The sequence below is a fragment of the Condylura cristata genome, unplaced genomic scaffold (assembly GCF_000260355.1).
Source record: "Condylura cristata isolate star-nosed mole 26May11 unplaced genomic scaffold, ConCri1.0 scaffold00017, whole genome shotgun sequence".
NCBI lineage: Eukaryota > Metazoa > Chordata > Mammalia > Eulipotyphla > Talpidae > Condylura > Condylura cristata.
The window spans coordinates 6,018,765-6,085,347 of NW_004567118.1; the positions used below are offsets into that span (position 1 = coordinate 6,018,765).

The 66,583-nt window shown below is 57.9% G+C and overlaps 5 protein-coding genes across 7 annotated transcripts; 1 reads left to right on the forward strand and 4 right to left on the reverse strand.

The window, feature by feature from the left end:
* Positions 1-4,919: 4,919 nt before the first annotated feature.
* On the reverse strand, positions 4,920-17,545 carry OSBPL7 (oxysterol binding protein-like 7). The gene is made up of 23 exons (XM_004684279.2): positions 17,382-17,545; positions 15,884-16,037; positions 15,664-15,789; positions 15,457-15,510; positions 14,788-14,901; positions 14,364-14,474; positions 14,140-14,257; positions 13,499-13,602; positions 13,137-13,229; positions 12,932-13,064; positions 12,757-12,851; positions 12,501-12,596; positions 12,116-12,253; positions 11,465-11,558; positions 10,309-10,556; positions 9,980-10,117; positions 7,814-7,877; positions 7,650-7,728; positions 6,789-6,933; positions 6,552-6,696; positions 6,340-6,466; positions 6,059-6,181; positions 4,920-5,932 (listed from the first exon to the last, which is right to left on the reverse strand). The coding sequence occupies exons 2-23, from the start codon at positions 15,956-15,958 to the stop codon at positions 5,824-5,826; spliced, it is 2,529 nt and encodes an 842-aa protein (XP_004684336.1). The 5' UTR covers positions 15,959-16,037; positions 17,382-17,545; the 3' UTR covers positions 4,920-5,823.
* A 1,474-nt stretch (positions 17,546-19,019) lies between these two features.
* On the reverse strand, positions 19,020-24,408 carry MRPL10 (mitochondrial ribosomal protein L10). Of its 3 annotated transcripts, none has more exons than XM_004684988.2 (5): positions 24,345-24,408; positions 22,113-22,282; positions 20,872-21,036; positions 20,510-20,654; positions 19,020-19,918 (listed from the first exon to the last, which is right to left on the reverse strand). In XM_004684988.2, the coding sequence occupies exons 1-5, from the start codon at positions 24,394-24,396 to the stop codon at positions 19,662-19,664; spliced, it is 789 nt and encodes a 262-aa protein (XP_004685045.1). In that variant the 5' UTR covers positions 24,397-24,408; the 3' UTR covers positions 19,020-19,661. The 3 variants fall into 3 exon arrangements, with proteins under 3 accessions (XP_004685045.1, XP_012581454.1, XP_012581453.1); XM_012726000.1 differs by lacking the exon at positions 24,345-24,408 and adding an exon at positions 23,667-23,685; XM_012725999.1 differs by lacking the exon at positions 24,345-24,408 and adding an exon at positions 23,180-23,251.
* Positions 24,409-24,521: 113 nt separating this feature from the next.
* Positions 24,522-30,094, forward strand: LRRC46 (leucine rich repeat containing 46). The gene is made up of 9 exons (XM_004684989.2): positions 24,522-24,642; positions 24,811-24,889; positions 24,985-25,090; positions 27,354-27,462; positions 28,357-28,403; positions 28,610-28,719; positions 28,874-28,943; positions 29,232-29,377; positions 29,607-30,094. Exons 2-9 carry the CDS (start codon positions 24,880-24,882, stop codon positions 29,972-29,974), a joined length of 966 nt encoding a protein of 321 aa, XP_004685046.1. The 5' UTR covers positions 24,522-24,642; positions 24,811-24,879; the 3' UTR covers positions 29,975-30,094.
* Positions 30,095-30,577: 483 nt separating this feature from the next.
* Positions 30,578-34,024, reverse strand: SCRN2 (secernin 2). The gene is made up of 8 exons (XM_004684280.2): positions 33,901-34,024; positions 33,377-33,550; positions 32,870-33,051; positions 32,252-32,451; positions 31,655-31,870; positions 31,399-31,564; positions 31,132-31,312; positions 30,578-30,882 (listed from the first exon to the last, which is right to left on the reverse strand). The coding sequence occupies exons 2-8, from the start codon at positions 33,548-33,550 to the stop codon at positions 30,724-30,726; spliced, it is 1,278 nt and encodes a 425-aa protein (XP_004684337.1). The 5' UTR covers positions 33,901-34,024; the 3' UTR covers positions 30,578-30,723.
* Positions 34,025-39,483: 5,459 nt separating this feature from the next.
* Positions 39,484-47,750, reverse strand: SP6 (Sp6 transcription factor). The gene is made up of 2 exons (XM_004684281.1): positions 47,643-47,750; positions 39,484-41,091 (listed from the first exon to the last, which is right to left on the reverse strand). The coding sequence occupies exon 2, from the start codon at positions 41,031-41,033 to the stop codon at positions 39,903-39,905; it is 1,131 nt and encodes a 376-aa protein (XP_004684338.1). The 5' UTR covers positions 41,034-41,091; positions 47,643-47,750; the 3' UTR covers positions 39,484-39,902.
* Between the last annotated feature and the right edge of the window lie 18,833 nt (positions 47,751-66,583).

Here is a 66,583-nt window from a genome sequence, read left to right on the forward strand (position 1 = left end):
TCAAGAGGAGCTGTCTCTAATTTTCTCAAAGCTGAGTCTGGGCCCGCAGAATACGAGTCCTAAGGCCCTGGAGCTAATTCCATAGTTAGCATCAAATGTTTCCAGCCTGCCGGGCGGGATGGCCAGCGAGTTATCAGCACCCTGGACAGATCAGGGTCATCTCTAGTATTCCCGGCCTGCTTTTTCCCTGAGACAAAACTAATTTCTCCCCGGATTTTGTAGCTCTATTCTAAATCATCGGTGATCTCAAGTCTGAATCAAGAACCTGTCTATTATTGTAGATTTTGTCAAAGATGGGAGCCAAAGGATTTGTACTAAGTCCAGGCATGGAGTTAAGATTCTTCTGCCCCCCTTGTCCTGCACCTGACATACATGCCTGCACCAGGGGCCAGATCTCACCGCCGCCCCTGCCCGCAGTGCGCAGAATCATTTACGGAAGAAAATGTAAATAGTTGAAAGATACTCACTGATTTGTGGGATTGCAAGCTAATTCATTAATTTTTTGATACTTTCTAATTGTCCAAAATCAACAGTGCATTTTTTTTTTCAACAGAGGTGGAGGTTAAAAAAAAAATCTGTGCCATGATGTTGTGGTTAAAATATGTGTGTGTGTGTGTATGTTTGTGTGTGTATACACACACACACACACACACACACACACATATATATATATATGTATGTATGCATGTATAAGGAGAAACCGACAGCCCAAGTGGTCTCCTGACAGGATCCCAAGTTAGCCTGCATTCAGACATCCCCCCTCCACACCTTTTGTCTTTCACCCCTTGCCACTCTTTGGGGCAGGGTACGTTTCTGTCCCCTTCTCCGTCAGGACATCCTTTCATTGTGTGGTTATTTCGGGGACACATCCTGCCCCCTCCATAGCTTTGGGATGGAGGGGGTCAGAGGTTATGGCTGTTGGGGAGTCCCTCCAGGATTGGGGTGTCCTGTATCTGCTCTCTGTAGAAGCAGGACTGCAGGCTCAGGAGGGGACTGCCTTCTCCTGGGCCCCCCTCAGCGCCCTAGCGGATCTCATCGCTTGTCAACCTCCCACCCCTCAGGGAGCTGGGGCCACTGCACCCAGGGTCCCTCGCTCCCTCCCAAAGCCCCGCGTCTCTGGTCCTCAGGCTCCCCCCGGCGGCCGCCCGCCCAACTGCACCCGGACCGCCCGCTGGGCTAGGGCTCTGGCCACCGCGCTCCTGCTAAGCGGGTGTCCTCAGGCGGCCCGCCAGCCACCAGCCGTGTTGGTGCCAGAATGCTCGCTGAAGGTGACGCCTGGGACAGGTGTCTACATCTGTCCCCTTGACCTTCACCTTGGTCAGCCTGGGATTGCCTGCCTTTCAGAAATCTCTGGGCGCTTTATTTTTTTTTTAGGATTTTTTTAAGGATTTGTTTTATTTATTTATGCATATAAGAACTGGGTGTAGGCCAGAGGTGGGGAGGTGGATCCACTGACACACACTGCTGAGGGGAGCAGCCGGTGAGACAGAAGAGCTCTGCTGTGCCGTGTGGGTCAGCTCCCCGTCCAGGGACCAAACTCATGCCTCAGTGGCTTGATGGTGCTGAGGCTTTAACCTCTGCACTCTTGCGAGGCCGCCTTTCTGGACCCTTTAACTGGCTGATTGAGGGATTTCCTTCTGTGTCATAGGTGAGTGGCAGAGGAGCAACCCAACTCCCATGCTCCTTAGCTGGGGAGGGATCATTCATCTAATAGTCAAGCATGTTCAGTCTCGGGGACTAATGGTGAGGGGGCCACAGAGAAGAGGGGTGCTGCCCCTACCCCTTGACCAAGCCTGAGCACCCTACCTTTTTAGAAAGGAGCTTTGCACCCTCCTTTTCTCAGGCCAGCCTGTGAGGACTCTCTGAAGCCTTTGCTGCCCTTCCTCACTACCCTGGGGGGCAGAGATGGGGCCCTGGGAGGGCGCTACGGCCTCCCTCCCTTTTTGCCCATCCTGGAGCTAGAGGGTCACTCAAAGTCCAGTCAGCTCTTCGTGAGTCCTTTCCAGGAAGGCAGCGGCATTCGGCCACCCACCCAGCAGCAAGGCCCCCTGGAGCTTTCCCTGGAGAGGTCAGGCTGGTCCAGGCGATGAGGCAATGAAACCTGGGGTCTCTCAGGTGCCCTTGAGAAGTGGGGCTGCAATAGGAGCCCCCAGGAGAGTGCAGGCCCTTTCGGGATTGGATAGAAAAACAGTGGACATGGGGTCAGAGTTCAAGACCAGGCATTCACAGCTCTGTGCCAACTCCAGCTTCCTGCAGCATGAGGCTGTGCCCCCAGGATGGCCGCACCCCCTTGCAGTGCCTCCTGAGAAAGCTCAGAGCTGCTGGAACTCACTGTTCCAGCCAACAACTGGTCATAGGCTTGGCCTCCCCTTTCTTAGAGCTTTCCTGGCAAGGGCTTACAGCTACGGCTCCCTCCCCTGTCCCTTTGGGTCTCCTGTGGCTCACAAGTGTCTCCCTGGAGCACCTGAGGCCTTTCCTTTGAAAGGTGAGCTGAAAGGGTGGGGCCTTTGTCCCCCAGTCTCAGGGAGAACCCCACTGTCCTGCAGCTGGCAGGCCCCGGCCTGGTGTATTGCCCCGTGTGGTCTTCACGCTGCTGGCTGCTGGGCCTCCCCTGTTGCCCCACGGGGCGTCCCCTGTCCTCCATCTCCATCTGCATGGAGCTCACCCATGGTCAGTGGTTCCTGAATGAACTCTCCTTCTGCCACCTCACGGCCCTACTGTGTTTATCTGACATCCAGGCTGGGTCAGGCTCTTTTCCTTCTCTGGTTTGTTACACACTCTGTCTCTTTATTCAGAAGACTCAGGGATTGGGGGTTTGTAAGAATTCCCAGGCTTCTGGTGCCATCATTCCCAGATGTGCTCACCAGGTAATCACCAGCTAAATTAAGACCATTTTTTGCTCTCAAGCTGAGTGTTTTGGGTTGAAGGTGAGGTGTGGGCTGCTGCCCCTGCTGGGCCCAGCCCTTCCCCCCGCTACTCACACAAGCTCTGAGTTTCGGGTCACCAGGAAAGAGAAGCCTGACTTTACCAGGCCCAGCATCTGCCTCACACCTTTCCTACGCTGACTGGAGAGGCAGGGCCCTAACGTCTCATTCCTCACCTTTGCCGCCTGCCCCAAGGCACCGTCCTCCTTGCATCCTCAGACTAGACTGAGATGGACTTAAGAACAGAGTCTGCTGTCCCCCACCCGAGCATGGACGCCATCTCCCTGGTGGCTGCGAGGAGGCACCACCCTCGCACCCTGAGTTTCCAGATCCTCACACTGCTCAGAGCCCAGCCCGGCACCGGTGCGCCAGAGCTCAGTGTGGCCTCAGCGCCCCTCACTAATGACCCCTCAACCTCTGGTTGCACAGGGGAGGGTGGTGGGGGATTGTCAGGTGACTCCTCCAGTAGGAAGTGCTTGTCACCCACTGGGCCCCAGAAGTACAGTCCCTCTGACCATGTTCCTGGGGGACACTGGTCTGCAGGGTACAGAGAAGCAGGCCTGGTTCTTGGGGAGAGGAGTTGCTAGTCTCCTGCCTCTGAAAAACAGCTGTGTTGTTCAGTCTATTTAGACTCTAGATCTTGTACTCTGTGGAAACTGAGCACAGGCCGGCCAGCTGGGCTTGGCGTGGCCGAGTAGAAAGGGTTGGGGAAGAAGCGCACCTTCTTTTAAAGGATCCTGAATGGTGCTGGCTTTTTGGGGAAAGGTTGCCTTTTTTTCTTTAAGATTGATTTTTTTATGCCTATAGAAACGGGGTACAGGCCAGAGGTACAGGGGGTGAGAGTATTCACCAGAAACAGAGTGGGGAGCAGAACAGGCAGATCGACGAAGTACACTGCTGAGGGGAGCAGCAGGGAGACAGGAGAGGTCTGCTGCGCCCTGTGGGTCAGCTCCCCACCTGGGGATCGAACTTGTGGACAGCTTCACAGTGCTGTGCTCCATGCTGCTGCGCCAGCAGGGAGGCCCAAGGTTATTTCTGGTATGTGATATCAGGCAGGTGTGTTTTAACTGTGTGGGCCACCCCTCTGGGGCACTACTGATGGAATCAGGAGCCCGGGCCACTTACATCCATTCTCTGTGAAGACCCAAAATAAGCAAAGCGAGGGAACAAGCTTCTGAACAGGAAGGTAAAGCTCTGGACTGAGACTGCACAGCTTTACAGTGAGAGCAGGGATCTGAACGAGGCCTAGGATGCGGGGTAGGGAGTGGGAAAAACGGCAGCTTGCCTGTCCCCTCCACCCATCCTGAGGAGAGACAGTCCTGCCTGAGGATGCTAGAGGTGGGGTCAGCACCCTACGCCCCCGGGGGGACGGGGCAGGGGTCCTAGAGCTTTGGATTCTTGTCACTCAGAAGTAGTGGGTGTGTCCCGAGTTGGCACAGCATGCCATATTGGTTTTCTCTCTAAATCGCAGCCCGAGAGCTAGCATTACGATGCTCACGTGACTGCCATTGTCCCAGTGCAGGCTGACTGGGCCAGGCAGGCCTAAGTCAGGTGCAGTGGAGAGAGGGAACAGAGCTGAGAGACACCTGGGGCCGGACTACAGGATGTGAGGATGAAGGGTGGGAGACAACCTAATTTTCAGGCTGTGCGAGGGCACCAACAGGTCTTCACTGAACTTAAGCCTGTGTTTTTTTTTGTTTTTTAAGATTATTTATGCATACAGAGCTGGGGTACAGGTGCAGGGACAGTGAAAGGATTCACCAGAGACAGAGCGGGGAGCAGAACAGGCCTACTGACAAAGTACACTGCTGAGGGGAGCAGCGGGCGGGTCAGGAGAGGTCTGCCTCGCCATGTGGGTCAGCTCTGGGGCGGGGATCGAACTCATGCTGATGTAGCTTTAACTTCTCAGTGCTGTGCTTTAACCCGCTGCGCCACCAGGGAGGGCCCAAGCCTGTGTGTTTTTAAGTGAACACACTCAGGCCAACATTCTGGACAGTCTTTATTGGAGCTTGGAATGTCATAGCAGTTCACCTTCATCAGAGGCAGACTGTGCGAGAATGAGCAGCAATGGTGGCGGACACCCAGCTGGGTCATCCGGGCCACACCAGGGATCCGCTCGCCTGCGAGCAGCACACGGGCGCACACTCAACACTCACACATGCGCACCGACGCAGACACACCCTCACTTGTGCTCACGCACCCCCAGTGGGTCTGAGGCCAGGCGCCCCATCTGTCCAGTCTGCTCCCCACTTCTTGGAGAAGACTTGTCGGCTCTGGGGGGATTCGATGAGCTGAGTCTGAAGGAAACCACTTGAGGACCAAGGAAGGAGCTGGAAGCTGCAGGCTGTTTTGCAGTCAGGGGAGGGGACCGGCCAGATGGGAGAGCTGCCAGGAGCTGAGCAGAGGGAGGCTCGCTGGGGCCGGGGCCCGGGGAGACGCTGGAGGTGGGCACGGGTGGCAGGGAGAGAAAACACAGGCTGTCTCCTCTCTTTCATGCATCCAACCTCACAGCCGGGGCCAGAGCCCTGGGCAGAGGGAGACTGGGGAGCATCGAGGAGTCCCCTGTGTCCTAGGAAGGCACTGAAATGGGGAACAGATCACGGAGAGACTGGCATCTCCCCCAAGTGCACGGGGGTAAAGGAAAGACAGCAAGACGGGTCTTACATGCCGATTATCTGGGGCAACGAGACTGGGGGAGCACAGATTCTGCTTTGCACCCCAAACATGGGGTGGCAATAGGCTGAGATGCAGCCCCTCTGGCCAGCAGAGGGGAGAAGATGAGAACCGGGGCTGCCCCCTCAGCATCCAGGACAGTGAGTGGGGAGCCTGGCCTCGTCCATGTGTCCGTGGGGGGCGGAGGCAGGAGGGAGGAGCGGAGCCCCCTGCCCCGGGGCCAGGGCTACCAGAGCACAGCTCCATCCAGGTTCCCGTAGCCCGGCTCGGCCCGCAGCCGCCAGTACGTGTTATTGGTCACCCACCACTGCTTCCCACTGCTGTCTGTCTGCCGCCTGCAGGAAGAGGGGGTGGAAGGGCAGGTGACATCCACAGTCGAGGCCGAGGGCCCCAAGGCGCTGCCCCCCCACACTCGAGGAGGGAAGGGCTGCAGGGCAGGACCCGGGAGGACGGCAGAGCACCTGAAGAAGCGGGCCTGGTGAACGATGTTGTTCTCCTCCATCACTTTGCGCCTGTCTCGCTGGAGCTGCTCGATCCTTCTCTTCTGGGCCTCAGCGGCCTGTATGTTCCCCTCCTCCAGATACCTAGGCATCCAGGCTGCTGCATGGGACTGCCCCCTTCGAGGCCCCCAAGGCCCGTTTCCTGCCCAGCTCTGCCCCCAGACTCCGTCCCGGTTCTACCGGGAAGCCCGCGTGGGGCAGGGAGGGGCCTAGCGGCGCAGGCACCGCTCTCCTGCACTGACCTTTGGTCGGGCCGCAGCCGCGTGTCCGTGGAAGGCAGAGAGTGTTTCAGCTCCGACGTCAGCTCGTTCAGCTCCAGGGCAAACTGAGTGAAGCCGAAGTTTCGTTCGTGGTCTGGGGGCATTGAGTCTGGGGGAGGGCCAGGGGCTGAGGCAGGTGGATGGCACCACACCTGCCTGCAGCCCTGCCCAGTCCTCTCTACCTCCCCACTTACTGGGTTTCCAGATGCACTGACCACCAGGTGGGGGCCCCCGGTACAGCCCCTCGTGCCACTTCCCAAAGAGCCGGTGGAGGACGCGGCCGCTCCGGCTGAACACGGCGCCCTGCACCTCATGGATGTTGGAGCTCCAGTACTTGGCCTGGCGTTAGAGGGCAGGGGCTCAGGGGGGTGTCCCAGCTCCGTCCCCAGGGCCAGCTGCTGGGCAGGTGGGCAGGGGCGGGCTGCGCCCACCTTGCAGAAGGTGATCTTGCAGTGGCAGGAGCTGTCCTGCGTGTTCCGGATGAGCACCTCTCCGTAGTGTTCAATCCAGCGCTGGCCGCTCAGGATATTGTGGATGCAGGACGTCACCTTGTTCCACTCAAAGTGGTCCCCAAACCTGGAGAGGCAAGGGAGGGCAGCAGGCCAGCCTGGGAGGGGGCCACCAGGGCCAGGGAGCGTGTCTGCCGCAGCAGGATACATGGGGACGCCCCGCAGCCAGGCCCTGCCCTGGGGTGCGGTGCCCGGGTGGGGGTGGGGCTGTGCACATGTACAGTCTGCGTCCTCCGCACGCCTACTTACTACTCTTATTTCACTGAAGAACAGACGGGAGCCTCGGAGGCGGCCGCCTTTTTGCTGTCTGCATAGCTATGAAGTGGCAGCGCCGAGACTCCAGACAGACCTGTGGCCCTGAAGTCAGGGACTCCCCATACCCACCAGGCTCCGGCAAGCGGGGGACTGTGGCGGGTAAGGCCCTCTGCTCTGGGTGTAACAAGCTCGATGAGGATGTTTCAAGTGTGGCTTGAGCCCACTGTTCTGAAATCAGTGTAGGGGTGTGTGTGTGCTTCAAATCTCAAATGCATTTCTTACTGTGAATCATGGCCCTAAAAGTGTGAAAACCACTGAATCAGCTGATCTCCGTGAGCCCTTCCAGCTCGACAGCTCTAAGACTTCTCACAGTTCTTTATTGCCCAGTGCTGTAAATACAGGTGTAAATGCACAGACGCTGCCCTCCCCAGCAGTGCCAGGCGCCAGCCCTTCCTTCCTCTCCCTGCCCCTTCCCACCCCCACCTGGCAGGCGGCCTGTGGGCAGGGCCTGGCTGCCCACCCACTCACCTGGGCAGGCTGACATTGACGGTCCCCACCGGCACAATCTCCAGGGATTTGCCCCAGAACTTGTTCTTCCATTTCATGTCTGCGGTTGGGTTGGGGGATAGCCCAAGATAAGAACAGAATTCTTCAGCAACCCCCTTCACCCCCAGTCCCATGGCCCCCCTCACCTTGCCAGAAGACGAAGTTCTCAGACTCCGCGTGACATGCCGAGATGGGGGGGTGGTGGGAGACCTGGATAAGCAAAGGTCTCCTAAGGCCCTGAGGCCGCCTCCTGACCCCAGGTCCCCAGGGTCCCTTACCCTCCCCCCAATCCCCTGTGACCCAGAAGACAGTTAGTTCCAGGTCTCTCATCCTTGGCCTCCACCCAATTCCATCATCCTCTTGTCCTCCAAGGCCCCCACCTCCCCCTCTCCACCTAGCCCTGCCTGAGAGCCAGCACCCCCCTACATACCCCCCCAGGGTGCTTGAGAGCCAGCCCTCCCCTGAGGGTGCCTGAGAGCCAGCACCCCCCTACATACCCCCCCAGGGTGCCTGAGAGCCAGCCCTCCCCTGAGGGTGCCTGAGAGCCAGCACCCCCCTACATACCCCCCCAGGGTGCCTGAGAGCCAGCCCTCCCCTGAGGGTGCCCCACAAACAGCACCCCCCTACATACCCCCCCAGGGTGCCTGAGAGCCAGCCCTCCCCTGAGGGTGCTCCCCCACCTGCTTCTCCTGGCAAAGCTGTCCCACCCTGCAGCACCCCTGGGAGACCCGTCCTCCTGGGAGCTGCTCCACACCTGGACCTTGAACTCCATAGCCCACAGCTCCTTCGGTACCAGCGTTGACTCGGCCCGTCAGTCCCCGGGGCTTCTGCCCCATTCCGTCCCAGGAGACTGCTCCGTCACCCCTCAGACGTACCCTCCACACCCGCTGCCCCCGCTGGCCAAGGTCCTCAGCACCGGCCTCTCCCTGCGGCCTGGCTCCTTGCTTAGGCGCCATCCCACCGGGCCTAGACACCCAGACAGCACCCACAGGGTCACTCCACCCCCAGGGGCAGGGCTAAGCCAGCCCCTCAATTCACAACCAGGAGCCAGCAGCCCCTTACACTTCCTCACAAATGCAGGGCCTCCCCCAACCCCTACGCCTTCCATCCCCCCACACCTTCTTTCTCTCCAAATAGAACTCTCTCCTGTTCCTTCCTTCTTACAGAAGAGTAAGCCTTTCCTTGCCCGATGTGCACCTGTGCGCCACCAACCTGCAGGTGCCCCTTGGCCACCGCACAGTGCTGTTGTCAGCCCTGTGCTGCGCGGGCTTCTAGCGCCATCTCCAGAAACCTTCAAGTCTAATCCCACAATCACCTCCACTCTGTCCCCTGCCTCACCCCCTGCCCACTGCCACCTTCTCTCCCTCATGGTAAAACTTTTAGAAATAATAGGCACCATTTCCTATGTTATCTAATTTTCCACTTCCACGCTACACCCACTGTGAGCCAGCTCTGCCCCAGCCTTTGTCTGAAACCTCCTCCCGGAAGCCGCTCACTCCACTCCCGCCCTAAGTCCGCCCTCCTCACCTGGCGCCCTCCTGGGGCCACTCTGAGGCACTCTGTGACTTAGCTGCCATCGAGCTGGCCCCAGGCTCTCCCAGGAACTCAGGCCTGCGAGCCCACGTGGACGTCAAGTCTCCCTAATTCAGTCCCCTGCCTCATCTACTCTCCCCTGGCTGAGTGGCATTGCTGTGACCCACCAAATCCCCCTGTGTGAAACTCGAGGCCATCCCAGGCATCTCCCTACCCCTTGCTCCGAAAGACACCCCCTGTTGGCCACTGAGTCCCGTCAAGGGCAACACATAAATAGCTCTGGAATGCAACACCCCCCATCCTCACAAGCCCTTCTGGAGCTGGTGCACAGGGCTCCCAAGGGCGCACACCCGTGGACTGAGGGTCCCTGATGAAATCACCCCTGAGCAGGCCACTCCCCAGGGACTCCCCACTGTCTTTAGGATTTAATAACAAACAAAACGCACCCGCAGGCCCTCGGGGCCTGGCCCTGTCTGCCTTCCAGCCCCAGCTCTGACTTTCCACACACTGGAACATCCCATCCTCCCAGGCGGTGGACTCCAGTTTATCCCTGGAGCTCAAGGTCACGCCCTGAGCTGGCCTCCCCAGGGGGAAGAATGACCCCCCAGCCCCCTGACCCCAGCTCCACGGCAGGACCAGCAGCTGTTTTAGGCCCACCTCCCACACCGAGCGGGGCGCTCTCGAGCAGAGCCCTCTCCCTGCCCCGCCCTGGCATGGTGCTTGGCCTGAGCCAGCGGCTGGTGCTCTCCCAGCACCAGGTGCCCCGGCCCCGTGCCCACCTGCTCGCTGATGAAGCGGAAGCCCCGGTCAGGCCGCTCACACTCGTAGGTCTCCCCCAGCACAGGGTTGAAGGGCTTGCAGCCGGCCCGGTGGTAAGTGGAGGAGTAGGCCGAGACGGCGAAGGCGGCGATGTACACCTGCGGGGGGGAGGGCCGAGCCTGTCCTGGGGTTCAGGGACCAGGGCCGAAGAAGGGGCCGCGACCCCACTGCCAGCAAGGACTGGCACCGGGGTGGAACTTAACTTGGTGGCAAGGAGGAGCCCAACGGGGTTTTCTGGGGGACGGGGCCTCGGGGGGCGGGGTGGGGCAGCCTGGGCTGGGTGGGGTACCATGCGCTCGCAGGGGTCCGCGATGCGGCTGGCCTGGTCCAGGAGGCTGCTGTATTCCAGCTCCTCGCAGAGTCGCTGCAGGGTGTTGAGTGGCTCGTTGAGCTGCACGGGCATCGACACCTTCGACAGGTCCTTGCCGATGTTGTTCCGCAGGATATTCCACAGGCTCACGTCAGCCCCAGGGCCACTGGCTGCTGGCAGGCAGCTGCGGCGGGCTGGCCCTGCTGCTCTCCCTGGAACACACCCCCCTAGGGCCCAGCACATCACCCCCTCTGGGCACCAGCATCCAGACAGCAGGCCGGGGCCAGCCCCGTCTGGGCTTCCACTTCCAGAGGCGCTCCTGGGTACGCTCATTCCCAGCCCGGCCTCTGCTCACGTGGGGCGGGGTGGCTGGGGTCTGACTTTTTTTTTGTTTTTTAAGATTATTTATGCACACAGAACTGGGGTGCAGGCCAGAGGTGCAGGGGTGGTGAGAGGCTTCACCAGAGACAGAGCAGGGAGCAGAGCAGGCAGATTGCGAAATACACTGCTGAGGGGAGCAGCGGGCGAGACAGGAGAGGCCTGCGCCATGTGGGTCAGCTCCAGGGCGGGAATCAAACTCGCACTCAGGCAGCTGTGGCTCGCTTGCCGTGCTGAGCTCTAACCCTTTGCGCCACCACGGAGGGCCTGGGGTCTGACTCTTGTTGAGCTCCCAGGGCCATGGGGCTGAGGAGCATTCGGGGGATAGTTCTCACTGCCACAACCCTGTACCCCAGAAGCCCTTTCTGAGTGCCCCTTTACCTCTGCTCCCTTTCATAAATGCAGAACCCCATGTCAGAATGCATATTAGTCAACCCATTTTACAGATGGGAAAACAAGCTCTAAGAAGTCAATGACATGTCTGACGCCATACTGCTAAAAAGTGGCAAAGTGGGCTTTTCCTGCCTACGAGGCCTCTGAGAGCCTTTTTGGCTAGCCCAAGGGCCTGGGCCCCAACTCCCACCCCCCAGCTCTGGAACATTCACAACCTCCTGGGGTCACCTCTGGAAACAGCATCCAAAGCCATATTAGCCCAACGATCATAATAAGGGATGCCTTCCCAGAGGCCTGGGCCAGGGACCCACCTAGTTCCTGCGCCCACCTAGTCTCCCCATTACCCCCGCACCCTGGCTGGCACCTTTCTGACAGCGCTCGGCTCCCCGGAGGTCCAGCACCTCCTCAGACAGGCTGGTGGTTATTTCACTGGCGCATGACTCTTCCTCTTCGGAGCCCTGGGCCGGAACAGATGGCAGGCCGGGCAGACTAGGCCTCCCCCTGGGCACGGGCAGTGCCCAAGGCCTGTCAAGACTCTGCCCAGCCAGCCCTTTGGTGGGAAGGGGAAGAGAATGTATTTGGGGAGTCTGAGCCCGAAGGCACTGCCCTGGGGCACTTGGCATCATGAGGTGGGGAGGGCGAGGGCCTGACCTCAGGATGTGGTGTGGGGGAGCTCAGGGACTTAGTGAGACACAGAAGGAAGTTGGGGGTTACTGTGACTCAGTCTGAGGGTGAGTGCTGAGGCTAAAAAGAGGTCCTAGGAAGAGAATGGGCATGGAGCTGAGGCAACAATCTCAGGAGGCTCCCCCGGCCCTTTGGGTGAAGCATGTCAAACAGGAAGAAGGGTCCCTGGGAGGGATTTCTGGGCAGGCCACGCCCAGGTCCGGACATGTCCCTAGAGCTCATGGCTAAGGCAGTGGAAAGGATCTGAGAATCTACAGATTCCAGTCCTCTGGACATCACCCCTATATTCTCAGGGTCCCTCCCCTCCCAGCCAGCTTCCCTCCTCTCTCACCTCATTCTCAGAAGAACTGGCAGACAGTAGAACCTCGCAGGCGTCAAAGAACTCTGTGTGGGAGTCGGCGAGAGACAGGATGCTGCTCTGGGACAGCTGTGGGGTCAGCTCCCGCCCCTTCATGTACAGAGCTTCTTGCTGTGGACAGGACACAGGTCAGGCCCCACAGCTCCCCTCCTGTGGCCTGGACTCACAGGACTCTGAGTTAAAAGGGAAAGTCCTGCACACTTAGGGAATGACCAGGACGGGCCTCTGCTGACGGGCTGAGACAGGGACTGGAGCTCAGACTGTGCTCAGCTCATGCCGGGTCTGAAAACCAACCTTGCCTGCTCACCTGGGGACGAGACCCAGGAGAAATGGTGCCCACAGCCCGCCCTGCTCCTACCTCCTCCGGGTTGAGGGAGCTGAAGGAGTCTGCAGTGGTGTCCGAGGAGGCGGACAGCGAGTGGAGGCGCCTGGAGCTGGCCGAGGCCTCAGAGACCTGCAGGGAGCAGGCAGGGGACAGGGCACCAGCGGGGTGAAGTCCTCGCCCGCCATGCTCCTCTCACCGGCCCAGACCCAGACCTGCCGGCACCCCCAGACCCGCGGTCCACATCCTCAAGCCCTCTCCTCCCGCCAGCCACCCTGTCCCCAAGCCTCACCCCCATCCTTGGCAGCTCAGTGCCCTGGTGCAGGTCCCTCAGTCGGTCCCGTTCAGCGGTGAGTGCGGCCAGGACGCTGCTGAGGGAGCTGTGCACTGTGGTGGCAGGGCCAGGCGGTCACTCTCCTCACCCTCTCCCCTCCCCGCCCTCCTCATGGCACCCTCAGCGCACTCACCCTTCTGCGCCAGGGCCCAGAAACTGCGCTGCAAGTGGGCATAGTCTGGAGGGGGCAGCCCCCGGGGGCCCGAGGGGTCCCGGGACTCCAGGTAGCGAGACAGGTTCGGAACAGAGCCGTGGAGACGCCCGACCTGTGAAGAGGCGGGATGAAGGGGATGGCGGCTGCCTGGGCGCCCCACCCAGCCCCGTCCACGCCCGCTCACCCGCCCGATGCTGTCGTCCTTGGCAAAGCTCTGTGTGCACCACATGCGGCTGGTCCGTTTCCCCTTCTTGGGCCTCTCGGTTGTCACTGAGGCCTGGCAAGTCAGGGTGGGGGAGTGAGGAAACAGCACCCAGCGGAGCTGGGAGAGGCGCCGATGGCCAGGGAGGGTGGAGACGGACGCGGCCGCCGGGCAGGGCGTGGGCACGGGAGGAAGGCAGCTCCTGAGGGGCAGGAAGGCAACCGAGGCGGCTGCAGGTGGAGAGGCAGGGCCAGGGCGGCCGTGTGGCCACCCAGGGAAGGGCCTTGATGGGGAGGAAGGCAGCAAGCTGAGAGGACGCAGGGCCCGCTCCCCCGGGGCCTCACCTGGTGTGTGGGGATGACGGGGGCGGAGGGGATGCGGTGCAGAGACTCCAGGCTCTGGAGCAGTCTGTGGAGTTCCTGGAGCTTCCCCTGGCACTCGGAGAGCTCTGTGGGGAGAAGGAGACGGCCCTCTCCCAGCACTCACCGGGCACCCCAGATTCTGTTCTTCAGCTTCCCTTGCTCCTCCAAAGACTTGACCCATCAGCCACAGAGATCCTGACACTTCCTCCCCCCAACCCCCAAGACACGCAGTTCCCAACCTTGTCTGGCTCGCGGGGGGCAGCTGCCCCCCAGTCGCAGTCTCCAGGCCACCCCTGCCCTCTCCAGGGCCAGTATCACCGCGCCCCACACGAGGAGCCAGTCACAGCACACCCCTTCCCTGCACCGGCGGGCAGAGTCTCCCCGCCTGAGTCCCGGCCCTGTGTCTGTGTCTGTGTCTGTGTGCCGAGGGCAGAAGTCCCACTGTCCCACTGTGCTCCGTTAGACTGGGGCTCCCCAACAAAGGCGCGAGCACACCTGGTCCTCTAGGGCAGAAGCCGTCTGGGGCTCAGAGGTGGGGTCGAGGCAACACTGTTCCTGGTGACTGCGGCTGGCCCTGGACGCAGCAGCGTGGGCCCAGCCACAGAGGCACTATGGGGGCTCACCATGAGAGCAGCGATCCAGCCCGTCACTGTCCCTCAGCCAGGAAGACACCTTCTCTCGAGCCCCAACGCCAGGTAGAGCCGAGGTGCCCCCTGCTCCTAGAAGCTGGGCACCAGGAACCTGTGGGAGGTCCAGGGCAAGGATGGTGCCTGCCCCCACTTGCTTCACAGTTCCCTCACTCCACCACCCCAGTCCCATGTCAGCGCCCCCCCCAGGCCCCTCTTGCCTTCCGGTGAGTGGAGCTGGGCGGTGGGCCTCGGGGCATGTCCAGGCGCTGGGCCAGGCGGTGAGCGCGCAGCTGGGCCACCCAGCTCTGGAACAGGTCCTGGGATTTGATCTGCAGAGGAGATGGAGGGGGGCGAGACACACATAGGGTCAGACAGCCTTCCGGGAGCTAGAAGTTGGGGCTCTGGTGCCCAGGCAAGCGCAGTCTCTCCCAGAGTGCCAGGTCATGCCAAGCCCCTGGTAGGGAGACAGAACTCAGCTTCCCCAAGAGTCAGCCCCCAGCCCTGTGCCTGTTCACAGAGGCGTTCGCAGGGTCACTGTCCACAATGGCAACTCGCTTATCAGAACCTGGGCTCTGCAGACCTCTGTGCCCTGAGCCTCTGCCAGGCTAGGGCTAAGCCACCACCTGTTCCCAGAAATGTCACCTTGAGGTGGTAGATGTTGTCTTCGGTGTCAAGGTCAATGCGCTGGGCCTTTTTGTTGATGGACATGACAGACAGTCGGACATCGATGGAGCCATGAAGCTTCCCCTTGGTGATCTGGGGTAGAGGATTAGTGGGTGTCAGGAAGGTGGTTTTAGGCCCTTAGGGTCACAGCCAGCATCTTCCTGAGGCCACTCTGGGCTAAATCACAGGATCAGCATGGCCTCTGCCACCCTCCTGGGCACAGAACCTCCAACAAGGAGGCAGAGAAAGGCAAGCTTGCCCAGCCTCAGGAATGGCAGGGCTGAGGAAGGAAGCGCCCTCTTCAGTCCGAGGCCTGGCGTTCCTTGTTGCCAGCTTGGGGACCGGACAGAGACGGGAACAGGACAAGGACAAGGCTGAATGAGTTCCCATTGCTTGGGCACTTACTCTGTGTCAGGCACTGTCCCGAGAGCCCTTAGGGAGATGATGCCGTTACATGGGTGAGCCCGCCCCCCATCTTAGAGACTGCGTGCTGAAGCCCAGGGCAGTCGCTTGCTTGAGGCCCTCCCCCTCCAGTGCTGTGCCAGGGGTCAGACCCTACTCTGGCCCGTTTCAATTTGGAAGCCCCCGGCCCATCCAAGACATGCTGGGGCCAGACTCCTCCCACAGCCCCGCCGGGCCCTGACTCACGTCTTGCCGAGTAGTGGCATAGTGAAGGATTCCATCCTCGAGCACAAAGTATCTCTGGGGCGTCATGGGCAGTCAAGAGGAAAGGGCAGAGGGAGAGAGCAACCACAGAGAAGGGTTTTTCTCCTCAGCAGCCTGCTCTGCCCAGCACTGCCCCACGCCCCCACCCAGCCCTGGCACCTGGCCCCTCCCTCTGCCCCACCCGCCTACCTTGTGCCAGCCCTTCAGGGGCCACTTCCTCTTCTTGAGCAGGTGGCCTTCCTGCCGCTCCGGCATGACACCTTCGGTCCCCGGCCTGCTGCGGGGTTCCTCCACCACCTCCCAGAGCTCGGAGGCCTGCAGCCCAGGACAGGCAGGGAGTGGCTGGTGAGGCCGCATCTGCCTCTCCCCGGCCATGCTAGCACCCCCTCACTGTCTGCCCCCCCCAGACCTGCTGGGCACTGCTGAGTTTTACAGGCTGAGTGCTCTCGGCCAGGGAGGGAGGGTCCCTCTGCTGAAAGTCCATGGAGAAGGGAGTGGCCACTCCCTGCTGAGGACGCAGAACAGAGTGGAAGGGGAAGGACGTCACCTGGTCCTCAGGGGCCCTGGAGGCAAGAGAAAGACCCCATTAGCACAGACCCTGGCAGCACCAGCTCTGCCCCTGCCCCCTCTGCGAGGAGAGTGCACCAACGCATCCACTCGCCTGCCAGCCCCTCCGGGGCCTGTCCCTGCCCACCCGGGCGGGTCTCCCTGCCCACAGCCAGCGGCGGCTGCAGCCACTGCTCGGAGAGGCGTGCGGCAGGCAGCCTGGTGCTCAGAGCAAACTGCGAAAAGCCCGCCCAGCCCCACCTTGGGCACACATTCTTGGGCTCCAGGAAACACTTGGTGCTTTCTCTGAAGGGTTCCCTGGGGGTGACTAGGGCAGCGAAGGAAGAGGCTCCCAAAAAGGACAGAGGAATTCTGGGCAAGCAATGCTTCAGTCCAGTGCTTCCTTCAGGACCCCTGCACCCCACCCCCATGCCTGGGGTCCACCTTGACTCTGCCACAGTCTTCCTGCAGCCCCCCCCCCATCTGCCCTTGCATCCCAACTCTACCAACTGGAGTCCGTATCCTCTAGTTCTGGGATTCCCGTTTCCTGCATGGGGAAACTGAGGCCTAAGGCGCCCCCCCTTTTGTCCTAGGCCTCCTCCCATCAAAGATTCCCCCTAGAAGTCCCATCTTGGAGCCTTAATCCGTCCCCCTCCCAGAGACCTGCCACCCCCTTCCACAATCCCAGTTCTTGGGGTTCCTGCAATGGCCCACCCGCCCAGAGTAGGGGGCTGCGCTGATGGCGACCCTGTGGGCGGGAGGGGACATGGCCAAGAACATGCCCAGGTCCGCACAGGCCCCGCAGCAGTGCCCATAGGCACCCCTGGCACCAGCCCGGGCCATGCTGGCTCCACGGGGAGATCAATAATGCATGAGGCTGCATGTGTGAGATGGGGGAGGGGACCAGAGGGGCGAGGCTGGCCCGAGGCTGGGGAGACGGCTCAGCTCTTCAAGAGCCAGCAGGCACCTGAGGCACTGAGGCCAGGAAGTGACAGGAGCGTGCCACCGAGAGCCGTGCAGTACCAGGCAGGGGTGGTCGGGAGAGCGGGGCTGAGGGGCCCATGCAGCAAGAGGCTGACTGAGGCAGGAACGGGGAACTCCTGCATTCAGCCATTGAAAGTTCCCAAACTCTTCGGGTGTTTGGATGCCTCTGTGCCCTTTCTGGCCCCCCAGGACCCTGGCTCCTCACTGCTTGCGGCTGGGGGGGAGGCTGTCAGTAGAGGGATGCAGGGTCGAGGTGAGCCAGGTGGGTGTCCCCGCTCTACCTCCATTCCCGCCGGGTCCCCGAGGCGCAGACCCACCAGCTTCAGGTGGGAGAAGCCCTCCGGGGCAGTCAGCTGATGCGAGCGCGGCCCCCTTACCCCAGGGCCCGTGGACGCCAGTGCTCCTTGGCCCGCGCCGCTCTGCCTCTGAGTCACCGTCTCCGAGTCGCCTGCTCGCTCTCACGGAGCTGAGCAGTGGCAGCAGCTGCTGTAGGAACCAGGAAGGAAGGAGAGTCGGAGCCTCCCCTCCAGCCGGATCTCCCTACCTCCCCCTCCTCCGCCCCTCCTCCCGCCAAGATCTCGGGCGGCCGCTCAGCTCTGCCCCCCTGCTCCCGGGAGGACTCAGGGCTGAACGGACTTCCTCTGGCAGAGGTGGCCCAGGATTGGGGGCGCAGTCTCGACTGGGCGCAGTTCCAGATAGATCACAGAGAACTGGAGAGCTGCTGGCTTCAGGTCAGCAGTGTCGAGGGTTTACTGAGGCGAGTGTGGCCTTGACCCGTTAGTACGCAGGCCGTTTCCTCGTTAACCCCCCTCTCATTTTACATCTGAAAATAGATTGCAAAATTTGCAGCCAGCAAAGGTATCAGGCAGCAAAGGGATAGCTGCCCCTCTGGAACCACAACGGACAGTGCCAAGAGCACAGTCAGCAGGGAAGTGAAGGCTGGGGGGGACCAGCTAGGGGGCCCCGCACGAGCTGCCTTTAGGGCCCCAGTGCCCCAGATCAGGACCCGTGGAACTGGCAGCACCTATGTGATGAGACAATCAATGGGTCCCCCCTCCTTTCTGAGCACGCCCCCTCCTCCCCTCGCTGATGTACCATGTTCAGCTCCTCAATTCTAATTAAGAACCAGTGCTTCGGGAAGGTCTAAAACTCAAATGTGAACACACTGCCAGCATTAAGTGCTGTGAAGCCACTTTTGGAACAAGAAGCCAGGTTTTTAATGGGGGGGCCTCAGGCACCACCAGCAGGTAAAGGATGCAAATCAGGTTCTTCCTGCACCCCAGAAGTGAAGGGGCTCTCTCCCCCTAACCACATCACCACACAGGCTTTGGTTTTCCCTAAGGGTCTTCTGTGTCCCAGGAGACACCTGTGTCCCACTCAGAACCTTAGCTCTGCTGCTGCCGCCCCAGGGGAGTCTTGTTAGCAAATGGAGGAGTTCTGGGAGTCAGGGAGAATAGTGGGCAGCACTGGCCAGACCAGTCCTGGCATCCAGGAACCTCAAGGGCCTTTTAAATCACTTCATATTGATTGTGCATCCCTGGGCGTATGGCACAGAGCTGGGCACTGTGGGAAGTTGATCCTGGACCAGGCCACAGAAGTCGCTTCAGACCATGCCTGCCCAGGACTCCGGATGCGGTGGCGCTGCGCCAAGCTCAGGAGGAATGTTCAATATCACCCTCCTCACGTCACCCCGAGTCCATCCAGAACGTGCTCCCGTCAAGGACAGTCGAGTACCTTGTCCCCTTCATTAAGAACTTTTGGTTCCCTGAGGCTTGGCAGAAGCTTCTACTCCAGGTCCCCAGTTCCCCTCACTAATTCAGACCCTGGTTTCCCCCCAGCTTTGTGCTCAGAACCTGCTGAGGAGTGTGAGCGGTCACCTGCCTCCCACTGGACAAACAGGTAAGAGATGCAATGTGGGAGCAGGAGCAGGGAGGTAACAGGGTGTGAGGAGGCAGGTCTAGGAAGGGAAGCAGGACAACCATGAGAGCAAAACATGGACATAACAAAACGGGAAGTAAACTGCATTTTTTAATCAAAAGTGTATTCCCAGGAGGCGTCCCACCACAGGACACGCCCGAGGGCAGAGGACATCCACACACACCTGGGACCCCACCGAGGCGGCTCTAGCGCGGCAGCCCAGTCGGAGCAGAGAGCTGGCTCAAGTCCTTGTTCTGCCACTCACTGATGGCTCCTGGTTTAAACCGGCTCCTGGGCCGGTTTAAACTCCTCCACCCCTTAGGGGCCTCTCTTGAAATGGGGGTGACATGGTAAGAAATAAAGGAATACACCAAAGAGGAAGCCAGAGAATGGTGCAATGGGCTCTCAACAGATGCCACCTAACGCAACAACTCGGCTGGGCTCCGGGGCAGGGCGGTGCGCTGGGAGGGGCGGGGAGGCGGGCAGCAAGGACGGCGGCCTCGAGGAGAGAGGCCTGCTCCGTTCAGCTTCTCTGCCTTGGACGTGGAGAGCGAAAGACTTTTCTCCTATCAGGTCCCATGCTGGGAAGCCTCGGGACACAGTGACTAAAGCTTCCACTCTGAAACGGGACCTCGGGTGTGCGGGATCTGTGGGGAAAGCCAGGTAACGGATGCGCTCCCCGCCGTTCTCCCAGTCCCGAGGACAGCAGCCAGTGGGACAAGCTGGGTACACGAGGCTGGCTATGAGTCCGGAGCAGGGCTGGGGGCGTCTGGCCGCCCACCGGCTGGCTGCGTGGAGGTCCCCTCGGGCTGCTGTCTGACGTACTGCTCCAACAGGGCGGTCAGGCGGAGGGGCTGGTTCTGAAGCAGGGAGTGGGTCTGGGCCATGAGGCGGGTGAGCCCGCCCACCAGCTCCGCCTGCGCCAGGACCAGGCTCGGAAGCTTGGAGTAGCTGATGAAGCCCTGCCGGCTGAGGATGGTGTCGTCGACGCAGCCACCTGGAACAACACAGGTCGGTGGGGCCTTTCTCCTTTCAGAACAACGTTCCCGCCCTGGGGCTGTGGCCCATTGCTCATCTCCCAGCCGACCCAGGAGTCTGGCTCCCCGTCCCCCGAGATGAATGCCCACCACAAAACCCTTTCATAATATAGCCACCTGGCCTCCTCCCCACTAGTCAGTTTCCTGAACGATCTTGAACAATGGAGAGAGAGGGAGGTCTCTCCCTCTGTGTGCACACACGCTCCCCTCATGCTCAGATCTCTGGGGATTCTTAACATCAGGAGTCTGGGCAACACTGCTCACTGTTCCCCCTTTACTTGGCCTACTTGTTTTAAGTATTTTGTCTGTGCAGTCGTCTATCTCACTACTAGACTTGGGGTGTCTGAAGCGCCTGTCCCCACAGAGCCCTCTCTACCTCCTCTGGTCTCCCCACAGTGCGCAAGTGAGCCAACAAAGGCGGTCTTGGACAAGAGGTCTCGGGCCCGTCGGCAGAGGACGGCCCTGGTTTTACCCACTCAGCCTAGCCGGTGGGTGGCGCCACATGGCTGCAGGACCACCAGCACCCACAGGCTACATTGGTGCTTGCTCACCTAGCAGTGGCAGGAAGGGCACGCTCTTCAAGATTCGCACCATCTCCTTGACCTTGGGCTCTTCACTGACCAGTAGCAGGTTGTGCCCCACAAAAAGAGGCAGCAGGTTTTGGTACTTGGAGTCTTCCAGGAAGGGCTTCAGGACCTGGAAAGACAGGAAGGAAGGGTGTGCTGGGGAGAAAGAGCCATAAACCTAACTCACAGGCTGCATCAGGCCGATGCTGCAAGCCAGGGTCTCCTCGGCTCTCATCCAGATGCGACACCAGGCTAGAGGCTGTCCCCAGCGGGGTGAGGGAAACACCAGATCCCGGGGTGAGGCTGTGATCTGAGCTGCTGGGGAACACACCCAAAGGGCCCCCTACCTGGTTGGGGTAGACCTTCATCAAGATCTTGTGTTTCCGCAGCTGGTGCCGGATAAGCAGCTTGTCCTCCGCACTCAGAGCCACGTTCTGGCAGACAGCAATCATTCGGTAGTCTCGGAAAACTGCTTCTATTTCCCGCCGGAGGAGCCGGATGAGGCCTGTGTCCTGAAGCCCCAGGAAGAGACGACCAAGGGGACGTAAGCTGCCTCTCCTCCCCGCATCCATCTCTTCCTCCCTCAGGAACAGATGCTGGGGCTTCCAGTGACACCCAAATTTGGGAGGTTAGGGTACAGGAAGAATTGGGCCGCTACATTTAGTGTCATCACCACCTTGCACTTCAGGCCTTCACATTCCTCAGCAGCCTGTTCCAAGCCTGAGAATGCACGGCCCTCAGCACTGGTCAGCAGTCTGGCCCAGTCAACCTAATTGTCAACTGTCAAAATTATAGTTGTCAAAACTACTTCAATGGTCCCTCTGTTAATTGAATTATTTTAGCAACTACACATCTAAGATAACTCTTTTGGGGATAAGTAGAGGTATTTTCTTCAGATAGTGTTTCTCAAAGTTGAGAACTTATAGACCTGAGGATATACTCACAGACCTCCACAACCAATGAAGAGATTTTTTAAAAATATTTATTTATGCATACAGAACTGGGGTAGAGGCCAGAGGTGTGGGGGAGATGGGTGAAAAGATTCACCAGAGAGTGGGGAGCAGAACAGGCAGACTGACTGAAATACACTGCTGAGGGGAGCAGTGGGCACGACAGGAGATGTCTGCTGTGCCATGTGGGTCAGCTCCCTGGCCAGGGATCGAACTCCTGCTGCAGTGGCTGCGGCTAGCTTCATAGTGCTGAGACTTGACTCCTTATGCCACCAGGGAGGCCCTTTCTGTTCATTTTTTTAAGGAAAGAAAAATCTCTAGTTGTTTCTCTTAGGAGAATGTGGCTGCTTCAAGTGTTTCCAAGCAGGAGAGTGGAACTACTCTCCCCCACCTGCTTGCATAGCTTTTACACACATATTTTTGGAGACAACTAAAGTGTGAAGGAAATTCAGGAGGCCCATCAAATCCAGAGCCCAACAGGCCAATGCAGAACCAAGTGTAAATTTCATTTTAGTGTCTGGCCCATGGGACTCAAGGAATGATGTGGATGACAGTGAGCGGAGCCCAACTTCACCAAGGCCATAGAATCACTCGCACCTACCCACCCCAGCCAGGTGACATGCGCGGTCTCCTCTTACCTCCTGAGGAGGCTTGGGAGGAGATGGGAGGCAACTTGGGCTGACAGCAGGTTTGGGGGGGATGTACTCAGTCAAAGCCATCAGTTTCTGCCGCTCAAAGTGCATCACACGACGGTGGCGGGTAACGGCCTTGGAGCCATGGCGGATGGTCTGGATGGTGGGTAGCCAGCCTAGGAGCAGAGGGGGAAGAAATGGCAGTTCAGTGAGATGGCTTAATCTGCCCCAGGTGGAGTAAAAGCCCGCCCTCTGGGCAAAGGCAACCATAACTCACAGAGCTAGACTCGGTACAGTGTGGGAGAAGAAACTGCCAACCAGAAATTCTGGATTCCCAAAACTTCCCTTCTCTTTTAATGCATAGCCTCAGATAAGTGGTTAATGCTTTCAGGCTGCCATTTTCCCAGTGCTTTTTTATGTGTAAAGATGGGGGTGGAAGGGGGAAGATGAGGAGGGAAGTATTTTGAACATATTTGAAAAAGGAAAGAGCACTGAATAAACTTTTTCTTAAAAGCACCATAGTAACTATTTTAAGTTTGACAGCCATATGGTCTCTGTCACTATTACTCAACTCTGCCACTGCATCATGAATGTTGGAAGATAATATGTAAGCAAACAGATGTGGTTGCATTCTAATAAAACTTTATTTAAAACATGGTGACCAGTCCTCTCATAACCTGCCACACCCTGGTCAATACCATTGGTTCCCAAAGTATGCACCACTCTCCCACTCCCAAAATGGCAACATAGCATCACCTGGACCTTGTAAAAATAAAATTCTCAGGCCCTCCCTGGTGGCGCAACAGGTTAACGCACAACACTATGAAGCTGTCTGATGCCACTGAAGCATGAGTTTGACCCCTGGCCAGGAGGTGACCCACATGGCACAGCAGACCTCACCTATCCTGCCCATTGTTCCCCTCAGCAATATTCCAGTAGATCTGCCTGTTCTGCTTCCCACTCTATCTTTGGTGAATCCTCTCACATCTCCCCACTCCACTGCAACCCAGCTCTTGTAGACACACACACAAATCTAAAAAAAAAAAAAAAACAAACAAATTCTCAGGGCCCACCTTAGACCTACTGAATCAGCTCTCGAGTGGAATCCAGCCAACAGTGTTTTAACAAGCCCTCCAGGTGATGCTGATTCATGCTACAGCTTAAAAACCACTACTCCAAAGCTGTCTCCCATGACATGAAGCAAACAAGGAAAAAAAAATGACATTGCTTTCACAATCCCCCAGACAAGTTTCTCTACCAGCCACTCTTCATGTTTACAAGTTGAAAGGCACCCCCTCAGAAGAGAAGGCATGCTCCAAAGCCTGAGCCCAAGTGACCCCTTCATCCTTGACAAAGAGTCCACATTAGTTTCCCCCTTTAATGACCTTTGCAAGACTGAGACGGGATCTCCAGGAAAGGTTCAACTGGAAGGTGGCTCTAACAGAAAGCATGGAGAATTGCTGGGTAAGAGCTTTCATCACCAGCGAAAATAAAATTCAAGTTAAACATACAGGCTTTGAATCAGATGGCCCAGGTGTCAATCTCTCTTCTGTTACTTACTGGTTATAACCTGGACCAGTCACTCAATGGTGTAAATATGAGTTTCTTCATCTTCAACCCCATTAAAAGGGGATGACAATGTGTTTTCTTCATAGAAGACGTTAGGATTTAAATGAGATAATAACGTGAAGTATTTATCACTGTGCTGGCCTATATTACGTGCTGCTTGGCTACTAATGCCAGGCACCAGGCCACCTGCTGGCTATGCTAATAAAACAAGGTTCTGCCCTTACAGTTTAGAGACAACAAGTAAACGAATGCAAATTGACTGTGATAGGCCATAATGGGAATTTTAACAGGGGAAACCCGCTTTTTAGCAAGCCAAGAAGGAAGGCTTGACGAGGTGGCATTTAGGCTGAGACCTTAAGAAGGGCCAAGGTCGGGACAGAGTGGTCCGAACAAGGAAAATTCTGGAGGCGAACAAGAGAACGTGGTGGCACGTTACAGAAACCCAAAGGCGAGGCGACGGGCGCGTAGGGAAGTGTGGTTGTTGCTGACGTGTTGCGGTTAGTACTGGAGTCACAGGAAACTAGAAGGAAGCGGGGGATCTAGCAGGGGGCAAGGGTCACCGGAAACTGGAGTCAGAGACTCCGGGAGAAAATCAGTCGCGGAGGAGAGGAGGTGGGCACTAGAGAGCACGGGCCGGACGCTCCGTGAGGACTCTGGGCTGCTCCTTACCCGCCTGGGGCAGGAGACCCCCTCGCAGCATCCCAACCACGGCCGCAGCCATCGCCACCGGAAGCACCGACGGGGGCCGAGCTAGGCGGAAGGAGCTGAGGATTGTGGGGATTCCAGACCCGGAAGCGGTGGGCGGAGCCATCCACAGGCGCAGTAGTCCGCATGCGCTGAGCTCGTCAACTGTGAGCCCGCCTTCCTCAACGTCCCACTCGGCGTCTGGTCTCCTAGCAACGACTCTAGACTCCTGGGAACTGCTCTTTTCTCCCCTTCCGCTATCACCATCTACCCCAGCTCCCCGGTGTGCTGCCAGCAAACCTCTTCAACCCCCCCCCCCAGCTCCCGGCCGTCCACCTCCATTTACTTTTGTCTTCGGTCCCACCCTAGTGATTTGCTCTGACTCAATCCCTTTGCCTTGTCCCCCAAGTGTCCTAGTTTCTCCCTCCTCAAACCATTGTGTCGTTCCCAGGGGTTGTCCAGGCCGCTGGACTTCGTTCCAGTCCTACAATCCTTCGTTCCAGGCCAGCAACTTTATATCATGCCTGGAGGTGAGCAGGGAAGTGGAATGGTGGGTAGAACAGATGGATAATAGTGGGGGCAGGCATCCAAAAATAAGGAAATGTAACAACTCATCTTTTCACAGCTAAGCTTGCCCAGGGTCCAGAGGAAGAAGGCGTGTGCATTACTGAAGCCCTCATCACTAAGCGGAACTTAGCCTTCCCTGAGGATGAGACTTTGTCAGAGAAGATGTGAGTTCAGGAGTTGGGGATGAATGGGAGGGAGAGGGCTGAGCTGGAGGATTGAAACACCCAGGATGACCAGCCCCATGAACCGTACTGACTTGTGACCTGATCTTGTCCCTTTCTTTACTCATGCCACACATGCAACCAGTGGCAATGTTCAACTGATTTTCCTACCTTAAAAATCATTCATTTTCACTATGCCCACTCACTATCCTCGATGAGGCAGTTATCTCTTCTTAACAAAGTCCTGAGTAACCCCCTGCCCCTCCCCATACTGTTGCCAAAAGGTCCTTTAAAAATTTTATTTGTGGGCCCTCCCTGGTGGCGCAGCGGGTTAAAGCACAGCACTGAGAATCTGAAGCCACTTACGCATGAGTTCGATTCCCGCCTGCCGCCTGCCCCGGAGGAGACCACATGGCGAGCCAGACCTCTCCTGACCCGCCCGCTGCTCCCCTCAGCAGTGTACTTCGTCGATCTGCCTGTTCTGCTCCCCACTCTGTCTCTGGTGAAGCCTCTCACCGCCCCTGAGCCTCTGGCCTGTACCCCAGTTCTGTATGAATAAATAAATAAATCTTAAAAAAAAAAAAAAAAATTTTATTTGTGCATACAAAAACTGGGGTAAGTATGCCATAGGTGTGAGGGTAGGGGTAAGAGGATTCCCCAGAGACAGAGTGGGGAGCAGAAACAGGCAGATCTACTGAAATACACTGCTGAGGAGAGCAGTGGGTGAGACAGGAGAGGTCAACTGAGCCATATGCTGTGTCTTTTACCCCTGTGCCACCAGAGAAGCCCACCAAAGGGCCTTTTAAATGACAAGCATGACCAGGAACTCCCTAATAGACACTTCCTTGAATTCATGCCTTTCCATGAGCTGATCTCTCTGGTGCCTTTTCCTGCTTATTTCTTGCCACTCTCCACAAGTGTGCAACTCCTCTAACACCCCATATTCACACCTTAGCACCTTACTACTCAGAATGGGGCTGGGGCCGAGGCTGGGGGCAGCAGCAGCAGCATCACCTGAATCATACAACTCTTGTATGCATAAATAATTTTTTTAAAGGACCTTTTGGCAACAGTATGGGGAGGGGCAGGGGGATTACTCAGGACTTTGTTAAGAAGAGATAGCTGCCTCATCGAGGATAGTGAGTGGGCATAGAAATCAAGAGTCTTGGTCCCCACAACTAGACTTACTGATCAGAATCTACATTTTATCAAGCCCAAGGGATTCTTGGCCCATTTGGTTCAAATAAGACTGAATTAGCACATACTATTGTTTCTGCTTGAAATGCCTTCCCTGCACCTTCCTGTTTTAACTCCTACTCATCTGTCACCTCCTCCAGAGTGCATTGTCTGATCCCTCTACTCTGGAGTCAGTGCACAGCCGAGACACTCCCTTCATTTGCTGTACTATTCTCTGTTGTCCACGTATCAGAGATGATCTGCCTGCTTCCCTAGTAATGATGGGCAGGGACTCTGTAATTTGCCTCTAGTATGCACTCAGTGAATGTCGTGGAATTAACGAATGGGTGGAACAAGTGATTTTTCCCTCCATGGACACTCAGAAAGGAAATGAGTAAAGATCTCCCTGCAAAGATTGTCTCAACTCTGCCCCAGCCCCATCTTCCAGCATCTGAGGAAAGCTTCCAGAACCTCTGCGTCTCCAGGAACCATAAGCTGGTTTCCCTCAGTTTCCCAGTTCAAGTGCCCTTAACTCCCCTCTCTCTGACCCTCCCGATGTTATTGACAGAAATCCAGGTCTCCAGGTCAATCGAGTTGCAGCCTGGATACCACTCAGTAAATGTTGAGGAATTAATGAGTGGGTGGAACAAGTGATTTTTCACTTGAGTCAAGGGGTTCCTGACACATGAGCAAGAGCAATGTAGCCACCCTTGTGCCCATGTCCCCTGCCAAGAGACCACAGAATTGGTCTCTTAGTGCTGTTAGAGGCCCTCCCTGGTGGTGCAAAAGGTTAGGATGCAGCACTGCCAGCTGGCTGCAGCACTTCAGTGCAAGTTTGATCCTTGGCCCTGGAGCTGACCCACATGGCGCAGCAGGCCTCTCCTGACACTCCCCCTGCTCCCCTCAGCAGTGTGCTTCGTCAGTCTGCCTGTTCTGCTCCCCACTCTGTCTCTGAAGAATTCTCTTACCCCTCTGCACCTCTGGCCTGTACCCCAGTTCTATATGCATAAATAAGCTTTAAAAAAATAAATCTTTAAAAAAGTTTTAAAAAGAACTGTTAGAACTGTTGTCCCACTTGCTGTTCTCTCAGGTTTCACACCCTTGCTGAACTGCAGACTGTCCGCCTGGACCGGGAGGGGATTACCACTATCAGGAACCTAGAAGGCCTCCAGAATCTTCACAGTCTCTATCTGCAAGCGGTAACTCTTGCCCCCTGCCCTTCCTCCCGCTGTGGGCCAAATCTGTCTTACCTGAATGGAGCCAACCAGGTCATGTTGCCCATTCCCTGGCCCATCCCCAGATGAATCACAAATTCTGAATCTTGAGCATGGCCTTCAGTCACTGTTTTTGGTCAGACATTGCTCTTGAACTACAAGTTGTTCTTGTGTCTACTCTAAATCTTTTTTTTTTTAATGATCGATTTATTTATGCATACAGAACAGGCCAGAGGTACAGGGGCAGTGAGAGGATTCACCAGAGACAGAGGGGAGCAGAACAGGCAGACTGCCAAAATACACTGAGGGGAGAGTGGGCAGGTCAGGAGAGGTCTGAGCCCTGTGGGTCAGCTCCCTGGCAGGTATCGAGCTGGTGCTGAAGCAGCTAGCTTCCTAGTGTTGTGCTTTAATCCCTTGTGCCACCAGGGAGGGCCATAAATCTCTCCTGTCTTATAGATGAGCTCATTTCCTGTTTTGAGAAGGAGAATGTGGAAATAGTTGATTGCTCTGCACCCTTCAGTACTGTGAAGGCCGCTTCATATATAACCAGCCAACTGTCTTAACGTACATAGTTCCCTGAACCTTTTCCCACAGAAACTTTACAGATTCAAATGATACATGTTCATCATTCCCTCCATGTGTACGGGCCCACCGAGGCCTCTTCCATTGCCCTGCCACCCCTGGTTCCCTCAGGTCACCTCCTCAACTCCAAGTTTACACTCAGCCGCCTGGAGAAAGCAGATCACTCCAGGGTAGCGACAGCCATTTTAAGGAGTGGGGTGGTGGCTCCCACAGGGCCAGGTCTCCAGCTGGTCTGGGGACTCTGTATCCTTTCAAGGGCCCCACCAGCTGAACCCCCACCTTGGTTCCTTTCTGCAGAACAAGATTCAGCGAATTGAGAACCTGGCCTGTATCCCCTCCTTGCGGTATGTGGTAGCCGGCGCAAGTGTAGGCTGGGAGGTACCTAGGGACACCCCGAAGAACGGGCTCAGACCTCTCCAGGCATGGCTGCTCGCTTCCTCACCCCACAGGGTCACGTGTCCCCACCGGTCATCCAGTTGCCTAGCCAGGGGCGCAGCTAGCAGCCGCTCCGTGGTTCAGCTCTGTCTCTCTGCCCCGCCTTTCCCCGCAGCTTCCTGTCTCTGGCAGGAAACCAAATCAGGCAAGTGGAAAACCTCCATGACCTCCCACACCTTCAGTTTCTGGACCTTTCTGAGAACCTGATCGAAACACTGAAACTGGGTAAGGAAGGGCTGGCCCTGGCCAGTAGAGTAAGTGTCCTCTACCCCTCCTGGGCTTGCATCACAGCACCCCCTCCAGTGGCCTGGGGGCTGTGCGGAGCGGCTTGGGGCTGGAAGAGGGTCTGATGCCCTGTCCCCTGCTCTGGCGTGTGCAGATGAGTTCCCTGAGAGCCTTCTCATCCTCAACTTGGCTGGAAACAGCTGCACCAACCAGGAGGGCTACAGGTGAGGAGGGAGAGTGGGAAGAAGCGGCAGACAACTGAGCTCCCCTGCTAAGCCCAGGGGGTCTCCCTTTCAGCAGCAAACCAGAGGCCCCCGTCCATGGCACCCTCCCCGCTCCCCAGTCCAAGCTGGTGCCTTTTCCCCTCCCGCAGCTCCACATGGCACAGCCCATAGCCCCTCGGAGCTGACCGCAGACCCATGTCCCAGTTGTGAGCACTACCCTGGGTGTGGGTGCTGGGGCTCCCTGCCCAGGGGTGCCCTCCTGGCAGCCACAGCTTTTGCTCCCTGCAGGGAACGGGTGACAGAAGCCCTGCCCCTGCTCCTGGACCTGGACCTTCAGCCTGTGCTGGAGCGCTGGACCTCGGACGAGGAGGATACAGCCCCAGATGATGAGGATGAGTTCCCGGAGCTGAGTGGGCCATTCTGCTCAGAGCGAGGTGACCCTGTTTCCCAAGCCTTGCGGCCTCCCCAGAACTCACCTTACCCTGTGAGGGCTGGGGGAGGCGGGGCTGGCAGGGCCTTCAGGAAGCCTAGATCCCGATGTGAGCCAACGGAGGGCCAGGGCCAGGCCTGTCTGGGCACACAGGTGTCTCCTTCCCTGCCCCAGGTTAGGCTCCTTCCCGTGAGCCCCGTGCTCACTCACCGCCCACACCCCTGGCCCCACAGGCTTCCTCGAGGAGCTGGAGCAAGAGATGAACAGGCACAAGGAGCACAGGCAGCGGGCAGCCCTGGCGGAGCACCTTCTGAGGCTGGAGACGCGGCCCGTGCTCACGGACCTCCCCCTGCTGCCCAGCGAGCCCCCGGCTGGGGACAGCAGCCCCCCTGTCCCTCCCAGGCACGGGGAAGGGTCGCGGCCTAAGCCTGCCCCTCTGCCACAAGCCTCCTCTACCACCAAGAAACCATGCACTCTGGCTTCCAGGGGTCAGCAGAGCACTGTCCAGGCAAAGAAGGGGGCCGGAGCCGCTGCACCCCCACAGCCTCCCTGGCTGCGGCCCCACGCAGAACCGGCTCCGACCAGAAGGATCAAGAAATGAAAAGCGGCCCCATCTTCCCGGTACCAGAATGAGGAGTGGGGAAGACCAGGCGCCTTGCTGCCGCCACCTCAGAGCGCTCATCGTGCCAGCTCCTGCCCCCAATAAAGTGTCAGCACTGACTCCGACTCTCACGTCACTGGGGCATCTGGGGAAGCAATCAGTGCAGGCAGCAGAAGCAGCTGCAGAGAAGGCAGCGCCTTCAGCAGCAGCCTGGTTCTAAAGAGCAAGTGTCTGGCCTTACAGTAACTACCCAAAAGGCCGGCAAACCTGCTGCAGCCCCCACCTGGCTCGCTGGCCCGAGTGGGCAGGAGGGGTATCACCTCGTGAAGGGCATCATCTCTTAGCAGGCACCACCCTGGGGAGTGCCCTTCTGGTGTTCACGCCGAGGACCAAGTTCGGCCCTCATCGTCGCCACGACCTGCCTGGTCACCCTTCACGCCTGCTCTCAGGCCACCCCTTTCCTTGCAGCCTTCACTGTTGAGCTCCTGTCACCTGAGGCAGAAGACTGTCCCCCAAAGGCCAGCAGATGTACCAAGCCAGCTCAGGCTGCACCTTGCCCTCGCTTGGCCTGCTCCCCCAACCTGGACTTGGGATCAAGTGGGAACCAGAGCATGTTTATTGAGACAGAGGCCAAGCTGGCCCTCAGGACAAGGCTGTAGGGGTGCAGACAGTGCTCTGATTCTACTGCCTGGGCGTCCTGGGCCCTCTCAGCCCTCGCAGCTCAGCGCAGGCCAGGAGCAGCTGTGTGTTCAGGCATAGGCCTGCCTCTCCCTCTCCACAAAGGCCTGGAAGAGGCTGCCCAGTTCTTGGGGGGCTGGGGTCCACTCTGCTGTCAGCAGCCGCCTCGCAATCTCCAGGCCTTCGTGCTCCAGGTCCCGCTGCTTCTGCCGGAGCTGCTGCTCCTTATCCTGCCCGGGGAAGGCAGAGATGAGTCCCTGGGAAAGGCCTCCCTCTGGGTCTAGCGGGCCTGTCTGCGGGCATGCACGGCAGGAGGAGGACGGGCAGCCGCATTCTCCTGGGCAGCTGGCTCTGGAGGGACAGACCCTTCTCTCCAGCTCTCAAGTCTTTACTCCCAGGTCACCTCCTATTTCCAGAGTCCTAGTTGGGGATAGAGGCCGTGTCACCCCGCAGGCTGGCCCCTAATCCCTGGGGGTTACCTGTTCACTCTCCATCAGGCTCAGGGCCAGCTGGTGTCCACGGTAGAGGGTGTGCCGGCGATCCACCTGCGTCTGGAATCGGGGCAGGGTCCGAAGGGGGTCTTGTGCTCCAAAAGTGGGGGACAGCACCTGGGGGGCCTGGGCCGCCCCCTCCCCGAAGATGAAAGGTTTGAACACTGACCTGATGGTGGAAGGATGGGGACACGGTGTGTCTGCACTCTTCCGCCTGGCACTCTTCCCTGCCTGCTCCACCCACATCCCTCTCACCTAGAAGGGTCTGGTGTGGCGGTGAGGAAGTGGACGCAGGGCTGCGTGGGGTCCTGGGGCAGGATGGACACCATGCTGGCTGTGGTGCGGAAGCCTCCGGAGTCCATGCAGATGCCACTCTCCTTGTTCCTGAGGATGCCCATCATCGCCTCTGCTGTGATGCCTCCTGGCAGGGAGGTAGATGGGGACCAACAACCTCAGATCAAGGGCTGGCTCTGAGGTGGCCCTCCTGGTCCTCGCCCAGCCGCTCACAGACCTTGCTGTTGCTGCAGCAGCCCCCGCCCGGCCTGGAAGCGAGCCTTGGCGGCCTCCATGCGCACAGGCTGCTGGGTCAGGGAGAAGACGCGAGCGAAGTCAAAGGTGCTCTGCCCGTCCCACCAGCCCTGCGCCTGAGCGTGGGGCCGGAGCTCCGGGTGTTCGGCTGAGATGTCCACGCCAATGCTCAACTGGTTGGAGATGTTTCGGGCCCCCTCTGCAGAGACAGGGGAACTGAACTGCTCATGGATCCTTCAGCCCGTGCCAGGCACCCAGCGAGACACCAAGGGCCCGACAGTGAAGACACAGACCGACCCTCATGGGAAGGGAGACAGAACTATCACAGGGAAAAAAGTACTGGCAACTTGGGGAGGGTGAGGAAAAGGCATGTGAGGGGTGGCCCGAGCACCAGGAAGGCCAGGAAGGCCGGGAAGCAGCAGCAGGACTCTGTGAACAGGTGAGGAGACATCCAGGCGGGCTCACTTCCGTCTCCCTGGAGGCCCTCCAGCTGTGACAGCCACACTAGCTCAGGCCCTGCCTGCTCCCTCTTCCCCCAAAGCCTGGACAAGGGGAACACCCCCGGGCGGGAGAGCCTCACCCTGGATCCTCTGTGCAGCCCACAGCCTCCCCACCGTCTCCAGCACCCACGCCTCGGTCCTGTCGGCCAGCAGGAAGGTGTTGTGGTAGCAGAACGGCGTGGGGTCCTCCCGGCAGCTGCCCCCCTGCCCATAGCGCTCCAGCAGGCCCGTGACCACGTGCAAGGCCTCCCGGGCTGAGCTGCTCCGTTCTAAAGCCAGCCTGGCACAGAGAGGCAGAGGGGTGGAAGGGTTACCAGGGGCTGGGGGGAGCTGCAGTAGGCGGGGAGGCCAGAGGTCCGGCGGCAGGCCCGAGTCAGCGCTGACTGCACTGAGCACGACTGTGACAGGCCTTCACGCTGTGTTGAGCGTTCTGTGTACAGACCCGAGAGTCTCGGACAGCAGTACCCGGGCACTGATCTCTCTGCGGTTGAGAAGGTTTTAAGCCACTACTTCTAGACCAGCAGAGGCCATGGAGGCTCCAGGCCCGTGGGAATGGGGCCAGGAAGCGGGGCGGGGCAATCTCCCCCACGGAGTGTGACTGCCAGGAGGCCACAGAACTTGCAGCCCAGGCTGGGGGAGGGGTGGCCTGGGTCCCGGACTTAGGGTGTATGGAGATGAGGGAGGGCTGGGGTCCGCACCTGAGTAGATCCATGCCCAGCAGGGCCTCCCCCTCCCCAACGGGCTCCTTGGTCCACACGGCCTCATTGCCAATGCAGACACCATGTTCATTGGCGCCCATCTCAGCCCCCCAGAGCCAGGAAGGGCGGCTCAGGATCACCGCGTGGGTCTTCGGTGCTTGTTCTACCTCAATGTAGGTGCACTGGAGACAAGGGAGGAGAAAGAGGGCTCCTCAGAGGCAGAAGGTACCTACCACTGGCACTGTGCTAGTCAGCCCACAGCCCATTGAGGGTGATCTTATTCCCAGGTTACAGATGAGGACACAGAGAAGGATAACTGAGAGTTTAGGTTCAGCCCAGGCCCAGCATGGAGTCCCGGCCCTTGATGCAGGTGTGACCATCGAAGGGGGGCATGGAGGGGTGTGGGGGGAGGCTCATTGTATGTTCTTTCCCACTAAATCTGATGGTTTCCCAGGCGTGGGAGCAGAGGAGGAGGGTTTACAAGGACACTGGATTTGTCACACCCACCTGGAGGCGGCTCCCAGGGGCGTGAGTGCCCGCTGGTATAAACACCACCTCTTGAACCTCGTCCCGAGGTCGGTCCGAGTTCTTGGCAAAGATCACGGCAGGGATGGCCGAGGCCGGGGGCACGGAGACAAAGCAGTCGCAGGAACATGGGGTGTCAGAGCTCCTCGATGCCATCTGGGCAGAGGTGGGAATGAGTGTGCCCCTCCAGGACGCCTCCCACCGTCCTGATGGAGGCCACCCCCTTGACTGGAGCCAAGACACCCAGGGGAGACACTGGCCCTGGCTTCTGACGCCCAGCCCCGCACATACACTTGGGTGTGCCGGGTGCGCGCGGGGGCACCCACTCTCCCCGCAGGCTCCAGGTTTGGGAGTTAGGCGCCCATGCCGCACCCTCCGCGCCCGGGCCCAGCACGGGGTCCCGGCCCTTCGATGCAGGTGTGACCATCTGCCTCCTACCCCACTTCTCTCCAAGAGTCCCGCAATCCCGAGCCCCCCTTTCTGGCTTCGCCTGGTATGCCCCTCACCCTGTCTCCCTCCGAGATCCCCGGCTACGTCCCGAGCGGTGCCGTCTCGGCTTGGGTCAGGTCGGCCCCATTGGGCGGAGACTCGCAGGTGACCTGGAAGGCCTCGCCCGGGAGGCGGAGCCGGAACCCCGCGCCTGCAGTGCCGCCGTTTGCCACCAGGGCGCGCGCCAGCACCACCTCTCGGAGCCGAGCCGCGTCTAGGCCCGCCTGGCTGCCGCCTTTCCCTGCCGCCCTTCCCGACAGGCGCCGCTTTCTGGCCCAATAAAAGTTGCGACGAATCGGTCGGTTCCTCTAATGAGGTCACTGCGGGGAGCCGGTGGTGGGGGTGGAAAGGAGCCCAGGTGAAAAGGGAGGAAAGCAAACCGGGCTAATTTGTTAAAGGAGCGGGGACTGCCAGGCGTGTGGAGATCAAGGAAGAACGCCAGCCGCTGAGGCCCGGTTCGAATTCCAGAGGCACAAACAGGTTGGCGGCCCCCTGGTGAATAAGATCTATAAAAGTGGTCAAGGGCCAGGAGGAGTACGGATAACTTAAGCTAATGTAATCATTTTATTTTTAAAGGTTCCTTTATGCATTCAGAAGTGGGGTACAAGCCAGAGGTGCTGGGGGTGAGAGGATTCACCAGAGACAGAGCGGGGAGCAGAACAGGCAGATGGGCGAAGTACACTGCTGAGGGGAGCAGTGGGTGAGACAGGAGAGGTCTGCTGCACCAGGTGGGTAGCCTCCCCGGCAGGGGATTGAACTCACGTTTCAGTGGGAGCGATAGCTTCATAGCGCTGTGCTTTAACCTGTCCTGCCACCAAGGATGCGCTAATGCAGTTTTTAAAAAGCATATATACACAAACCCCACTGACCTGCAGTGGGCTTGTTCTCTCGCCCCACGCCCCACGTAGGAAGAGAGCTGCCAGGGGACACTTGGAAAGTTCTAGTGCAAAGACTTGGTGCTTTACGAGTGAAACTGGACCAGCAAAGGAGAAATCTTGACCGAGGGGTGCTGAGAAAGACTGCAATCCCAAATGTTCTGCCTCCCCAGATCTTTCCATCTACAAACCATCTCCATTATCACCGCTTAAAAAATGCACCTCAAGCCCCTTTGCCCTTTGGAGCCTCCCAGAGTGGGGGAAGGGAGACCTGAGGATTACTGACTTCTCCCACCTTTGTCCTTCCAAGGCCACCAGCTAGTCCTGTCCTCAGCATCTGAGGCTGTGGGGATGAAGGTAGAGGACCAGGCTGCAGGCAGGTGGGCAGAGACCCATCAGAGAAAGCCATTGGGGGGTCTGAAATGTGAGCTCTTTCACATTTGCTTCTAGGTAAACAAGGATGAAGTGGGAGCTGGGCCTACCTTCAGAAAGGAGACGCTGCTTGTGGAGACAATGGGCGAGAGCTGGGCTGGAGGCAGGGCGAGCACTAGCTGGAGCTCTGGAGTTCTGACTGGCACCTCATCTTGCTTCTGCTGCAGGTCTGCGGGGTGTCTTTGGGCCTCAATTTTCGCAGTAACCACATGAAGGCACTGGGCTACATCAGTGGTCTTCAGCCATGGGGGGCAGGGGGTATAAGAGGGATTATTTTTCAACCAGACAGCTTCCACTGCACAACACAGTACTTTAATCCTCTGCTACTCAAATGTCCTTGGAATGCCAGCATCAGCTTCACCTGGGTGCTTGTTAAAAATGTAATCTCGGGCCCCACCTCAGACCTACTGAATCAGAATCTGCGTGGTAATGAGTGTCCCAGGTGTGAAGCTTAAGAAACGCTGCTCTAATCTATCCCTGAGGGGCATAACTCGGTGAGGTGTTGGGGAGTGAGTTGGGGTATCTTGGAAAACTCCATGAGTGATTCTAAAATACCCATGGGAAGAAGTGGGCTATTTGGTTCTGGAGAGTTTTTTTCCAAGCCCGGCTGAGCAATCAGATTCTCTGTGATTAATGGGAAGGTGAAGCCTGCTTCTGGTGTGGTGTTGGGAAAGGGTGGTGAGGTGGCTATGGGTGCCATTCCAGAAGCCATCATCAAGGTGTGTATGTAGGTGACAAGTACAAGCATTCAAGCCACTTGCCAGTGTGCTCACCTCCTGCACCTCCTCCAGACTCCCACTAGGGGGCAGAGACAGGCAGGAGAAGTGTGTGTTGCCCCGCACAGCTCCAGGCTGCATTGCCAGACTTCCTGCCCCTCTGTCACTTCCCAGTCCCAGTCTCACTCACCCACACTAGAGGACTCTATTCCCACTCTCCAGAAGAAGAGAAGGTGGCTCATAGAGGTGTCCAGAGAGTTAGCCCAAATGTTCTGATTTCCCTAACTCCTCCTGCGGTCAGAGGGGGTGGGTGCCAGATCTGTCTGGGTCAGAGGTTGGGCCCCATCAGGGGGGCCTGGCCAGCTAGGCAGCATTGCTGTCAGGATAAGAGCGAGGGAGCCAGCAAGCATGAGACAGCCCCACCAAAGGCCCCCACTAAGAATGCAGGTCAGCGGGAGGAGCTGAAGGGAGGAGGGGCGGCCCCAGCCCTGCCCAGACAGGCCCAGACAGGCCCAGCCGGCCTCACAGCTGCCCTCAGCGCTGGGGGAGAAGGAGAGAGCCCCTGCCAGGTTCCTGGGGGTCTAACTCCCCCAGGAGGCAGACAAAAGAGGCAGCATCCCAGGGAGAGGGCAGGCTCCATATCACAGGAATACTCACCTGACCCTCCTCACAGGCTTCGCAATCCAGGTTGGTCCCCCCAAACATCTGATTTCCTCTATAACCCCTACATCATTCTGATGCCCCTACCCTGTGGTGCCCTTAAACTTTGTGACCCCAGACTCCCCCAAACAAGTGATGGGATGGGCCAGACTTCCCTAAACAAGTGATGGGATGGGCCAAGCTGGATACCAGATTTGGTTCTAAGAAATTGGGTTCAGGTGAGAGTAGGGGAAATAGAAACCCCAGCAGGGAAGTTAATGGTTTTGGCCAGAATGTTGGCTGCGAAGGAACTCCATCAGCCACTCTGCTCTGTCGGAGCCCAAAATGGATCCTCTTGACGACCTTCCTGGCTGTGTGGCTCTGGAGGCATAAGGGTTTTACTGATCTAGCACAAGCTGGGCACCAGCTGCATGCCAGGCATGGGGCAGCCTGGCCAGGGGAGCGTTTCTGCCGGAGCGAGGGCGCCCTGTGGGCCAGGCTGCACATTGCACGCAGCGGGTTGTGTAACTGGCTGGTCGCTAGCTGAGAGCTGCAGTGCGAGCCTTTCCCTCCTACTTTCCAGCTGGGAGGGAGCCCATCAGATAACTTGGCTGCCTTTCATCGCCTTGTCCCTGATAGGGATCATCTTGAGTGAAGAAATCACTGTCAGTCACCCCCACCTCACTCACAGCCAGAGGGACCGATTGACACGCACACCCCCATGGGGCGGGGTGAGGGAACCAGAGGCGGCTATCTCAGGCAGGCAGAGAACCAGCGTGCTTGGCAGGGGAGGGGGAGCAAGGGGCTTGTGCGGAGGAAGGAAACATCCAGAACCTCTGGTCCCTGCTGTTGGAGTTCCTCCCCCCATCTGCACCAGCCCCCTCAGGGCCAGAGGGGCAGGCTTTGCCCCTTCTAATCAGCCCAGCTCTGCGGCAAGGTTGCAGAGAGCTGCAGGTGAAAGGCACTGTCCACCCCACCCCACAGCCAGCACGGTCTTCACTGCTGAGGACCACTGAGTCAAAAAGGAAACTCGAATCGGAAGACAAATGAAGCAACGATGTATTGATGACTTTATTATGGCATAAAAAACATAGGCTGTTTCCTCCTCCTCCTCCCCCTCAAAGTGGGTTCACAGCAGTTAAAAGAAAAAAAATTCCTACATTTCTCCTCTAGGGGGCTGCCTTGAGGTGGGCAGCCAGGCACAACCTAGATCTAGAAAGGAGGGGAGCAGAAGAAAACCTATCCAAAGCCCTCACCAGCACACCTTAGAGCTCGGGGCCTCCCTGGGGGGACACCCATGCCCCTCCACCACCAGCACCCATTCAGGAATTCTCCGAAGGGTCACAGGAAAGGCCGTCCTGGTGGCACAGGGTGGGGGTGGCTGGTTTCGATGGGTGGAGGAGAAGAGGCATCCCACACCCACAGTGCCCTCCTTCTCCCCCCTCCACCTGCCAGGCAACCTACAGGCACTGCCAACTGTCCTGCCCCCCACCCCCACCCCTCAGCAAGGAAAGGAACTCTGGGTGGGTTAGCAGGAGGGAGGGGGAGGGGGAATAAAGAATGAACATTACTTCTTAAACTACCCCAGGCCCATGACAGGCACTCTGTCCCTTTTAAAGGCTCCCTCTCCACAAACATTCCCACCCAGATCCCGGCCTCACCTCCCATGTAGTTCCCAGTCCTCGGCATGGGGTTCCAGCATCCCCAAGGGAGGAAGAGACACTGTGGACCTGGCCTCCAGGACCATGGATGATGTGAAAAAGATGGGATCTCCCTGGCTGGAGACCCCAGGCTCAGTAGAGAAATACACACACTCACATGCACTCACACACACACCACAGCTACACACACCACACACATATACTCCCTAATATTAAATAAAATACCCTTTGCTTATAACTTAAAAATCAATACACAACTAATCCTTGAATAGCGCTCTGGGTGGAGAAAGGGGCAGTGCTAAGGCCTCTACTTGGGCCCACCAGCCCCTTCCCCAGATCAGCTTCTTTCCCTTTACCTGGCTCAACCTAGGCTGCGCCCTGCCCTGCCCCGCCCCTCCCCCACCTCCCTGATCACAATCAGGATGGATTGCTAGCATCTAAAGAAGGAACAGGAGCAGCTTCCTGGAAGTCACCTCAAAAGGCAGAGCCCCTTCCAACAGGGGCACAACTCCTTCCTATGCAAGGGGAGCCTCCCACCCCATGAGATGGGGGAGGAAGGAGCCCCCTAGCCCACTCTCTGCAGGAGACACTAGGCTGCAGGCTGCAGAGAAAGGGGAGGGTGGAGCTAAAGAAACCTGGGAACTTCCCTCGGAGAGGAGGAGCTGGCAGGCAGGACAGAGCCCTCCAGTTTGAGTGGAGGTCCCCCTGCAGGGGCACCCCATCCAACCCAGGTGACCCTCTTCCAGCCCCAAGGGGAAGGTAAGGAATGGGATGAGGTACTACATCAACTCTAGAGTGAGGCTTCTGTGGCCTTGAAGGCTTACATGGGATACCAGGCGGGGAGCAGGGACTACTGAGCTGAACTTTCTTTTTTATAAAGACAAGAGTTAAGGACTGAATCAGCTGGAGGGAAGGAGTTCGTTCCTTCCACTCCCCCACCAAATCCCTTTCTTCAATCTGAGACAGCGACTTCCTTGCTCACCGCTCACTCACATCTAGCTCTCTCCTCCACCCCGCAGTTCGGCTGGAGCTGTGCGGACTCTGGCCCTCTCAAGCTTTTCCTTCATGGCACCCTCCAACTGGGGTCTGGTCGGGCTAATGAGGAGGTGCATCAAAGGAGTTTTCTACAGCAAGCACCCTGGACCCCCAGCCGCCCCCATCTGCCCGGAAACCCTAGGGGTAGAAGCACTCACTACACCCGGGATGAAAGGGGCCGGGGCCATTGGGCGGCTCCGGAGGCGCTTTTATGTCACGGTTCCCAGGCGCTAAGGGCGAGTCCAGACAGCTACCCCCAGCGCCAGGGGCGGCCCCTCTCCTCGCGGCTCGCGGCTCGCGGCTCCCGCTCCGGGACGGGGCGCGGCGGGTGCTGTCTCCCCTGGCCTGTCCGCGCCCTCCAGCCGCGGTTGGGGTTCCTCACGCCACCGCTGCCCCCAGCCCCGGGGGTGAGTAAAATAGTGAGGAAGGGGAGAGCAGAGAGGCATTCGAAGCTCCTCGCGGCCCGGCCAGTCTAATGCGTCCCGCCCAGCCCCAGACTAAAACCCCTAGTGCCCGTCTCCCTGACCCCGCCCCGCTTTTCCTCCCCGTCAATAAATAACCACCTCTTCCTCAAGCCGCCCCTCGCCGACAGCAGGCGATGGGGCGGGGGCGCTCTTGCGAAGCCCCCAGGGGAGGCCAGCAGGGAGGCGGCGCCGGGAGCTCAGTTGGAGGGAGCCCCGCTGCCCTCGGACTCCCGCTTGCCTTTGCCCCCGGGGGGCTCCCCGGCCCCGCCCGCCTTGCCCTCGCCCGCGGCAGCCCCCGCAGCCTCCTCTTTGGCGCCCTCGTGGGTTTTCATGTGTTTGGCCAGGTGGTCGCTGCGCATGAAGACGCGGCTGCAGACGGCACAGGGGAACTTCTTGGTGCCCGTGTGGGTCTGGAGGTGACGCTGCAGCTCGTCGGAGCGCGTGAAGCGCTTGCCGCAGAAGAGCCAGTTGCACACGAAGGGACGGTCGCCGCTGTGCCAGCGCAGGTGCGCCTTCAGGTGCGACGTCTTGGCGTAGGCTTTCCCGCAGCCCGGGATGTGGCAATTATGCAGATGCTTCTTCTTGCCCCCATCCGGCCCGCACGGAGCCCCCAGTCGCTCCGCCTCCAGGCAGTTGGGACAGCGACACACCGTCTGGCCTGAGCTGCGGGGCACTGACCGCCGAGAGCCTTTGGGTCGGGCTGCCCCGTCCAGACTGGTATCCAGCCCCTGGGACTCCGGGGCCGCTGCTTCCAAGGCCTTAGCCCCGTCTGGAGGCCCCAGGAGGTGCTGCCCTCCGGCGGCTGGGAGGAGGTGGTGTGGATGTGGGTGGGGCGGCGGGGCACAAAGCTGGTGGTCTCCGACGTAGCCCCCCAAACCAGCCTGAAGCGCCCCCGGGTGGCCAGGTGAGGTCAGCGCGCCCTGAGTGTGGGGGAGGTCCATCCAGCTGGTGCCCGGATGAAGGTCCCACCATGAGCCATCCTCGGTGCCTGGGTGAGTTGGCCGGAACCACGATTCGTAGTGGTGTGACATGTCCGGCTGGAGGAGCTTGGAAAAGGGTCCCGGGGCCAAGGGACTGTCGCTTTCCAGGTCCTCACAGGTTACCCGAGAGGAGGTCCCCGGCAACTCATAGCCCTGTGAGAAGTCCACCTCTGGGCCCAGCGGGAGGCTCTGCAGCTCTCCAGGCTGCAGGGGGGAGGGGTAGTCCCCGGCCTCGGGGCTCGTGTGGCCCTGGTATGTTTGCAGAGGCTGCAGGTCCAGGCGCGGCGGAGAGGCGTGAGGCGCGTCCGTGTGCTGGCTGCCCAGAGAGCCGCAGACAGCGGTTAGCATTGCCGGAATCCGGGGTGGGGTGGGGGACAGGGACGGTCAGGGACACCTCGGATGGGACCTAAAGGAGACAAAGAAGAGGTGAAGTGAGGTAAATGACCACCTCACTTTCAGTCCCAACCCACAGCCTCTCCCTGCAAAGTGCTCCTCTCTGGCCCCGAGGTGTGAAAGAGAAACTCCCCTCTGTGTGGGACCTAAGGTCAGCTAAGGGACGTTAGGAATGCTAGGAAGGGCTGTGGTTGTGAGTTTCTAGGCTAAGTGCAGAGGAGGATGGAAGTCTACCTTCCCTTAAGTGACTCTTCCCCTAGGACTCAGTTTATCCTGGGAGTTGGGCTGGCTCAGACTGGTGTCAGAGAGCTCTCTGGACCTCCAGTACCATAGTGGACTCCACCATCAGTGTCCAAGCAGTGGCATTCCCTCCCCCCACACACACTCGCTGTCAATGCAAATGGAGGATCCAGACCCAATTCTGCTTCCTTGGTTTAACTCAGGGCACAGATGAGGTGAGGGAGGTGGTCTGTTTCTGAAACTCAAAGCTGGAGGTGACCCGACTTCCCAAAGTCCAAAGCTGGTTCATAAATTCTGGAAAAAGCTCTTCCCTGAGACACAGTCACTGAGGAAAAGATTCGTTGCTCTGTGCACTTCCCCCATCACTGCCCCCACAAGCCCACTTGGGTTAGCCAAAAAACAAACAAACAGAAAAAAAACAACCTACTTCCACCCCTGGGCCCCTCCCCTTTCACTTAGCCAGGGATTTCACCTCCCTTGGGTGCAGCAGTGACACTTTCAGAGGACTTCTCACCACCCATGGAAGCCAAACCCCTTCCACACCAGTTCCAGCCCACTCTTGGGCTGCTTACCCATGCCCTACCTCCTCCAATCACCCCTATTCACTCACTCCACTTCGGAGGGGTCAGCTTCTCCCAGAGAAGAGTTGGTCAGTGGTCAGTGGAAAGGGGCCTACCAGTAAACCACCCCTTTTAGGGATGCAATGTCAGAACTGGGGAAGTGGAGGGTTGTAACTTAAGAATGATCTAAAGAGATTAGATGGGGGGGGTGCACTTTAGGAATGGATCATTTTTAAGAACTCCCTAGATGACAGCAGTATGCAGTCATGTTGAGAGCCACTGCTCCAGGTCAATCCTCTTATTTCAGAAAAGAGGAAACTGAGATAGTATTTGGAAAAGTGATTCGAACAAAGACATTAATTTCTTCATTTAATCAACAAACCTGTAGTGAGTGCCTCTATGTACCAAGTCCCAGACTGCTGGAATGTTAATCTTTCCCTGAATCTGTGGGCACTTAACTACCCCCACCTCTTTCTCCACCGCACACCTGTGACTTGAAGATGCCCCTTCTCATCACCTCTCCCTAAGGCCCGAGAACCCTGCTGCCAGAGGATCATCGGGTTTGTGTGCCGGGGCCTTATCTGATAGTGGGGAAGGAAACGGCAGGATTGGGGCATCGATGATTCCTTCCCACAGAGAGCTCGGCTGACCCCACCACTTTCAGCCTCAGGGACCAGGGAGGTGGCGCAGGTAGTCTGGAGTGGGAGGGAGAGGAGGACTGGGCGCCTACTCAGGCTCCGGCATCCTCACCACAAGAAAGGAGAGAAGCAGCAGGAACGGAGCCTCAGGCCCAGGCGGGGCGGCCCAGAAGGGGCTGGGCGGGAGGAGAAGCCTGGGACCCTAATAGCTTTTGGCGCCTGGGACCTGCCCCAGGGGCTGGGGGGTGGGGAGGCTAGGACGACCCGGCTCCGGAGTGGCCTCTCCCGGTACAGGGCCAGGGAGCTTAGTCTGGGCTGCAATGGCATGATACCAAGCTCTCGGGAAAGGAATCAGCAGAGCGCGCACTCCCGGTTTTCGCTCCCCAACAAGGGAAGGCAGGCAGGGCCACCTCCAGCCCCCACTACCGCCGGCTGGTTCTCCCGATCACCGGCGTTCAAGTGGTCAGGACTTCCGTACTCCCCGTCCTCAAGGTTCCAATCCTCTGGTTGTCCCAGTCTCTCCAGTTTCCCCAGTTTCCAGCCTCCTTGGTCCCACCAGTCTCTCCCGTCTGCCCAGTTTTCACTCCTCCGAGACTCTAAGCCCTCCGGCTCCTTTAGGACCACCGCCCTTGGAGACCTTGGAAGTTGCGGCGCGGTCCCTTGCGAAGGATACCGGTAACATGCACCCCTGGCCACCCGGACCCCGACTCCTACCTCGAGGCTGCGCGCGGGCTCCGGACGCGGCTGGCTGGCGCGCTACAGACTGGCGCTCGCGAGCCCTGCGCGCCGACGGGCTCTCCAGCGGCGAGGGGCAGGGGCCGAGGGCGCGCGGGGGCCGCGATCAGACCGGCGGCTGGCGGCGGAGGAGGGGCGGAGAGAGCCGGCGGGAGGGCGGAGGGCGGAGGGCGGGCTGCAGCCAGCGAACGAGCGAGCGAGACCTGCTCCGCCCGTGACTCACCCGCGCGCTCTGCCTTCATCCTCTGCCCTGCGCTCCTTTTTCCCCAATTCGCGGCCCCGCCCACCTCACCTGCGGCCGCCTTTAACCCTTGCGGGCTGGGTCCGCCGGCAGGCCGAGCAGGGACTGGCCCGCGGGGGGGCGGGCGGAGAGCGGGGGAGGGCGGCTAACTAGGTCGCATCCCGCCCCTCGCTCGCTCCTCCCTGGCCTCTCTTGGGCAAGGGGCCTGGGCGGAGTGTTTCCCAGGTTCTGAGACCCGCCCCCATGGGGAGAAAACTGCCCTCGAGCGTGATTTAGTAGGGGACCCAGGACTCAGACCTCGGGGGGCTAGAGGAGCGGGAGGGTCCCGGGATGATGCGCCTTAGGGATGCGTTTGCCTCGACGGTCCTCGAACCTTCCTTCTCGGCCGGGTACGGCTGAGAGGACAGAAGCAGGATTGAGCGCCAAGTACGTGTTCGGTCAACCCCCAGTTGCTAGGCCGTGAGAAATTCGTCTTGGCCGCCGCTGTCTCTGGTCACCACCACTCACCCCAGGCTTTGCTCTTTCGCTTTCCGGGTCTCCCTCTCCGACCACTCGGCATTTTGAGGGGCTCCTCTCCTCTCCGAGTGTACCCATCTCTGCCCCCTCTCGTCTCCCAGCCCCCCCCCCTCAGTTCTCATTCTTCACCTCCCCTTAGGCAGCAACCCCAGCACCTCCAAAATGCACTTCTTAAAAATGGTCTACGCCACCCCTCGGTCCCGGAGGGGCTCAACCGTTGCCCTGCCGCTAGTCTTGCGAACTCACCCCTGAAAGCTGGGACGGGTTTCCAGACTGGTCCTGAGAAGGAATACTTAATGGGAACGAATGAGTGATCCCGGTCACCTCTCTTTCCTGATTCTTACCTGCACGCTTGAACCCAAGATACTTTACTTTGCAGAAGGGAAGCTCCTCTCCTCCCCAGCCCGCTGGCCTGCGCACACTGGTGGCCCCGCGCTCCCGTTCCGCTTCGCGCCTTCACTAATCGCCTCTTGGACCCCGGAGAGGCTCCCGTTTTGCTGGAGAATTCTGATCAGTTTCCGTATTTTTTTCCGTTGGGCGAGTTGCTTTTCCTAGGGCGCTTTGTCATCGGCTTTCCAAAATTTCGTTTTTGTCTTTACGTCTATTTCGTAAAGGCAGAACGGAACCTTGTTTGAATGCGCTCGTACCGCTGCAATTTCATGGCTGGTTCTCCGGTCCCACGTTCCGGTTTGGGACACTCGCGAAGCGCGACTATTGCTTGAAAGTCGCCTGAAAATGACCTTGGTGTGGTGTATGTGGCGTTCCCTCAAACAAGTTTTCCTATCCAGAGGCAATGTCAGATTCCTCTGTACAAATGTCTCTTTTCGAGGACTCGATTTTCTCATCAGGACTGGCTGGGTACAAGCTGGGGCTTAAAGAAATAGTCTTAGCTAAAACAACCCTGTGGATCCCCTGGTAAGCACACAGATAAATGGGAAGATAACTTAGTGGTGGTGGTATAATTATTCAATAAGTCTGTTCCCAGTAAATATCTGTTGGGCCAAGACACACGCACCCAGGTCTTTCCAGACCTAAACTCTAGCCCCAGTCCTGCACTGGCTGAAGCTGCCCTTGCCTCTGTGTCAGTTCCCCGGAGGCTGAAAGAGCCCAGAGCAGCCACCTGTGGACTAAAGGATGGTCTCCAGAAGCCAGGAGTTACCCCATGACATCATGGGCGCACTTTGTGATGGATGGGCTCCCATCTGCACGCAAAGGCCCCTGAGATGTGGATTCTTAAGAGCTGCTCTGGGTCTTTGTGGTCATACTACGTGGACAGCCCTCTCTATCCACGTGGTTCTATCTCCATTTGGTCAATCTACAAATTGAGTCTAGTTGGATCTGCATCCTAGTCCAGAGGCACATCCTGAATAGAGTTAGGGTCCCGTGAGCCAGGGACTAGTGGTGACATCTTACTGGATTCCTCAAGCCTTTGGCATTCTCTGCCCCTGCCTCTTCCACACAGTGGCAGCTGGAGAAGCCCCCAGCCCGTTGGCCTTCTTTGTTCTGGAAGCTACTGATCTTAAGGTGCTAACAATGCCTGGTCTGACTCTAGGTGAGGGAGTCCTCCCTCCCGTTTTTGTTTTTGTTTTTTTAAGCACAAGATTGTCTTATTTCCTGGTTCTTTCCGAATCCCTGGAAAGCAACAGGGAAAAGGATCCAGCCTCTGCTTGGTAGACACCCTATCCCACTTTCCTGCCAGGCTTCCTTTAACCCGCCCCTGTCCCATCCACAGCCACCTGGGGTGCCCAGGAGCAAGACTCATTAGGATGAAATTCATCTGTGATGCAACTGCCAGAAAGCCCAGTCATTCTGATTTCCTGCCCTGCCTAGGTTTCTGCTCTGACTCCAGTCACTTCCTTCTAGATCCTTCTCTACTTCGGTCCTTGTTTCAGCCTCCTTGGTTGTCCACTTGCTAGGTGCTTTGTACAGAGCTCAGTGCCCCAAGGGTGACGTGACAGGGACATGCCACCACTTCAGGACCTGCCCCTTGCTGGTATTCTTATCTCAGAATTGATCAGTGCTGCCCCCACATCTCTCACACAAACAGAGGAGATCTGCCCAGGACTTGCACCGTTTCGGCCCCCCTCCCTCCCACCCCCCAGTGGGTAAATGGGCAGATTTTGCCATAGATGTCCACCTTCCATTCCCACCAACCCACTCCTCCTCACACCTTCTTTACAGTCAACAAGCTCTCTTGTTCCTGGAGCAGCCTTATTAATTTCCATGTTCATTGTAGCCAGCATTTATTTATTGAGCACCTACTATGTTGCAGGTGCTTCACAAATCTCTAATTCTCATAAGCACCAAGCACACAGTAGTTATCATTATTCCCCCATTATACAGATGAGAAAGCCAAGGATCAAAGAAGTTAAATGACCTGCCTAAGATTACAAAGCTATTAAGAGACAGAGAAAGAAACTGATCAGATCTGTCAGGCTCATGAGCCATGCTCTGCCTGCTATTCAACCAACCTCACAATGGCAGAAGTCATGGCTGTGGGAGCCTGACTCCCCTAGCTCCTGAAGGTAGAGAAGACAGCATTCTTAAACTAATCCCGAGATCAAAGCTGTCCATGATCCTGAGTTAAATAGGACAAACTGATCCAATCTTGATTGCTGGGACAAGTCACAGCTACATCTGTGGTCCCTTCCAAACCTCAATTGTCCTTCTCTGGAGATTACGCTATGAGAATATCAAAGCTGGTCTGCCCATAAAAATTGTCTAGTGCAAACCCTTATTTTCCTGACAAAGAAACTGAACATCAGAATAGGGAGGTGAGTAGCTCAAAGCCACACAGCCAGTTAGAAGCAGAGCAGGGACCAGAATCACAGTCTGCCAACTCCTGGCTTCCTAGTTGCTCTCTTCTCCACTCCCAGCTCACCTCCAGGCTGCATTTGAAAGACAGCCAGCTGCTGGCCCTGACACTAATTTACCCCCACTCTCCCAGGTTCCTGGGAAACTGGATAGGGTCCAGATCTGGGGCAAATGATTTCCTATCTTTCATCCTTTATTCACCAACAAACACTCACCAAGGTGTCATGACCTATGTTGGACACTAATTCTATTATAACCCAAATTTCACTGGTGTCCATATTGTTTTTAGTCTGAAAGATGAACCCAGCTGAGGATAGTGAATCTGTAGGGCGGTGTGTCTGTGTGTGTTTCTGCAGCTGTATGTGTCTCTGCAGGTGTATGTGTGACCGTCATGCCATTGTGTCCACCTTGTGCCTGTGTGGACCTCTGGGGCTTGAATTTGAGGTCTTCTCTCCTCCTTCATAAAGGGAGTCCCTCACAGGATGCTTATGGCAGTTTCTCCCTTGCTACATCTGCAGGGTCTCTGTCACGCATGCACTCTGCATGCTTGTCTGCTAATATTAGCCCATCTTTTCTCAGAATGAAGTTCCCAACGTCTAGTCACTGTGGAGCCTCACGCCACAGCTCCCAGATCTCAGCCTAGAGACTGCAAAGGAACCCTCTTTGCTTCTCCATGCAGACCCCTCCAAGATCTCCCCCTGATCTTGTCCTCCCCAGTTCAGAGACAGTCAAGGCTTCCAGACCCTTCTCTGTGACCCTCACTTAGAGTGGAAATCTGATGCTCTTGCTCTCTGCACTAGACAGAAACAGCCCCTCTTACCAGTCCATGGAGCCAGAGCTGGCAGCAGCAGTGAGGGACAAGTGGGGGTGACAGCAGCAGAGCCAGGCTTTATACAGGAGGGACAGTCAGAGCCAGAGGGGGGGGTGAGAGAGGGGGGCAGGGGCGCTGCCAAGTCCTCTGGGCCTCGGAAGCTTTTAGGATAATCCAGGAAACAGTGCCCCCCCTCTCCTGGGGGAGGGTTAGGGGGTGAGATCTGAGTCTCAGGTCTGCCAGGAAAGGGGGATTTCAGCTGGAAGAGGCAGCTGGGGGTGGGGGTAGGGAGCAGGGCTTCCTTCCCTCTACAGAGATCTGACCCAGGGGCACAGGGACAAAGTGGTGCTTGTAGGAAGAAGGGAATGACAGGGTGGCTGGGGGGAGCGCTGGGAAGACTAGAACGCTCCAAATTCCACCTCCCTCCTTTGACCTTTGGAGTTTCTTCCATGGACGTGGTGAGAAAAAAGAAATGCCACTTTTAAGACCTGAAGCACATGTGTGTGCACACACACCCTGAAAGTGGGTCTTTTTCTTTCCCACCCCCGCAGGGTCCCCAACTCGGAGTGGTCCACCTCTGGAATCTGGGCTCTGTGGCTGTCAGGTGGGAGGGAAGCCCCTCTCCCTGACTTTAGGAAGGGCAGCTGGGGTGGACACGACGTCCTATGAGACCATGGGCAGTGCTGCCAGGAGCACGTACGGGTAGTTGAGGGCTCCCGGAGCTCAGGGCGGGAGAGTGAAGAGGCTAGGAACGTGGCCTGGAAAGGGAGACGGGTGTGGAGGTGAATTTAAGTGGCACCCCACGCCCCCAACTTCTTACATGAACTTAATTTTAGGGTGGCTGTACGTTTAGGCACGTTGGCTATCAGGAGCATGTCCTGGAGCAGAGAGGGACTAAGACCAGGAAGGAGAAAGGAGATGAAACAAAGTGAGACCGGTTTCCCCAAGCTCTCTGGAGCCTGAAATTCTGACCCACAGAGTGGCCTGGAGGCTCTTCTGTGATCACATCCCGTCTGCACAGCCGTGGCCTTGGCCCTGAGGACAGGAGCAGCCCTGCACCTTCTGCACAGGCATAGGGCCCAGGAACCCAAGGCTGTGGGCCACCTCCACCCGCCCCCCCAGTCTCCCAAGGGTGAGTCAGGAGTCTGCACCCTGAACTCTTGACCTGCTTCTCCCCCTGTACCCCCAGAAATCTCTAAAGTGGGGATTCCCAGTTCCTTCATTAGCTTTTTAGTAATTATCCCGTAAAGGCCCTGACAGGTCCTTCCTCTCCCCATTTCAGAGATGAGAACGTTGAGTCCCTAAGAGAGCTCAAAAAAAAAAAATCAAAAAAAACCCACCAGCAAGAAGCTACCCACCAGGCAGAAAAGGTGTAAAGTGGTGGGAGGGGGGGCTTAGGGGACAGCAATGCACCCCGCCTTCAATGCCAGGCAAAATTGGGAGGACAGAGTCAGCACAACTCCCCCAGGGGAACCCAGGCGTCAGGACTGAGACAGGCTCCAGGGAGGGGCTTCCCGGTCCCTCCCCACCTTCCAGCCCAGAAAATCAGAGTTGGGGGGGTACAAACTGAGGAGACCACACAGGTGGAGTAAATAATGTTAATACGGGAGCATTATCACTAGGGCATTTCCTCATGGATAAATGTCTCAAATACCAAAGGATGCCTCCAAATTATAGTTAATTACAGAGTTGATTTGCATAAATTATAAGGTGAGCATACAAATTCTTTCAATCGGTTCCATATGCTTAGGTAGCAGGTCCAGTCCAAAAGATGGGAGAATTTGGGGTGGGGGGAGTTGGGAAAAGAAAAACGGCTCAGCCCTCACATCTCTTCCCCAGCCTTGGACCAGTAAGGGTGTGTGGGGACCCTGACTGGTTTGTAGGGAGGGGAGCTATTGATGTGCCCGGCCCCCTAATTGGCAGGACACCCCCTTTCCTCCTCTGTTCGCACCTTGTAATGTGCTTTCCCATCACCAATGACAGGCAGGGAGATGGGATGGGTACAAGGGGCCCAGAGCTTGGTGGGGGGCGGGACTCTGGAGCCCTGGCTTGTGGCCTTCAGAGGAAGGGGCAGTGCTGAGGTGGCTGGAGACCCACAGGTTAGCACAGTCTAGTCTCTCTCTTGCTCTCAGCTCCCCCTGCCCCCCCCCCCACTCCAGCTCACTCCTGGAGCCAACCCTGGATCCTGGGTTTGATGTTGCCGCTGCCTGCACCTTCCAGGTGGCTCCTCGGAGGCTCAGACTCCCAGACTTTTGTCTCCAGTGCTTGGGCCCATTTCCTCTGCCCTGGCCCCCTCCCGGGCCCCCACCTCCTCCCTCAGCCACCTCTAGCTGCTAAGACTCTGCTTCCTTCGCCAGCTCTCTAATTTGCTCTCCCCCTGCGCCCCCATCCTCAGCCCAGAGGTCTGTCCTGCTCTCCTCACCCTGTCTTTCCTCCTTCTCCTGGCTACTCCTGTGGAGATCCCTGACCCTCAGTGGTCAGCTTTGCTTTCCCACCCACCAATAGCTTTCTGCCGCCCAAGCTGCTCCAAGCCTTTCTGCCTGTTGCTCCCCACACTTTTCCCACATGTCTGCTCCAAGGCAGTGGCTACTGGACTAATTCGGATGGGGAGGAAGACCTTGGCTGGGGACCCCCAGGAGCGTGCATGCGGGTGAAAGTGTGCCTGTGTTCCAAGCTGAAAGTCAGTGTGTAAGTGGGAGACAGAGAGAAGGAGAAAAGTGAAGAGCCTGCGGTGGTTTTTGGTACTTAGTAAATACTTAAGAAATATTTGTTGAGTGAGTGAATGAGTTGGAAGTGGGCACTGGTCTGTGAGAGTCCTCGGGAGTGCCACTTAGTACCAGGAGTTACTTCTCCCCTGGCTTATTTTTCAGGCCACCCATGAATTTCTGTGTCCCCCACCCTGAGCTGTCTCTCGACCTTTAGCAGATTCATCGTGCTGAAAAGCCATTCTTGGCGCTCCCGTGAGATGCACCTGCAGCTGCTCAGTGGGCGAAGTGGCTGTCAGGACCCTCCCCTGGGCCTCCCTCACCTCTGTCCTCTTCACTTCCATTGCCCTGGCCCAGCCCTCCAGCCCGGCCCAGCCCCTGGGCTTGACTTTCACCAGACATGCTCAGCTTCCTCCTTTTGCTCCCACTCTTTCCACCCCTGGCCCCCCACCTCCAACTCAGGGGAACATGTCTCCTTCAGGCTCCTGACCCAGAGACTGCTTTCTCTGAAGCCTTCTCACTGGCTTGCTTTGCAGAGGTGGCCCAGCTCTTTCTGTCCCGTGCTCTGCTCTGCTTCCATGTTGCTATTTTCTCATCTTCCCTACTTGTGGGCGTCTCCTGGGGGGGTGGGGGGAGGCATGTCTTTCCCAGGCCACACAGCCCGCAGTCTTTCTTTGAGAAGGGACTGGATAAACCACAGCTCAGTGAATTAGAGGAGAGATTTCCTACAGTCCAGCTGACCAGGGAGTCCTGGGCAGGCAGGCAGGGGAGGGTACCGTGAAAGCAGAGCATGGATCCGATAGGAAAATATCACCCTGGAAGCCCAAAGATCTGCAAGGGGAGTGAGACAGCTTCCCTCCACCCCCAGCTGCCCCTGCTGCCACCCTCCCCAGGAAGGTTTGTGGCTCCTGCAAGGGGAAGGGAAAGTGCTTGTCAGTCTGCTCAGAAAAGTGAGTTGGCGGTTTGGGCCAAAAGGGGCGAGTAGGCGCCTGGAGAGAGGGCTGGCTAGCCGCAGCCCTGGGGGAAAAGGCAGGAAAAGCAGAGTCTTCTTTGTCCCCCCTGGGCAGTCACACTTCTTCATACAGGGTCTGTATGTTTTGTCTCGGTTCAAAACATTCAATAGCTCCCAGTATCTACAGAAGCAAGTCCACACCCCTTGACCTGGAATTTGAGCCCCATTCTCCATCTGGCCTCAGCCTACCTTTCGAGCCTTGCCTCTTCCCACTCCCCAGGTTGGTTCCAGCCACTGGGGGCTTCTACACCATCCACACTGGCCACACATTTCCAGGCCCCTAGGTATTTTCCCTGCATCTCTGCACTGGGCTTTCCTTGATTTTCTTTTTTAAGATTTGTTTATTTATGCATATCAGAGCTGGGGTACAGGGCAAAGGTGGGGTGGTGGTGACAGGATTCACCAGAGACAAAGTGGGGAGCAGAACAGGCAGATGGACGAAGTACACTGCTGAGGGGAGCAGCGGGCGGGTCAGGGGAGGTCTGCCACGCCATGTGGGTCAGCTCCTGGGCGGAATCGAACTCACGCTGCAGTGGCTTCAGACAGCTTCACAGTGCTGCGCCTTAACCCCTGCACCACCAAGGAGGGACCTTCTTCTTGATCTTTTGAGTCCTACTTGTATGACCCTGACTTTTCTGTTTGCAGAGTCCTAAAATACACCTGGCAGGCAGTACAGTGGTGTGTGTGCGTGTGTATGAGCTCCTCAGGAACTGGAGCTTCCCTGTTCTTCCTTGTGTGCCCAGCATCTTCTGCAGTGACAAGTGCTAAGGCTGCAAGAACCGGTATTGGACAGACTGCCCTTTGCAGAGGCTAAGAGGCTGCCAGGCCAGGGGCTGCTGGAGGTCCTCTGTCACCCCTGTGTCGCAACCACTGAGACCTGGCCTCCAGCAGTCCTGATGGACTGCACCAGAGCCCGCCTTGACCCCTCCTCTTTCACCCCAAGCTACATCCAGTAACCTGTCAGAATCCAAGTTCAGGCTGGTGAAGGTACCCTCAGAGCCCTGGCAACCTGTGTCCTGGCCACTTGGATCCTGCCACCAACCTGCAGCCAGGGTCACCCAGGGAACCAACCACAGATCCCACGAGAGGGGAATTAGAGAAGAGGCTGGGTATCAGGACCTGGTAGGTGAAATCGGGTGGGTAGCGGGGAGGATGGGCAGTGCCCTGGAAAGGGGACCTGGTCTCATTGTTGTGGTCTGTCTGGGAGATTCCTCCCCTTTTTAATTTGCTTCCTGATTGAGGGGTTGGCTCTGCCTGCCCGGCTCCCCCGTCATTATCTGCTGCCGGTGGCTCAGGTACTGGCGAGCCTGGCGTGGCCCCTCAGTTATTACCTGGCTCTCTGGGGGTGGCAGAGGCTGCCCCTCTGGCCGGGGTGGGGGCCTGTCTGGAATTCGCCCTGATCCTGCCACCCACAGGGCAGCCATCTTGGTGCCTAGCATGGTGGACACAGAGACACAGTGGGGGTGGAGATGGGACAGCTCCTCCTAGGAGGCCTCAAAGGCTACCAGAAGCTTCTCCCAGAAAGCACCTACAGTTCTGACTTGGAAACCTGACACCCATGGACTTGGGTGGTGAGGCACCAAAATTTGGAGCCATTTCCCAAAGGTACTGATGTTAGACACCACAAAGAACTTCCCAGCCACGTTGATAATGAGAAAGAGAAGAGCAAAGCTTGGTGATTCCCACCCTGAATGCCTGTCCTGCAGGGATCAGAAAGTCAGCAGTCAGGCCCTCCCTGGTGGTGCAGTGGGTTAGGAAGCTGTCTGCAGCCGCTTCAGCGCTGAGTTCCATCCCTGGCCAGGGAGTGACCCCCAAGACTCAGCAGACCTCTTCTGTCTCCCCTCGGCCTCCTCAGCAGTGGGTTTCAGGGGATCCGCCTGTTCTGCTCCTCACTGTCTCTGGTGAATCTTCTCACCATCCCCCACTGCTCCTCTGGCCTGTACCCCAGTTCTAAATGCATAAATAAATAAGTCTTTAAAATCAGCAGTCACAGAGGGGGAAGGAGAATCACGATCCCAGCGTGGGTGTCCTCAGGCTCCACACTTAGACCCTGGAGCGTTAGACAGACTTCTGCCCAGCGCCCTCGGGCACAGCCTGAAACTGCAGGGCAGAGCACTCTTGCCTCTCCTTGTCTCTGAGTCCTCAAAGCTCAGGCCCTTTGCCCCCGTCCTTGATTGGGTGATTGGGCCTGTGGGCTTCAAGGACAGGCGATAATATCAAGACAAACAGGAAGTGCTGAATTAGAGACATGTAGTTTGTTGTTCTAGAGGGCGCCCAGCGCCAAGCAGCCGTGCCAGGTTAGCAGCCCTGGGGCCTGGTGTCTGCCTGCTGCCCAGGCAACCAGCTGCCCCTTCACACCTTTGCTCAGGACCAGGATGGAGGCCGGAGGACTCCCTGGGGGAGGAGGAGGGGATCACGACAGGGAAGGGGTTAATAAGGAGCCCTTTTTTTCCCTCCACCAGCTGAACATTTCTTGTGTCGCCTCCGATTCAGACAGCATTTATCACTCATTCAACAGATAGGTTTTGTGTCTGCTCTGTGCCAGGCTCATGCCACGCACAGCCCCTTCCCTAGAAGCAAGTGCGGCTCTCCCAGAGCAGAGAGGCTCCTGGAGGCAGGGGTTGCTGTTCACTGCTCTGCTCCCGGTTCTCCCAATGGTTCTGACCCTCCCTGAGGGCTCTGCCTTGGCTGTGTGGCTAGAAGGACTGAGAGGGGCAGAGGGGGTGGGGAGGGCCCTGAGAGCAGGCATGGGAGGGCCCCATGATTGTTCACACACTGTTCTGACCAGTGCACGATGCCTCACAGGCTCCTCCTCACCCTCCCAGACGAAGATTGGAGACTTGGCCCTAGTAGGTGGCTGTGGTCCATTCTCCTGCCAGAAGCCACCCCGGTGTTCAACTTCCAGGCTGGCATCAGGGAGGTCAAAGAAGGAGGGCCGACCAGAAAACAGGGGACCCCATGGTGGAAAGCACACCAGGCCACAACACGCCCCTGCCTGGACATCCAGATGCCGAAGGCTCCCCAGGCCCAGAGACGCCCTCTGCCCGGCCCTCCTCCTCCCTCCCTGTGGTGCCAGGCAAGGCTCCAGGCATGGCAGAGGCTGAACCGAGTGCCACCCCACCTTGTTCCTGTGGCTCCATCCCCCTATCCACACCCAAGAGGTGAGATCCTGGGGCAGTTGGCATCTGACAGCCTGGCATCGACTCATGCCAACAGCTTGGAAGCTGCAGTAATTAGAAGGGAAGAGGGAGAGAGGGGGAGAGAAGGAGAGGGAAGGCAAGCTCAAGAGAGAAACCTTCTCCAGCCTGCCGCGGGGCAAACTACTTCAAACGAATTCGTTTCGCTCTTGTGAAACTGAAGACAATTTCCTTTTCTGTCATAAAACAAATTATTGCTCATCAGGAGTGCTGGGCTGGCCTCTCTCCTGAGGGTTTGCTCCAGCTCCCGTGCAGGGCCCCAGGTGAACAGGAAGATGGGAAGTATCAGGAGGGGGCTCAGGGCACCAGCGGGGACTCACACTGGTGGGGGGGTCCCTAAGAAGGGCTATGAAAGCAAGGTGTAGGGCATTAACCTTCCCATTAGGAATGACAGACACAACACACAACACGCCCTTCACCAGCCTCCTCCGCAGACCAGGGAGGGGGTCCAGGAAGGCACCACGGGCCCTGGCCACCAGCACAGGGAGAGGCTGGGGAGGTCACCCCCCCCCCCCTGCCTGGGAGCCAGCCTGGAGGAGGCTCCACCTCTCCCTCAGGCACCTGTTTGTGGTGGAGGCGTGGGGACAGGAAAGGGAGGCCCAGAGAAGTTGAGGAACTTGCCAGAGATCCCTCAGCAAATTAATTAATGGCAGATCCAGGCTGAGAACCCAGGGGGTTCTCTTCCAGGTCCAGATTGGTGACCGCCTGGGGGCTTCTGCAGCATTTTTTAATGACTCTGGATAGCTCCACTGAACCCCTGGCATCCAGGGCTTCCGCTAGGTGCGCAGAGTTCGAGAAGATATGGAAAGATAGAACACGCTCCCTCCATCCTCAGCACTGCCCCCCCAAATAGCCCCCTCCTCAGCCACCCCTACTGGAAGGACTTTCACCTTTCCCATACTTCACTTTGGAAACTTCCAGGGAACCTCTGTCACCTCCTTTTCTCTTCCCACCCCACCCGACCCCACCCCACCCCATGAACCTCCCATCTTTGCATCTCTGCTCTACCACAGCCAGCGCCTAGGCACTTATTTGTGCTTCGTTTCTTGCCAGTTCTTTCATTTCCCCAACAATTGCCCTGTTCTTGTGGACTGTTCTGGGATTTGGGGTCAATATAAAGGTGCATCTCTAATCAGAATGGAGGGAGATCTAGAGGGAGGGTGAAGCCCATTCCTGGGGAACTCCTGGCTTACTTAAGCAACACCCAGCACACAGGGGAGCACTGCAAGAGAGGATGGGGGGCAGGGGGTGCTCGAAGCTGGGGAGATGGGGAGGCCGCTAGGCCAGGCGAGGACTGCGGAAGGAGGGGAAAGAAGATGTGGTGGTGTTTGTGGGGGAAGTCCCAGCCACAGCAGTTTCTAGAGATGAGGTGGAGGGCGGCCAGGCTGGGGAGGCTTCTGGATGCCTCGGAAGGGGCTAGAGCCCCGGTTCCGGGTCCAAATCCTGGCCAGAGGGAGGTGGGCAGTCGGGACAGTCCGACACTGGTGGCCACTGCCTGCGACATGAGAAGCAAGTGAAGTCAGGGTGAATGGAGGAGTGTTTGGGGGGTGGCTGCCCGGCCAGAGCCACCAGACATATGAGGCGGAGGGCTGAGGCTGGCATCCAGGGGCGGAAGGGAGGCTGAGGAGGCCGCCGGGCCCACTTCCCCGCCCCTGGCACACGTGTGTTCCTTGCCCCCCCAAACCACTAACCAGCATTCATTTTGCTCCCTGGGAAATGTTGTCTACACCTGCCTCATTCCCTAAACCACCCCTAAAAGTTCTTCATTCTTCCAATCACAGTTCCCCAGTGGCCAGTAAGACCTGTCCAGGAGAGGGCAAGAGGAAATGGTAAAGAACTGCCCCCACTGTGGCTGGGAGGGAGCAAGGAGGAGGAGGAGAGCAGAGGGCAGGGCCGGCAGAGTCGTGTCCGGGCGAAGACTCTGGCTCATCGGACACGCCACGCTGGGAATTCGAGAATCCGCGGTGGGAATGGGCCGGGCTGGTGGAACAAAGGATGAAAGGGAGGTGGTTGTGCGTCCGGCTGGGACATACACACCCACCAGTGACGTACTTCAGTGGCCAGTGACTTCAGCAGGCCATCAGACCCTGTCTCATCAGGCTGCTCTAGGGGGACCCCCTCCAACTAGCCCCCCCAACAGAGGATTGAGGGAAGTTTGTTAGGCCTTGCTCATAGGGTGAGCTTGGAGAAAGACCTTTCCTGCGATGGCAGGGCAGAGGAAGGGAGATGGACCATGAAGAGAGAAGGAAGGTGGGGGGGACCGCCATGTGGACCCCTTGACTTGGAGGCACAGGGCAGCCGAGCTCAGTGGGCCACATCTAAGTGAGGATTCTGACAGGCGAGGGCAGGGCCTGGGCCAGGGGAAGACAATCTGGGTTAGACACCAAGAGAATCTTGCTTTGGGGAAGTCGGCCATGAAGGGGCCGAGTGCAAAACCCCCAGCCAACACAGAGAGCGTGGAACCACCTCCTGGGCCAGGGCAGATGACCACTGTCCACACAGCTGGGGAGGGGGGAGCTCTGGTACTCCCAGTCCCATTCCCCACACCTGCCCACCAAGGACGCCACCTCCCCACTGCTCCTGCTCCATGGGACCAGGAGACCAGATTACTGTGGGGTTAGGGTGTGGCTGCCTTCCTCTGGGGAAGATGAGCTCTCACCTTTTCTTCTCTCTCAGCCTTGAGCTGAGGGGCCTGGGAGGGAAGAATCCTGTCTGCTTAGGGCCCTTTTCTGCTCCACTAAGACCTCACCACTGGAAGCCCTAAACAGCCCCCCAGATATAGCCACACTTGCAAGTACCTGCCCTCCCACCCAGACAGATGCCCGCAGTAACTGCTGTACAGTCACACACACAGGTCACCCCTGACTAACGCAGACGCTGAGGAGTCACTGCACCCTCTCTCTCTCTCACACACACACACACTGTCAGAGTGGTCACACACACTTCATGCTGACACTGCCTCACCATTCCCAGAGCCGCTCAGGCACTGCAGGGAGCCGTGATCTGCACCCTCATCACACTTGACTGACCTCTGGGACTTGGTTGGAGGTGAAAGGAGACTTGAACTAAAGACACGTTGCTGCAAAACTGCATTCCTGCTGGAAAAGGAGGAAGCCTCAGGGACTGTGGAGACTGACCCAGTCGCAGTGGGGGCCAGAGAGCCTCCCACACCATGGGCCATCTTTCCTCTGCCCACACCCTGCTGATGGGTGAACACTTCACATGCCTGTCTTGTCCTTCACCGCCACCCCACAAGGCGAGTACTGGCACCCTCCTTTCACAGGACAGGGAGCTGAGGTTCAGATGGGTGAGAAGCAAAGTTTCACAGCTCATCAAGTAGTGGAACAGACTCCACCACAGGCTGCCTGAGCCAAGCCCTAGCGCTCCTGGCCTCCGTTAAAGTGGCCCCACTATAGGCTCGGTGTTCACCCTGCTCACGCCCACCCCCCGCCAGCCTCTGTGCCCCCCAGCCCTGGTGCAGGCAGGCAGGCCCACCTTCCAGCCTTCTGGGCTCAGGAGCTTCCCTGGCAGGAGCCAGGGCCACTTGTCACTAAGGGCCCAAATGGGCAGGTGCTGAGGCTGTAGGCAGAGGGAGGGGGAGGCTCCTGAGGCTGGGGGCTTGGGAGCTGGGAGGGGGAGCGGGAGGGGGCTGGCTCCAGTGCCCTCTCCTCCCTCCGCAGGTGTAATTAGCCCTGGCAGATGAAAGGGCGTCTTTGAAAGCGGGTGAGATCCTTGTCTGTCAGCAGGGCGCTCTGGGTGGCATCGGCAGCTTATCCTGAAACCACACACGGCACCAGAGCCGGGCTGTCTGGGCGCTGCCCGGGAGGCGGGGAGGCAGACCCCAGGGGCGTGGGCCCTTGAATCTCTACTCCCCGATATTTCGATATTTCGACCCTTGGCCCACCCCCCTCACCCCGCCTGAGAACAGCGAATCCTCCTGAGCCTGGCAGTGTCAGCTCCAACAGGCTGATACCCGGTCCCAGGGGCCTGAAGGGACAGGGTCCTCCCTCCCCTCCCCCGCCAAGCTGGACAGGAGGCCTAGGACAATGGCCCCGGGCAATCCTTTCATCCTGAGATCTCAAAGCGCCATCTAATTAACCCCGCCCAGGTCGGGGACTTCCTCTGGAGTCCCTTCGGAGGGGTGTGGTCTGGGACCAGCAGTTCCCAGATTCCAGCTTGGATAGGAGCCCTAACAGGACAAGGTCTCCAGAGTGTTCATCCTGTTTGGGACCTCAGAGTCTAGAGGACAGCAAAGGGGGGTGCCTGCCAACACAGTTGGAGACCCAGGGGGACACCCCCACACATCCCATCTCTCCACAGATGAGTACCCGTGGAGCAAAGGGGGCGTCTCGCAAAAACAAATATGGGGAGGGAAAGAGACAAGAGGCCAGATACAAAGGGTATGCAGCCCATGGCTCCATTTTTATGAAGGTAGAAATAGGCAAAAATAAAACAAAAAAACTCTAAAATATAAAAACCTAGGCCCTGCTCTTGGAAGTTAGAAGAGGTTGAGAATAGCCACAGGAAAGGTGCAGTAGGGTTTTTGTTCCTTGAACTGTTTGCTAGTTGCCCAGGTGTGTTCACCTTGTGAAAATCCGTTCCGTTTTACACTGACGACGTCTGACGTCATATACTCACGGCACTTTCAACATGCATCTCCTAGTTCAATAAACATTTACATGAAAACATTTTTACATGTCAAGCCAAAGCTTTGTTTTATGATTCCTTTAAGGTTCTCACAGCTGCCTCCTTCCTCAGCTAGAAGATCACAGAGCTGACCTGGATGGCTCCAGACTGAAGGCCTGATTCCTGGAGAATCTCTGTCTGTGTGTGAGGTGAGAAAGGGGTACAGGGCACTGTGCAGAGCCAACAAATGGGTACAGGATCCTGCCCTCATTCCCTCCCTCCACACCTGCCCCCCCAGACCCCTCCAGACCCACACAATCAGTTTACTTTGCTAAAAGCCAGTGGATGCTTTGATGCCCAGGGAACCAATGAGGTCACCAGAATCCGGCTCTCCTCTGCCCCACCCCCTCTATCTGCTCCTGAAATCCACCCCCACTTGGGGTTCCACCCTCACCTCTCCCTGTCCTGGTCAGCTCGGTCCCTTTCATCTCCTTCCTCGCTTCAGGGCCTAAAAGAAGCTGGGAGAGGTGGAGGGGCGTTTGAGAAGGAGCCCTTGGTCCCCACCTCATCACATGGCACCCCTACTTTGGCCTTCCTCCACCCTGGGAGGCTTTGCTTTCCTCTGTTGCCACTGAGGCAGAGGACTTTGGGCTGGACCCCTTTGAACTGGGGTGGTGGTAAGTCCTTGGAAGGAGTGAGGAAAGAACCAGGAGGAGATGAAGGGTGCTTTGAAGACAGGCCTGCTGAGAGGCGGAGGGAGACAGGAGATCACCTTGCAGGGTCCAGGCTTGCTGGGTCCCCACTGCAGGGAGCCCCCCACCCAAACATGAGCACAGTGGAGAGGCTAGCTCCTGACACTGAATATCTTAAAAGTCTCGGTTTCCTAGCTAATCCCCCGAACCCCAAGCATAGCCAGTACTGAAACTGTGTTGTGTGGCCTTGGGAAAGAGCTCCCCTTCCCTGCTCAGATGTCAGTGGCTACCCCACGGGTGATCTGGTGGGTGAGCTGGCCTCTGCTGTCCATGGTCTATAGAACCTGGGGCCTGGAGCCCACCTTCCCTAGTTCTCAACAAATCCTAGCACTCTCTAAATTCATCCTCCCTAAGTAAATCTCCTGAGGAGGAATTTGTTTGTTTCAGACCTCCCTTCTGCAGGCAGAGTTCACAAGCTTCTCCAGATTCCTAAGGATCTTCTGTTGATTACTTGTATCAGAATCACCAGAGCAAGGTCTAGCACGTAGTAGGAACTCGATTCTAAGGAGTTGTTGGATGAGAATGGTTCTTCTGCTTGGAAAGTCCCCTCCTACAGAAGCCCATTTGACATCCCTATTTCTGCCATTTAAATTTTGAACTGTTCTCAGGAGAAAGAGAACCCATCTGCCATCAACTATGATCTATTGAGCTCCTACTATGAGCAAACCCTTGTGCTGTGTGACTGTCTCTCCACAGTTGAAATGTCTTGTTTCATTTCAATGCCTCTTCCTTTTTTCTTAATCTTAACAAAAATTAAGATTTATTTATTTATGCACACAAGAACTGGGGTACAGGTCAAAAGTGGGGATGTGTGTGTATGAGGATTCACCAGAGACAGAGTGGGGAGCAGAACAGGCAGATCTACTGAAATACTATACTGCTGAGGGGAGCAGCAGGCAGACAGGAGAGGTCTGCTGTGCCATGTGGGTCAGCGCCCTGGCCTGGGAGGGGATCACCTGCAGTGACTGCAGATAGCATCATGGTGCTGTGTTTAACCCCTTGTGCCCCCAGGGAGGCCCCTCCAGTGCCTCTTTCCGTGGCCCTCCGTCCTCCAAGCCCAGCTCCCACCCAGCAGTCGTGGCTGTTCTCCAAGAGCTACCCAAGCTCTAGCAAGACAAGAAAGACGCTCTCCCTTCTCTAGTTACGTTCCCTTTGTGGTTCTCCTTCTCCTGTGTGTATCTGTCTAAGGAAGGTGGACCCTCTCCAGGCTCTGTCTACCGTCTCTGTCCCTGGGTCTTCTCTGGGCGCCTCTGTTCTGTGTCTGCTTCTTCTTCTTTACTGGAGTCTCTCCCCTTGTCTTTGGGAGTCTCTGTGCCCTCCTTGATGTTTCCACGAATCTCAGCACCGCTCCCCCTGTCCTTTAAAAAAAAATAAGTAAACAGGTGGTTGAGAAACGGGAAAAGAAAAAGAAAAATCGCTGCAGTGGAGTGCCTTCTCCCAGGTATCAGGGTCGCAGGTAGCTTCCTAACTGGGAACGAGTCCCAACAGGTGCAAGGTAAGATGTTGTGCAAGGCGGGGCGGGCGCGTGCCCAGAGCCCAATCCAGGGTCCGGCTCCGGGCAGAGGACGCGGGTGGGGGATGTATTTGCGCCAGAAATCCCCTTCAGGCCCCTTCATCCCGAGACCCACTCCAGCCCTGTGTCCCTCAGTCGACCGGCTGCCCCTCCTCACCCCTGCTTGCGGGGGTGGAGGGAAGGCAGAGGGGTTGTTTGCCAGGAAAGGACAGTTTGGGGCCGGGAGGGGCGTTCCCTGGGTCGGGGCCTTGGGGGGAGCTGCCGGCCGCGGGGGTGAGTTAGGCCCAGCGGACGCAGGAGGCTCAGTGGCGGCGGCGGCGATGGGGAGGAGGGTAATTACGCTGGGAGGCTCTCGCCACAGCACGTCCCCACAAATGAGAGGCCCCGGGCCCCAGACACCACACAACAAAGCAGGAGGCAATTATTTGGCTCCAGTGGGAGGGGACAGCCCTTCGCCGGCCCACTGCCTCTGAACACCCCGGCCTCCGCTGAGGGCGCAGGGTGGGGGCACTGGGACCACTCCGGCCGCGCCCCCACCCCACCCCCAGGGCAGGGAGGGCCCTGAGGGACTCCCGCTGGGTTACCCTAAGAGGGGCCCTGCTCCGAGGCTTGGAGAGGCAGAGCGTGAGAGGCCCTCAGTTCCTTTAGAGCCACCCCCTTCCCCACCCCACTGCCCAGCCAGTCCCGGGCTCCGGCAGAGCCTCGGGGAGGCGTCCTGGGCACCAGGAGTGAATCGAGGAGGGCCTGAGGCGGGCTGGGGAGCACAGAAAGCCCCTGCTGGTCCTGGGGAAACCAGTGGCTAATATCTGAGCCCCCCATTCCCATCTGTGGCCACACAACTGGCAACCAGGAGGCTCTCAGGCAGGTGGGGAAACCACAGAGGAGGGAGCAGGAGCCAGGGAGATTCCAGAGCACGTGGCCAGGCCTGGAATTCACACAATTGATATGCAAATAAAATGCAAAATTGTCTCTTTACCACTGCCCCCCCCCCCAATTGGGGAGGCCTGACCTTTGGCTGGGCTTGCTGGATCTGCTAGGGGTCTCCCAGTCTCTGCTGGCCTCCCTCTGCAGGCCACCTACCCATGTGTGACCAGTAAAGCTCAGAGCAAGTCCTGCCAATACCTTGGATTCACTTGGGACCTTCCTGCAAAGGATTTTCCCCTCTTTAGATGAAAGAGCCCAAAATACAGATGGGGAAAAAGAGGCCCTAAGAGGTTCAGGTACTTTCCCCTGTTCTAACAAGCCACCTGGAGGATAGCTGGGCTCCTGGAACCTTCTGATGACTGCTCTAGGTCATCAGCCTGCCAACTGGGGGAGGGGAGAGGGCCTGGAGTAGGAACCCCAGAACCGGGGCTCTGATCTCAGCTCTACCCCTATCTTGCCGGGTCAGCTTCATGGCGTTATGTCACCTCTCTGAGCCTCAGTTCCCTGACTTCAAGTGGCCATCTCTGGAACAAAGGCTCTTCCAACCTTTCTGCCAGTATCAGGTCATCTAGTGTTGCTGCCAAGAGGCCTTGGTGCCAACTCTCTCCCTCTTCATTATTACCAGCTCCCTCCCTCCCTGCTTCAGGCCAGCAGGAACACCTAGCCAATCCCAGGTCTTCTCCAGCTTCAAAACCTCACTGGAAATCCACTTGGGCAGGCCTCCCCCATTAACACTGCTGAGCTGATTGCTCCTTTATGTTGGGGTCCCTCCATTACCTGTCCTTTGTGTTTGCTCTTACTGATATGTCACTGAAAGGCTGACTATCAATAAGTTTCTCTGAGAGTGTGCGTAGCCCATGTACCCTCACCTCCACCCCCAGCAAGGGGCCTGGCAAGGGCTGTCTCCTCCACTAGGGCAGGGGGCACCCTAGGCCCTGAGCTGTGTCCTTGGGACAGCGAACCCCCATCAGGGTGGGACTTTTCCCTGGGGTTGAGGCCTGCCCCTGTGACTGCCCCCTGCCAGTCTCAGCAGGAGTTCTCTGCAGGGGGGCTGGGACTGGGACAGCCTGTCTCTCTCAGGCCTTCAGTGGCCTGCTTCTCAGCATCCCCTCACCCGCTGGCGTGGTCACCCCCTGGCATGGTCAGGGAGGCAGCCTTTGCCATCTCACTCTCCTGCCCAGGATGATTCCACCTTTCTTTCCATGGGGTGCTCTGGCCTGGCATCTGCTGCCTTCTTGCCCTCCTCTGCTCCCTCTGCCTGCTTCTCTCGTCCCTCTCAGGCCTGCAGGCAAGTGTTCCCCATCTGCCATTCAAAGCCTTGCTGGGACCGGCTGCCCAGCTCTCTGAGAACCCTGTTTGGCTGCTTTCACCATGAAAACTGCCCTCACCACCCCTGGCACACCTGTCTCCTTTGCCCCTCCCTCCCAGCTTCCTGGGCCCTGCAGTGCCAGGCTTCTGGAGCCCTAGGCCGCCTCTCCACCCAGAGCCCCAGTCTGAGAGGCACAGAGTACACCTGAGGCACCCCTCAGCTGCAGGCACCTCTGAGCTTCCCTCCCCAACTTAGGCCTTCTCCCCAGGAGATTCCGGAACCCCACCACTTTATTTTTTATCTTATAGTTTGTTTCTATGTATAGATATTTTATATTCGTTTGCGAATTACACTTGTCAGCCCAGCCTGAGCAAATGAATGCAAATGCAAAGCACACCAGAGGCAAAGAGCCAGTGACACTGGAGGCCCCCTCTACCCAGAGAGGCGAGGACCCCATGTCTGGAAGAGCCTCACTTGCATTCCAGAGATGGTCATTTGACATTCGGAGAAACTGAGGCTGAGAGAGGAGTAGGAACTTGCTGGCAAGTTGCTGGCTGGGATGGCTTGGGAAAACCTGAGTGGTGCAGCAGGGCTTGTGCTCCCCTCAGCCCTGGCCCAGGGCGACTGGCCTCTCACAGTCTCCGCAGGTGCCCTTCTCTGCTTCTCCTTCTCTGGCTCCTGGCACTCCTGCCCTCAGCACAGCGCCCACCCCAAGTGAGGTTCCATGGGGACTTGAGGAGTGCCCAGGGGCCTCTCTTGCCCCGGGAAAGCGCCTAGTGGCCTGCCCTGGTGCCCAGACCCCCCACTGGCTCATCTCTGCACCAGGCATGTGTGTACACATGTTCTGTTTCAGTCATGTGGCATGGGGGCTTGCTGACATAGTCTCACATCACCCCGGAACTTGGGGCCCCCCTCCACGGTGCCTGGCAGGTTGGGGTTGTTAGAGAGGACAAAGAAGCAGTTCAAGGAGGAAGGGTCACCGTCTGGAGGTGTACTCAGAGGACGAACCCTCTTGGAACACGCGTGCATCCAGGGCCTGAGCTGGGCAGGAGCAGCGGGCATCAGAGCACCTGCCCTGGGGCCAGGCTGGCGAGCCTGCCAGTCCATATAAACAAGGGCCCCAAACCCCTCTTATTCACTAACAAGTCTATGGGGGCTCAGGGAGGTGCATTTACTTTACATTTTTAAAAAAGATTTATTTGATGCATATAAGAGCTGGGATGTAAGCCAGAGGGGTGTGTGTGGTGGTGGTGATGGTGGGGTGTGGTGTGAGGATTCACCAGAGACAAGGTGGGGAGCCAGACAGGCAGATTGACTGAAACACACTGCTGAGGGGCGCAGAGGGGAGACAGGCAAGGTCTGCTGTGCCATGTGGGTCAGCTCCCTGGCCAGGGATTGAACTCCTAGCTTCATAGTGCTGTGTTTAACCCCTTGTGCCACCAGGGAGGCCCCTAGGGAGGTACATTTAGGAAAGCATCTTCCTTAGCCATGCCCAGAGAAGTCCTGCAAGTGGTTTAGGATCACACTTTTAAAAATCCTGCTGGTATTTCCTAGGTTCCCAGAGCTGCCTGGAGTTTCAGAGCCCCATGGAGGCAGAGAACAGGGAGGCAGGTGCTGAAGTCAACTGGGGTCAGTGGCGAGGTGGAGTCTTTTCTCCAGGGCTACCCCCTTGGGCATGTGGATGGCAGTGAGGGCTCCCTGACCTGGTGCCCTCCAGCAGAGGGAAGTCTCATATATGCAGGCCTGCCAGCCCCTGCTGATTCCTACCTGCTCACCTTCTTGGGGTGGGGGCCTGGGCACCTTCTCTGGGGGTCCACAGGGTGTGAGTTCCCTTGGGGACATTTGCAGGAATGTCAGAGACCTCTGAACAGAACATGCTCCCTGCTTTCCCCGGGCCGCCTGGAGGCAGTGTCCAGGCCACGGGCAAGAGTCAAGGAAGCAGAAATAGAGGTCGGGAGCTGAGGTTGCCCCCCTCCTCCCTCGGTGCCTGGCTTTTGATGCTGGGGGTGCTGAGACATCTCCTGTCCCGGAAACTCAAGGCCAGACAGGTAAACACAGATGGAGGAGAGACTCAGCTACTTTATTTATGGGCCTGGTGACAGGCCCTCTCCTGTCTCAGAGTCACTAATCTACCAGGCGGAAGAGACCTCCCACCCCCTCGCCACCCTCTCCCCTCCCTCCTGAGACTGGGGCTCAGCCAGGCTCCAAGCTTCCTCCAGCCAGCCGGGCGGGAGGCCTGGGTGCCAGCTCCTGGGGGGGCGGGGGGGTTTGGGCTGTCCAGGGGCTCCAGAGACACCCTCTCCTTTCTGATCCTGCAACACAGCTGGGTCTAACCTTCCCATTCTTAGCTCCTCCCCACCATGTCCCAGTCTTGAATGGGCCAGAGGGGCCCTTTGGCCCTGCCAGGGACACCCACCCCACAAATGGGCCAGGGCACAGAAGGATGGCCAGAGCAAGATGTCCTTCCAATCAAAGGCCGGACAGGTCCAGTCTTACCTTGGGACATGCCCAAGGACACCACTGCTGAGGTTGGAGGCCAGTTGCCCTAGGTCTAGCCAGGACAGGGGCTGATGGGGAGTCCTCTGGTGTCCCTAAAGAGTCAGATGCAGAGTGGACGGGTCCTGTGTCCCTGCAGTGCTCCCCGGTAATGGCAGCTGGGACCCGCATAAAGGGGACTCTGGGCCTTCCTCCTCTGCACCTTCACCACCCACCGCCACACTACACACGCCTGATGTCCTCTTGGGAAGAGGTGACCCACTGTGGCTGTTTGGGGCAGAGGTGGCCGGGCACCCATCCTGTCCCATCAGCTGTGAGCTGCAGCTTTCTCCACAGTCAGCCCTCCCCGCCCCCACCTCCGAGGCCAGCAGCACGCCTGCCTCTGTACCCTGCCTTTTCCCCCAGGTGTAGTCCAA

Excerpts from the sequence above, each read along its gene's own strand:
- MRPL10 (XM_004684988.2), bottom strand. The coding sequence starts at position 24,396 with ATGGCTGCGGCCGTGGTTGGGATGCTGCGAGGGGGTCTCCTGCCCCAG. Across the intron at positions 21,037-22,112 it reads CTCCCAAGCCTCCTCAGGAG|GACACAGGCCTCATCCGGCT; the intron begins GTAAGAGGAGAC and ends CTGGGGCTTCAG. Across the intron at positions 19,919-20,509 it reads GCCCTTCCTGCCACTGCTAG|GTGGCTGCGTCGACGACACC; the intron begins GTGAGCAAGCAC and ends GTGTTGTTCCAG.
- SP6 (XM_004684281.1), bottom strand. The coding sequence starts at position 41,033 with ATGCTAACCGCTGTCTGCGGCTCTCTGGGCAGCCAGCACACGGACGCG.
- LRRC46 (XM_004684989.2), top strand. Across the intron at positions 27,463-28,356 it reads ACAGTCTCTATCTGCAAGCG|AACAAGATTCAGCGAATTGA; the intron begins GTAACTCTTGCC and ends TCCTTTCTGCAG. Across the intron at positions 29,378-29,606 it reads GCCATTCTGCTCAGAGCGAG|GCTTCCTCGAGGAGCTGGAG; the intron begins GTGACCCTGTTT and ends CTGGCCCCACAG.
- OSBPL7 (XM_004684279.2), bottom strand. The coding sequence starts at position 15,958 with ATGGACTTTCAGCAGAGGGACCCTCCCTCCCTGGCCGAGAGCACTCAG. Across the intron at positions 12,852-12,931 it reads CTGGGCCCTGGCGCAGAAGG|TGCACAGCTCCCTCAGCAGC; the intron begins GTGAGTGCGCTG and ends CTGCCACCACAG. Across the intron at positions 7,878-9,979 it reads TCCGCTTCATCAGCGAGCAG|GTCTCCCACCACCCCCCCAT; the intron begins GTGGGCACGGGG and ends TTGCTTATCCAG.
- SCRN2 (XM_004684280.2), bottom strand. The coding sequence starts at position 33,550 with ATGGCATCGAGGAGCTCTGACACCCCATGTTCCTGCGACTGCTTTGTC. Across the intron at positions 31,565-31,654 it reads GCTGCTGCAGCAACAGCAAG|GAGGCATCACAGCAGAGGCG; the intron begins GTCTGTGAGCGG and ends CCTCCCTGCCAG. Across the intron at positions 30,883-31,131 it reads GCCTGATGGAGAGTGAACAG|GATAAGGAGCAGCAGCTCCG; the intron begins GTAACCCCCAGG and ends TTCCCCGGGCAG.